The sequence below is a fragment of the Hevea brasiliensis genome, chromosome 16 (genome assembly GCF_030052815.1).
Source record: "Hevea brasiliensis isolate MT/VB/25A 57/8 chromosome 16, ASM3005281v1, whole genome shotgun sequence".
In the NCBI taxonomy this organism is placed as follows: Eukaryota; Viridiplantae; Streptophyta; class Magnoliopsida; order Malpighiales; family Euphorbiaceae; genus Hevea; species Hevea brasiliensis.
This window is the reverse complement of record NC_079508.1, coordinates 48,586,016-48,658,104: the sequence shown is the minus strand read 5'-3', so window position 1 is coordinate 48,658,104 and position 72,089 is coordinate 48,586,016. Positions and strand designations below refer to the sequence as shown.

Sequence of the window (72,089 nt, the reverse complement as noted above, 5' to 3'; positions counted from 1 at the left end):
CATCTCCCTCAAAATGAATCCTGACCCTTCATGGGGAGCACCCAGTCCCTATAAATACCTGCATGAAAACTGTTCAATGGGGGGGACGAAAAAAGGGTGGTAATTATAGTGGAAAGACTCTGAAAATTAATTCAGTCTTGCTACTCTGCTATTTTTAATCTAGAAAGACCTTAGAAACCAGTTTTCTAAAGTATTTTCTTGGAAGAAATATTGGACACTAGAATTCCTGATTTTCAGTTTGTTCATTGCTCTGTGATACCCTTTCTTAAGTTTCAGCTCTGTTTTCACCCCCTTTATATCCACTTTTATTTTCTGAAGCTCAATCTTATTCATTATCATTCCGGTTTGATTATATGCTAATTAGGCATTCGTCATTTCAAGGCAAGCATTAGTCCCCAGACTGTTAGCCCGAAACTCTGCAATATTCGTGACTTCATAGTTAGTTCAATAGGTTCAACTTCCTGTAGGTGAGTGTTTGAACCGTTGCCTTATCCAATGTTCGTCTTTATTTTCTTTTTATTTATGCACGTAATTTTCGTTAAAGTTTGTCTTGTGTCAGAAGGTCCCATATAGGTGGTTATTCTCATGAATTTATCTTTTGATGCAACAGTTCGTGTCATTTATTTATTCTTAGTCTTTTTTTTTTATATCTTAACATAGGTGTTCTATTTACGGGTAACGTACAGGTAGTTTGATAAAACGTTGGTAACCGTATCTTAACATAAGAAATTTTTTTTTTTAAATAAATGTTCGGATAATAAATCAGAGAGTTATGAAATTGAATCACTAGACTAGCTCGAGAATATGACTGGGTAAAGGTGGGGGAGGTCGAAGTAAAATTGAGCTTCGGTATAGCAAATGAAATAGAGCAAATGTTGCCTGCCGAAAGGTATTGGTAGGGCGATCACATAGGAGGTTGGTAAAATTCAGTCTGATGTTCCCTATCTAGTCATGAGGTACCAATGAGTTAAAAGAAGTCTCATTCGGATGCCAGAACCCTTAGTCTTAGGTTCTTATGACGTGTAGCTATAATCAAATTTCGAGAGGTCGGAAAAGTCCTTATCCGACTCCCATTCAAGTAAAAGAGATCGGAGGAGAGTTCTTATCCGATCCTCAACTAAAATTATAATAAATATTTAAAAGAGATCGGAGGAGAGTTCTTATCCGATTCTCAATCCAAAAATTCTAATAAATATTTAAAAGAGATCGGAGGAGAGTTCTTATCCTATTCTCAATCTAAAATTTTAACAAATATCTAAAAGGGATCGGAGGAGAGTTCTTATCCGATTCTCAATCCAAAAATTTTAATAACTATTTAAAAGAGATCGGAAGAGAGTTCTTATCCGATTCTCAATCCAAAAAATTCTAATAAATATCTAAAAGAGATCGGAAGAGAGTTCTTATCCGATCTCCAATTGAAATTTTAATCTAAAAAAGATCGGAGGAGAGTTCTTATCCGATCTCCAATCGAAATTTTAATCTAAAAGAGATCAGAGGAGAGTTCTTATCTGATTCTCAAATCGACTTCTAACAAATATGCAAAATAACCCCTTAAACAAAAATGATACACAATAGTAACTCACTAAGGGTCGTCTCATTTATTTATGTATCTGGGTAACCCGAATTGGTGAAAAATCAAATATTCCCTTTTACCAAGAGGATTAACATCTCCATTCGAACCTCCTAACTATTAATTTTAGTTTATAAAGAGCTTAAAGTTAAATCTGCTCACCCTCATTGAGGGACGAGGTGGGGTGCCTAATACCTTCCCCACCCGTTTACGGACCCCGAACCTAGAATCTCTGTTTTTGAAGTGGTTTCATTTTAATTTATTTTCACAAATGGTTTTCTTTAATTTCCCTCAAAATTAAAGTGGCGACTCCTCACTCTTTCCCACTTCGGTGAGTGTTCATCCGGCCGACCGCAAAACACCTTGCGACAATCAATATCAAGCTCCACCTGCTCTCTGACACCGTGATCTGATTCTGACTATCTAATGAAGCAGACTCATTAAATGTCACATCCTTACTGATAATTAATCCTGGAGACTTTGGATCATTGTAACATAATTTGTAGCTTATCACTCCAGATGCATACCCTAGAAATATGCATTTTCTTGCCCTTAGCTCAAGCTGACCATCCCTCACATAAGCATAAGTAAGGCAATTAAACACTCTCAGCTGAGAGTAATCAGTAGGTGAACCGGACCAAATCTGAAAAGGAGTTTTGCACTCAATAACTATAGATGGAGATCTATTTACTAAGAAACAGGCTGTATTAATTGCTTCAGCCCAGAAATGCTTTCCTAATCTTGAATGTGAGAACATGCTTCGTACTTTATCACAAAGTGTTCCGTTCATGCATTCTACAATACCGTTCTATTGTGGTGTCCTTGCACAAGTGCGGTGTCTCACTATACCTTCATCACTATAGAATGCATCAAACTCACGATTGCAAAATTTCAACCCGTTATTAGTTCTAAGACGCTTGACCTTCTTTTTTGTCTACTTCTCAATCATTGTCTTCCACTTTAAAATGCCTCATCTTTTGTTTGCAAAAAAATAAACCCATACCATATGAGGGTAATCATTAATCAAGTAGTTAGTTTGGATGGAGCAGTATTGGCCCAAAGTAATCACTTTAAATATCTCAGCTCAATCCTTCAAGTAGATGAAAGATGTGAGGAGGATGTTGAATGTGTTAGCTATGAAATAGCTTCCGCAAGTGCACGAGTCATAGTAGTATAGTTTTAAAAATAATATCATTCCCACAAGGAATTGTGCTTAAATTGAAAATAAAAGGATAAGCTAATTAGAATGGTAAAATTTAAAGATATTAAAAAAAATAAAATTTAAAATTGGTATTTGAAGAATTTAAGCTAAATCAAACAATTAACTAAATTAATTAAACTAGATTATCAAAATTTAAATTGAAATTGCTAATTATGAAATTGGGAGGAATTAAATCTAAATTCAATAAAAATTAAAGTGATTCTAGAGATAGGGTTTCCAATATTGTTTGCATGTGGTTTATCCCCAATTTAGCCAAACACATGAGAATTACAATTTTGAGGGAAATCAATTCTTAGTTCTTTGAAACCTTTTTCAAGCATTTCAAAGTTGGTATTCATCAAATCAAACCCTGTTTTCATGGTATTTCAAACCTAACAAAAACCCAATTAAAGCTCTAATTGATTTTTGAAGGTCCCCTTAATCCTCTTAGCTTATCTCTAACATTATGAAAACTAAGTTTGTTACAAGATTATCTATCCTAAACATTCACTTTTCAGTCCATCTGTCAAGGATTAAAACTTAACTTAATAAGGGCCCATTCATCAAGCAAGGCAACAAGCTCACAAGCAATAAATCAAAATACAGTAAATCTCATTTAAATGACTAAATCAGTTCAAAAACCATAATACAAAGCAATATTTACAAACCCATCTCTAAAATCTCAAAAATCTATTCACAAATCATGGTTTCAAGACAAACCCAAGTATAGAAATAAAGAAATAATGAAAATCTAAGCTAAGGAACAGAAAAACCCAGTTAAATAATGAAGAATCTGCTACTGGAGAGTTGCAGAAAACGTCTTCTGCTGCTGCTACAAAATGATCTCCTGTGCTCCTCTTGCTCTCTCTCTCATTTGCAAAATCTCCTTCTTTTCTCCTTGTGGAAAGAAAGATAAAAAGAAGCTTTTATATGGTTCAGAGGTCTGCCCTATAATGAGTAAAAAGGCAAAGAATTTTAGAAAAAGTGATGTATTAAATCAGAGGGACGAAAGTGTCACGTCAGCCTTTTCATTAAAATGACACAAGCTGAATCGGTTGTGTCACGCCTTGTGTTGCAGGTTGTGAAACCTGCTGCGCGAGAAAAACTTCATATCTGACAATCGACACAACCTGTGGCATAAGCTGTGTTGCAGGTTGTACAACTTTCGGTCTCTTTAATTCAACTTCAAAATTTTGTAATTCAACTCTAATTTCTTCCAAATGGCTGCTCTGATCAAAATACACCAAAATTCTCCAAATTTAACCTACAAAACAAATAAATTCCAAAAATTAAACTAAGAAGTGTAAAAAGGTAAAATTGACTAAATATATGCTAATATCTATAGTAATAGCTTTGAACAAGGGTAAATTATGTGCAAAAATTATACCTAAATGATGATATAAAATGCATGCATCAGATGTGAGTCATAGGATTAAAGTCAGATGGTTAAAGTGGAGACATGCTACGAGAGTTTTATGTGATCGCAAGATACCCAATAAGTTGAAAGGAAAATTTTACCGTATAGCCATACGACCAGCCATGTTATATGGTAGTGAGTGTTGGGCAATGAATGAGCCGTATCTGTCTAAAATGAGAGTTGCAGAGATGAGAATGTTAAGGTAGATGAGTGGTCATACTAGACTAGATAAAGTCCATAATAAGAGTATTAGAGAAAAGGCATGAGTAGTACCAATTGAGGATAAGTTAAGAGAAAGGAGATTGAGGTGATTTGGTCATATGAAGCATAGACATACAGAGGCTCCAATTAGACAAGTAGAGCACATTGGGTTAGAGAATATAAAGAAAAGAAGGGGTAGACCTAAATTGACTTGGAGGAGAATAGTACAACATGACCTAGAAGCATTATACATTTCCGAGGATCTAACCCAAAATTGTTTAGAGTGGAGAAAGAGAATACATATAGCCGATCTCAATAAATTTTTTGGATAAAAGCTTAATTGAGTTGAGTTGAGTTGAGTGTATTATCATTACAAAATTTCATTTTTATTATATTTATATTTTGAAATTTTATGTTGTAATATTATTTAATACAAATAATTTTAAAACTTATTTAATATATAATTTAATTAATCAATTAAACTCTTTAATTAATTAATTAAATTATATTTAATTTGGTGATTACTTGTGCATGTGTGTGACTTACTAGGCTCATCACTAATTGGCAATGAGACATGATATCAACTGTTAATATCATCAGAACTCTTTCTTACCATAAATGATTTTTCTAAATCATTTTATGCACCTCATAGACCATGGTTAACACCTAGCATAGCACGTCATGGCCACCCAATTAGTAATAAGGTTTATCTTAAATGAACCTATAATCATATGTTACCATGCACTAGAATCTCTCTGTTACAAAATCTCAATTTGAGCTGGAGTCATGGTTTATGTCAAACCCCATTTGCTATGAATATTATATTCTCTTTTAATTCTAGTTCTTGATTAAAAAGATTTTCTCATCAGAAACTCTTTTCTAATTAAATCTATATGTCCTGGCCAGAAACTTGAAACATCAAGAACAATTAAATGAACGTAGGATTTTATCCTTATTTACTTAGAGGAACAGATTCCATCTTGATCAACACCTACCTCCATATATAACTAGTAGGAGCCAACACATGCCTATATACCCATACACAGTATAAGTATGAAAGTAGTATCGAACTCAAACCACTTATATACAAGATAACTGTGCTATCTCAGGTGTAAAGATTATATGCACTGATATAATTTACGACAATGCATTGATAAGAGTAAACTCCATGTGCTTGTCATAAGTGTCACTAGTTCGACCTACTTATCAAGTATAAGTGTCTATCATATTTGTTATATGGCATGAGACTCATCATTCCATCTTATTTACATCTCATATAAATAACATGGGAATAAATATGATTACAATCTTTCTGGATAAGTGATGTTCTTATTGTGAAGTATCCTCGATTGTGAACCAATTTATCATACTTTGTGCTAGAAATACTGTCACTCATATTTTTAACAACTTAAAAATAGAATTTATAACAAAATATCAATGGACCTTTTCTATTACACATGAATATATTATGTAAACGGAAAAGTGAAAATGCCTTTTAATTAATAAAACAAGTACAAGATACATACTAAATTATATGTTCTAGGGCATACTACTAACAATTGCTCTGATACCAATTGAAGGAGCGGAAGCATGAAAAACACAAGTTTATATCATTGAATTCAAAAAATTTTCACCTAGGGCCACATGCATCATGCAAGATTCATTTTTATCTATTTAATTTCAATGATAAACAGCATATTAAAACTCTTTTAATATGTTTTTGAATCTACATCTACCATTTAAGATTTTAGAATTAATCAGATTAATTATTAGAACTTTCGATTAGATCAAGAATAAGTGCACTAACCTCTTGATGTACTGCAGTGTATTTGACACCTTTGGGATGCGTCTAGGACACCAGATGTTATCCCTCTAGCTTGTCCACACCAAGATCACCTATGGCAGCCCTTGAACAGCTTCTAAAGCTTTTTCTATAAATTAGAAAATCAAGTTTTGACTTTTGAGAGATTACAGATGTAAACAGGACACTAGAAACAATTTCTAGTATTTTTAATTGAATAGATTATTTGCTAATCTCTTTGAATTGATGAGAGATGAAGAAGAAGAGAAGGGAGAGGAGCCAAGGGTGGCGGCACCTTTTTGAGAATGAGCAGATTGTGTTTTTGTTCTTTCATCCTTACACTTATATAGCTAGGTCACCACTTAAAACCCTTGCCACATGTCACCCTCTGATTGGTTCTAGGTTTAATTGACCCAATCACATTGTGCTAAGTGTCAAACCTATATTTAATCTTGACTTTAATCATCTTATATGATTAAAAGGCATTTGGCAAGCTTATATGTGTGCCATGTGTCACCATCTCATGGTGCCACATGTCACCCTGTGAAATGACCAAACTACCCCTGTGTCTTAATTTTGAGTTCTCAACCCAAAATAATTATTTCTCTTCTTCTAATCAATTTATATCAAATATAAATTAATTAATTAATCTTTATTAATTAATTTCTCAATAATTAAATTCATATTTAAACACTTTAAATATAAATTTAACTTATACTATACATCCAATAACCTAGGTTTGGTTTCAAACCATGCTAGGGACTTTGCAATCTAATTGCAAACCAAACATATTTAATTAATCAATTAAACTCTTTAATTAATTAATTAAATCATATTTAATTTGGTGATTACTTGTGTATGTGTGTGACTTACTAGGCTCATTATTAATTGGCAATGAGACATGATATCAACTCTTAGTATCATCAGAACTCTTTTTTTCCATAAATGATTTCTCTAAATCATTTTATGCACCTTATAGACCATAGTTAACACCTAGCATAGCATGCCATGGCCACCCAATTAGTAATAAGGTTTACCTTAAATGAACCTATAATCATATGTTACTATGCACTAGAATCTCTCTGTTATAAAATCCCAATTAGAGCTGGAGTCATGGTTTATGTCAAACCCCATTTGGTATGAATATTATGTTCTCTTTTAATTTCAGTTCTTGATTAAAAAGATTTTCTTATCAGAAACTCTTTTCTGATTAAATCTATCTGTCCTGGCCAGGAACTTGAAACATCAAGAACAATTAAATGAACATAGGATTTTATCCCTATTTACTTAAAGGAACAGATTCCATCTTGATCAACACCTACCTCCATATATAACTAGTAGGATCCAACACATGCCCATATACCCATATACAGTACAAGTATAAAAGCAGTATCGAACTCAAACCACCTTTATATAAGATAACTATGCTATCTCAGGTCTAAAGATTATATGCACTGATATGATTTATGACAATACATTGACAAGAGTAAACTCCATGTGCTTGTCATAAGTGTCACTGGTTCGACCTACTTATCAAGTATAAGTGTCTATCATGTTTGTTATATGGCATGAGACTCATCATTCCATCTTATTTACATCTCATATAAATAACTTGGAAACAAATATGATTACAATCTTTCTGGATAAGTCATATCCTTATTGTGAAGTATCCTCGATTGTGAACCAATTTATGATACTTTGTGCTAAAAATACTATCACTTATATTCTTAACAACTTAAGAATAGAATTTATAACAAAATATCAATGGACCTTTTCTATTACACATAAATATATTATATAAACGGAAAAGTGAAAATGCCTTTTAATTAATAAAACATGTACAAGATTCATACTAAATGATATGCTCTAGGGCATACTACTAACAATCTCCCACTAGCACTAGACTCATTCATTACAAAATCTTAGACCCATCTTCTCAAGATGTCGGTCTAACTGTACTTGTAACAAAGGCTTAGTGAATGAATCAGCTGGATTTTCAGCTGATGCTATTTTCTACATGGCTATATCGCCTTGCCCAACTATTTTCTGATAATGTGGTAGCGCCATTTCTATGTGTTTGGATTTTTGGTGAGATCAGGGTTCCTTATATCCAACAACTTCTTTTGCAGCATCTGATGCAACAATATACTCAGCCTCTGTAGTGGAATCTGCAGTCATACTCTGTTTGGAACTCTTCCAACTGACTGCACCTCCATTACAAATGAACACATACCCAGAGGTAGACTTTCTATCAAGGATATATGATTAGAAATCAAAATCAGTATAACCATCCAATTGTAAGTCACCACCTCCATATATCAATAATAAATACTTAGTTCTTCTTAAGTACTTAAGGATATTCTTGACAACTATCCAGTGTTCCAAACCTAGATTGGATTGATACCTGCTAGTCAAACTAACAACATATGCGATATCCGGCCTAGTACACAACATTGCATGCATCAAACTTCCAATAGCCGAAGCATATAGAATCCTGGCCATTTTATCTCTTTCTTCAGGTGTCTTTGGAGACATCTCTTTAGAAAGGTGGATACCATGTCTCACTGGTAACAATTCTCTCTTAGAATCAAGCATGTTAAACCTCTTTAACACCTTTTCTAAATATAGATTTTGGGATAAACTAATTATTCTTTTCGCTCTATCTCTATAAATGCGAATCCCAAGAATATAGGTTGCTTCTCTTAAGTCTTTCATAGAGAATGTATTTGACAATCATACTTTTACAATTGTCAACATACCTGTGTTATTACCTTTCAACAGAATATTATCCACATATAAGACAAGGAAAGTGATAGCACTATCACTAACCTTCTTATATACACATGGCTCATCCTCATTTTTGATAAAACCAAATAACTTAATGGCTTCATCAAAATGGATGTTCCATCTCCTCGAAGCTTGTTTTAACCTATAAATGAATCGCTTTAGCTTGCGCACTTTGGAACCTTCTTGGGATTCAAAACCCCTAGGTTGTTCCATGAAAATGTTTTCTTCAATGTATCTATTGAGAAAAGCTGTTTTGACATCCATCTGCCAAATCTCATGATCATAGTATGTAGCTATTTCTTAAGAATAATTATTAAGCATCAGATGTTGCAAATATGTAAATGGTTTGGTGGTCAATATTGGATGTACCTGAGGACATTCAAATTATTTGCATGTTTACTGGCTCAATGGGATCAACTTAACTAATGCAAGATAAGTCAAAAATGGATGTACCTGAGATTTTAAGCATTAGGGGCTAGGCAAAGGATTGAACCTCACATGAGATGTGATGGGCAAGGAGTTGCTCACTTATAGTTTATTGTAATTCTAATAATGGATGTACCTGAGGATGATCAATAGGATTATAAGAATTCAATTATCCACTAGAAATTCATCCAACTAGGATTTCCGTTTTCTACTTTGGAAGTGTAGAATTCACTATGTTAGTGGAAGGACCAATTTGATTAAAAGACCATAATCATTTTGGTTAAATACATGATACATTTATTAATTAATCTGGTTATTTTCTGCAGTTAATTTTTTAATAATAATAAGCACAGAACAACCACCACCATCCAATATCCTTGCAAGCATACTTGATCGCAATAGGTTGACAAGACCTAATCTATCTAATTGGCTATGAAATTTGAAACTTGTCCTGAACCTTGAACATATAGGATATGTTCTAGACTCACAGGTTCCTGGTCCCTTCAATAAATATTTTTATTTTCTTTAAATTACATATTATATTAGATATGTTATAAATATATTATAGATTAAAATATAAATATAAATTTAATTAATTCATATTAATTATATAATTAATGCTCTCAAGTAGTTAATTTTTTTTTCTTCTTTTCTTTTTCATATTTTCCTCTCACTTTTATTATTTTAAAAATCTAAACATAAAACCTTAAAATTTATATTGAGAGAAGCATATCTTTTCACATAAATATATGCAAAAATATAATCGGATTGTCTTATAACCTTGTTGTTAAAATTAACACCCTAATTAAGATTGACTAATAAATTAAAAATTAAAAATGTGTTCATGAACATGAAAATATTAACAAATTAAATTAATTTATATTTCAATTAAATAGACCTAAGAAAATTAAAATTTTATACAATCACATGTAAAATATACTTTTTATATAAAAATGATATTAATTATCCCAACTATTATCGGATATATCAATATTAAAAAATTAATATATTTTAACATATATAAATATTATTAAATCTGTAAGGATATTAATTTCATTTGATATTAATAATAATAATAAAATTCTAATGATCACGTTCACTTCTTCATAAGAATGATTCCTGTGACACATAAAAGTTTAAAAAATTTAAAGACTTATAAATAAATTTTGTCCATTGAAAACAAAAAAGAGACACAAAAATATAGTGAAAAAAGAAAAAAATATCACATTATAAGTTAAAGTTAATCAAACTTAAGTCTTATTACGCAAAAATAGAGTGTGTAAATGTAAAAGCTATCCGTTACTAAAATAAAAAAAAAAAGCTTCAAATTTATAACAAATAAAATATTTGTAATTGAATAAGATTAGAATTTTATTTATATTGATATAAATGTAAATTTTTTTATTTAATTAAATATTTAATTTTTAATAATAATTTTATAATTATGTTAATTAAATAGTTATTTTTTAATAGCAATTTTATAATTAAACATTATAAGTTTGTAAATTTTTAAAATAATTAAAAAAATAAATTAGTATAAGTGAGATTTGGTATTAAATGTTGTTTATTAATTTTATTGTGATACACAAAATAATTTTTAATAAATTAATAATATTTATAAGATTAAGAATATAGTGTTATAATTGAATTTTTAGTATAAGTACAATTACTATTAAAATAATATTAAAATTTTCAACTCAACTCAACTCAATTAAGCCTTTGTCCAAAAAATTTAGGGTCGGCTATATGGATTCGCTTTTTCCACTCTAAACGATTTTGGGTTAAATCCTTAGAAATGTGTAATGCTTCTAGGTCATGTTGTACTACTCTTCTCTAAGTCAATTTAGGTTTACCCTTTTTTTTCAATCTATCCTCGAACCTAATGTGCTCTACTTGTCTAACTGGAGCCTCCGTATATCTATGCTTCACATGACCAAACCACCTCAATCTCCATTCTCTCAACTTATCCTTAATTGGCACCACTCCTACATTTTCTCAAATACTCTCATTACGGAATTTATCTAGTCTAGTATGGCCACTCATCCACCTTAATATTCTCATATCTGCAACTCTTATCTTAGATGCATATGACTCCTTCAGTGCTCAACACTTACTACCATATAACATGGCCAGTCGTATGGCTTTATGGTAAAATTTTCCTTTCAACTTATTGGGAATCTAACGATCACATAAAACTCCTGTGGCATGTCTCCATTTTAACCATCCGACTTTAATTCTATGACTAACATCCTCCTCACATCCTCCATCTACTTGAAGGACTGAGCCGAGATATTTAAAGTGATTACTTTGAGACAGTACCACTTCATCTAAACTAACTCATTCCCTATCACTAGTTTGGCCTTTACTGAACTTGCGATGCATGTATTATATCTTCGTTCTACTTAACTTAAAGCCTTTTGACTCTAGAGTACTTTTCCAAAGCTCTAGATTTCTATTGACTCCTTCTCGCGTCTCATCTATCAGAACAATATCATCCGTAAATATCATGCACCAAGGAATACTCTCTTGTATATGTTTCGTCAATTCATCTAAAACTAATGTAAAAAGGTAAGGGCTTATAGCTGATCCTTGGTGTAATCCAACTGAGATCGAAAAATCTCTTGTGTCCCCTCTCACTATGTGCACAATAGTAGTTGCTCTTTCATACATAGCTTTCAACACTTGTATGTACCTAATAGATACCATTTTTTGTTCTAACACTTTCCATAAGATATCTCTTAGAATATTATCATAAGCCTTCTCCAAATCAATAAAAATTATGTGTAAATCTTTCTTCACATATCTATATTTCTCCATCAAGCTTCTAATGAGAAGATCGCTTCTATAGTTGAACGACCGGGCATGAAGCCAAATTGATTGAGAGAGATAGAAGTATCATGACGTAGTCGATGCTCCACAACTCTCTCCTACAACTTCATAGTATGGCTTATGAGTTTAATTCTCTTATAGTTTGAGCAACTCTGTATGTCTCCCTTATTTTTAAAAATAGGTGCTAAAATACTCATTCTCTATTTATCAGACATTTTCTTTGAATTTAAAATCTTATTAAATAATTTAGTTAACTATACCACTCCCATATCTCTCAAACACTTCCACACTTCAATTGGTATTTCATCGGGTCCACAGGCTTTACCCACTTTCATTCTCTTAAGTGCTTCCTTTACTTCTAAAGATCTAATCCTTCTAGTATAATTCACATTCTTTTCTATTATTCTATAGTCTATATTCACGCTATTACCATTTTGACTATTATTAAAGAGATTATTAAAATAATTTCTCCACCTTTCTTTAATGTCCTCATCTTTTATTAACATTTTTCCTTTTTTATCCTTAATGCACCTAACTTGATTGAGATCTTGACATTTCCTTTATCTCCTCCTTCCTAATCTATAAATATCTTTCTCCCCTTCTTTAGTTCCAAGTTTCTCATATAACTTTTCAAAGACCTGTGCTCTTGCTTGACTAATTGTCTTTTTTGTCTCTTTCTTTGCTATCTTGTACTGTTCATATGCCTCATTATTATCATATTTAGGTAATTTCTTATATCATTCCCTTTTTCTCTTCACTGCCTTTTGTAATTCCTCATTGCACCGTCATCTCTCTTTTGAGGATGGTCTATGTCCTTTAAACTCTCCAAGTACTTTTCTATCTACTTCTTTAATCTTTGAATATTATGATATGGATTCAAATATTAAAATTTTAATTTGTATTAATTGTAGTTATATTAGAAATTAAAATTATTTATAAATTTAGTGATAAATAATTCACTGCTAAAAATATTAGTTGCCAATTTATATGGAACAGCTTAAAGTACTAAGGATGGATCACTTTTCGCTAATTCCTAATTCCTATGTAATTCAGTTAAGTTTTTAATTAATGTAATTTTTACAAGCGTTATTTTTCTCTTTAACACTGTTTTATGGGTGAATTTATTATATTTAAACTTTACACTACGTCATAAACATAAGAGGTTATGTTAGAATACGACAAAGGAGAACTGATAGGGAATATTCCATTGAAAATAATACATATTATGTATAAAGGGATATTGGTAAGATGGAAAGTTGATATTGTAGTACAAAATTTTAAGGAAAAAGAAAAAAGGCAATAGCTAATAGTCTTGTCAAGCTCAAAGTGATGCCTAAGGCTTTCACTTTTGTGTGAGTCATCACTCAGAAAGTCACTCACTAGCAAAGGCACGTGACTTCCTCTCAAGAAGAAGCTTACACCTGACAGAATTTCGAAGAGCTGGGATATGCCCTACTTATATAGGGTATATAAAAGAGCAAGAGATCCTGATCTTGATGGCCCTGTGTTTTTGTTTGTGAAGTGAAAGCACTTTCGAGTACCATGTTTCAAGTTCCAACTTATTTTAGCGACTATTAGCTAAGCTCCAAGCATGAATATTAAAGGAAGTAGCTTGCTGAGCCCCCATATCAAAAGCTTGTTTCGTGGCCGTGTATGGTGTTGCTGCCATTTGTAGAGATATTTTCTTCATAGTGCAAACCAACTCAACAAAGCTATAAGCTAGTGCTAACCAACACGGGTACACCACCTAATAAACCACGGGCTGGTAGTAATAAGGAGCCTTGTTTATATCGTTTTCGTCAGAGGCATTGTCAAAATTCTATGATAAATATAAGTATTACATAATTATAGTTTCAATTATTATATAATTTTAAAATATAAATTTTATTATTTAAAGAAAAAAAATATCATTAATGTATTATACTAAATTTTTACATAAAAGTTACAGACTAAAAACAAAAAGATATAAATATAAAGCACAAAGAGTTAGACTAGCTAAATATGCAGAATAATAGCATAAGATTAAAAAATAATAATAATCAATTATCCTTTAACCAAATTATTGATACACATAAAATTAAAAATTAATAAAATAAATAAATAACAACTTAATAGCATAAATAAGACTAAAATAAATATATATTTAAGACTATCAATTCAAAATTTAATTTACATGAATTAAAATCATTAGTTTTGTCTGCTAGTGCAAATTATTTAATTTTTTTGTTTGAATCACATAAAAAAAAAGGAGCTAAATGGGAGAAAATACAAAGAGAAAAATTTTATATTATGCCTATAAAAGGAGAAGGAAAGGAAAAAAAAAATTTGAGAAATCTCATTTATTTTGGATGGTGCGATAAAGAATTATTAAATTGATTTGTGTTTAATTATAAACCACTTCTAATAGTACCTATCACTATGACATTTTTTGTATTCTTCTGCGCAAAAAAAAAACTCCACTATAAACATCATTAATTACTACTAGACCACATAATTGACAGTTTTTTTTTTTTTATGAAAGAAAGTGTCATCAATCAATAAAAAAGTGATATGACATTCACAATTAATAATATTAGTATCTAAAAATTGTGATTTAACCTTAACAAATCTCTTAAAATACTGTATAAGATTCCTTATGCACATTTCATATATTATTTTAATATCTTAATATTTTTTTTAATAGAATTCTTCATCATAATTATTGAAATCTTTTGAAATATCACATTTATTTAGTAAAATTGATCAATAATAATTCAAAATCAGTATCATTTTCTAATGAAAAAATATGAACTAATATCATAAGGGGTAAAAAGTCTAAGCTAAAATTAAAATGATAATGTAGGTAATCTATTTTTTTTATTTATAATAAATTTAATTAGTGTATATACAGGGGCGAATTTACATGATGAAAAGTGAGGTCAATTGACCCATTGAATTTATAAAATTTTACCAATTATTTATATAAATTATGAAAATTTTCATTACAAATTATTAATGATCCAATAGAAATTAATAGCAAAATATAATAATTAATTTAATTTTTTTAAAAATAATTATATAAAAATTGATGTGCCATTAAATAAAGATAAATTAAAAATAATTTCCCTATATATTTATGTGGGATTTTAAGTCAATTGAAATTAAAAAAAAAAAAATTGTTGACCCCATGAGTTCAAAGGAGCATAGATTTTGATGATAATAAAACTCAACTAAAATCAAACTAATATTGTTTTAAGTGTTGTGCTTTTCAACGAACAAAGAAAAAGGTTCAAGAAATTCATGATGGATTCGTGTTTTTAAAGAAAAAATGACATTTTAAGATAACACAGGATGAATCAAAGAAGATAAAGGAAGAAAATGTTACCTTCCAAAACTGCATTGAAGATCAAATTTGAAGGTACATGTAGTATAGAAGTTAGTTTTAACTTTTAGGATTACTTGTGAAAAGAATTAAGGAGTAGAAGCCAATGATACTTATTTTTAATCTCTAAATTATTTTCTTTTAAATATCATCAATGGCCTAAAAGCATTTAATTATGATTTAGTGTAAAGTTTTAAAGTTTTCAAAGTTATGCAGAAAAGTTTTCCTGATATGCTAACTGGTTTTCTACTTGTTTTGGTATGCTAACTAGTTTGTTACTTTTTCTGTATGCTAACTGTCTCAACTCTGCACAACATCGCAGAAAATGATAAAATAACGGCTAATTTCTTGAAATTTGAAATTGTAACGTTCAAATGAGCTCTCAAACGGTTTGAAACGTTTCAAAGTTATAAATACAAATATCCTTGGCCATTTTGCACTCAATGAAAGTCCCTTTACTGTTCCTAATATTTTAAGATCATTAAAACTTTCATTCAAAGTGCTCAAATTATTTTTATTGCTCATCATTGGCTTACCTTCTCATCTCTTCTTTATAGATTCTGTTGTATTGAGTGAGATTAAGTTTTAAACACTTTCTTATCATTTATGAGAGGTCATTCAAGCACCTATTGAAGCTTGAGTGTGAAAAGTGTCTGGGATAACACTTGGTAGAAGTGTGAAGCTACTTGTAAAAGCTTTGATGAGAAGATTTGTAAAGGGTTTTTGCCTCTTGCCTTTAAAAGAGAATATTAGTAGAGTAAAGACTCAAAGTGGGATCTTTAAGAGAGTGGATGTAGACTAGTTGAGCTGAACCACTATAAAAATTGAGTGTTTAATTTTTTTAACCCTTACTCTTTACATTTATACATTTTAATTTTCTAATTGAAGTGATTTTGTTGAGATAATTGGTTTACTTTTGAATCTGCTAATATCTAATATAATTTGCTTATTGCTATATCTGCTGTCAACTAATATATTTAGTGTACTGCTCTGTTTGCTGTGTTGTGATCTTATTCAGATTACTGAAATTTTTACTGAATGTCAATATATTCTGTTAGATCAATATACTGAATGCTTATGAGTCAACTTTATATCAACTTATCAATTGAGCAGTATTGCACATATTTCACATTAGAAAATTAGGTTGAACTAAGCTGCAATTTTTCAAAGGTTTTGAGTAAGAACCGAAAAAAAATTTTTAAGTCCAATTCACTCCCCTCTTGAACATATTTTGGGGCATCAAAAATAAAAAATCTACTTAATTAATATTATATTTTAAGTAAACTTTAAATATTCTAATGCTATTTTTCATCTTATTTTCAATCTTATATTCACAAGAATCATAACTTTTACTCTCTTTCATCTTTCTATTTTATTATTTTTTCATTATTTATCGATTGACTTTACCCTTTTTTTTATGTTTTTTGTGAAAAACATAATATAATTATTTTGAATATAGATGATAAGTATTGAATAAATGAGATATCATGATAAAAAAATTCATCAAGTCACAAATGAAGTCATAAATTTACAATTTTAAGAGCTTATCAGCGATTTTAAATAGATGAATACTAAAGTGGTTTTTTTATGTAATATGCTTAAATCCAAATGATTTATTTTAATTTATTATTTTATGAAATTATTTTTATTTAATTTTTACTTTATTTTTGTTACATATAGAAAATTAGCATGCATTATTTTTTTATCATAAAAAAGATTAAATTTTATTAATGAAATAAAACTAAGAAAAAACTAGTAGAAGAGAAACACTATAACCAAATAAAATAACCGCTAAAATAAGACATGAGAAGTTATTTTTTGTCATTAGTTATTATTCTAAATAATATTTTTCTTTTTTCATTTGAACTGAATAAAATAAAATTTTATTGACCCGCTGACTCAAATTCCTGGCTATATATTCATTTTAACATGACAAGTAAGCAATTTTAAAATTATAAGCTACTATTATTTGTACTAAATATAAAGAATTGGACAATTATCTCTTTTTAGCTAACTTTTAAAATTGAGTGAGAGTCGATCTATTTTCTCGGCATAGTATTCAAGCCTACCATTGTCTTGATGTTGAGCCACTTGCAAATATTCATTGCTGCAAACTTCACACTCTAAATATTCATATATGGGCATAAGGAGTATACTAAAAAAAATGTGGATTAGCAATGGATTCTAATCCGTTGCTAATAGCAATAGCTTTTACGAGCAATTTTTTTATTTTGTTGCAATTTTGGGATACAATTATATATGGAGCAACACTTCAACAATGGAATCAAGATTTTGTTACTAAATCGATTGCCAAAACTTGTTGCAAATCGACATTATGAAAATATTTGAATATGAATTTAGCAACGGATTTATTAATCAATTACTATTGGCAATGAATTTTAAATCTATTGTTAATTTTGCAATGGATTTATAAAATTAATTTCTAATGGCAATGGATTTATAATCCATTGAATTTTTGAATTTCGTTGTTAATTTTATAAGAGAAAAATTTTGCCATTAAAAATTCAAAAGTGTATATATTTATATTGAACAACCGATTCCAAATTCGTTGCTAATTAATAATGGATTTAGCAAAGAATTTCAAAATTCAATGCTATTTTTTAGAGGGTAAAAATTTTTGATATTTAAATTTAGCTGCTAATTCATGTATATATTTCTCCAAACATCACATTTCCGTTCATCATATTATTCATTCACTCATTTTTTCTCTCTATTCTAATCATTCTTCTCTCCTTTCATTTTCTTTCTAATTCTATAATTTTCTCTTATTTTTCTTTCATTCTCTTTATTTTATATTGATTTTCTATTATCAATTTTTTCTCCTTTATTTTCTTTTTTTCTCAAATCTTTAAATTTTCTTCCCAAATTTATAATTTTTTTCTTTTATTTTCTTCACTTTTCTTTCATTTTCTTTTTTTTTTACTTCATTTTCTATCATCAATTTCTCTCCTTTTTTTTATTTTCTTCCAAATTCATTCTCTCATCATTTTCTTAATTTTCTTCTCATTTTCTGCCATTTTCTCTTGTCATTTGTTTCACTTTTCTTCCATTTTCTTTTATTATTTCTCTCATTTTCTCACTTTTCCTATCATTTTCTTCACTTTTAGTATTTACCTTTTAATTTCCCTTTTCATTAATATAATTTTCCTTTAATTCATTTTTTCACCATAATTTTTTTAAAATGATACTTTTTACTCTCATTATAATATATCAATAGTAACTGTCAGTGAAAATTTATTCATTAATTAAAATTTATAAATCAGGTATAATACTAAAATTTTAAAATTTAATATTAAAATTTATAACATTAAATAACAAGCAAATTAACAACGAATTACAAATCAGTTGCAATTAGCAATGAAAGTCCATTGCTAAATTAGATAAAAATAGCAATGGATTATTTTTTTTACCTATTTTTATTTTTTTTAATTACTTAAATTAGTAACGAAAAATGTTGTTCGTTACTATTAACAACAGAATTATCGGTTGCAAAATCCGTCGTTAATAGCAACGGAAATTAAAATCCGTTGCTAAGTAAATTAGCCACGAGTTTCACTACAATGAAAAAAAATCAATTGAAAATCTATTGCTAAATGATTTAGCAATGAATTTTTATAATTAGCAATAAAAAAATATCTATTACTTATCTGCATTTTTTTTATAGTACCTTGTGTTTTCCCACATTAATTTAGAATAAAGAAATTATACTAAATATAAATATTTAAATAATTTTCTCCTTTAAACTAACTTTTGAAGTTTAGTTAGGTTACATTAATTAAATTTTCATATCATGTAGACTTCAAATATTTAAATAAAGAATGTAAAACAAGCGCACGGTGATTTTATATTTATAGTGAATAATATCTTATATATCTATATTTTACATATTTTGAAAAACTTATTAGCAAATATTTTTAAAATTATATGCCCAGAAAAGAAAAACTATTGAAATACGATAGAGTATTATCCACACAATGCATGGCAACAACTACAGCTGATTCATATAGTGGCCAATGCTTTTCTTAGTCCACGATATTACTCATTTTCAGCGAGAATATTAGTATTAATTAATAACGATCACATGCGTGTTAGTGCCATTGACAACACAACAACATCCCTATAGGATTTGTGCATTGTGATCACTAATTAATCCCATTGATTTTAATTTAGTGATATTGAAATATTTTTATTTAATTAAAATTAAATAAGAAAAATAAATCGAAATTTTTGAGGAAATTTGTGAAGAAAGAAACTCTGTTGATCAAATCAATGGTTAGCAAGATTTAAATGTTGTTTGAAATATGGCTAAGCCTACAACATTATCACTAGGGACACAAAAATCATCCTATCCGAACTTGAACTCGATTAATATTCTTAAAACCCAAACTCGTCTCAAATTCGATTAAAATTTATTCTTAATTATTTAAACCCGTTCCAAATCCTATTATTATTACATGCTAAATACCCGAACCCATTTAATTTTATATATTTTAATTAATAATTTATATAAAAAAATTATTTTTATTAATAATTTATATTTTAAAATTTTAATAATTTCATAAAATATTTTAATTTTATTTTACATAAAATAAAATATGTAAAAAATTATAAATATTATTATAAAAAAATATATATATTTATTTAATTAAATATTTACATAAACGGGTTCGAGTAACGGATACTCAATATATAATATCCGAATCTGACCCGAACCCATAACAGGTATTAAATTTTAAACCCGAATCCATTCCAAACCCAACTATATACTATTCAAATTCATCTTATTAGGTTTCGATTGAATCAAATACCTATTAAAATACAGTCCATTGCCACCCCTAATTATAACTAGTTGTGCAGTTATAGCATTGGGAAAGTGTATTAACCCTACATGACTTCCCTTTCCAAGTACAAGAAAATATCTTGGATATTTTGCAATTTAATCTTTAAAATAATTTAATTATTTTATTTTTAACAAAAAAAAAGAGTTAATTCTTGATATGTATTTTTTTAACATAATAGTAATTCTTTTAAAATTAAATTCACTATTAGTCAAATATAAATTAAAGCAGTCAATTTAAATTTGAGAAATAAATTGTTATAAATATTAAAATTTAAAATGTTATAAAAACGAAATGTAATCAACTAAATTGTTACAATTTTCGATTCATAATAAACTTTAATAAAAAAATATTTTATTAATGGAAAACATATCTAAAAAATTAATATATTTCTTATAAAAATAGAAGAGATTAAACTATAGTTTTTATCATATCTTAAAAATTAAATTATACTTATTTTCACAATGTGAAATTATTCGATACACACAATCGTGTGTAATCTCTCCAGTCACATTTGTGTGAAACTTATGTATAGCTAATTGTTAATTCACAAGAATTGCATACACAATTGTGGGCATGCATGTAGCAGAAGATACACTTAGGAACCAAAGAAAAGGGAGTTGTGAGTGCAAAACTCCTCTATATATTGATGAGTTTGCGATTCAAAAGAGTAAAGATTCCCAAAAAAAATAGACCAAAGAGAGATATAGTGCGGCATGAAGAGTCTAGTTGAGTATGCCAGTGTAGTGGAGAGCCGTAAGCCTTACATAGCAGTGCTCTTTATACAGTTTGTGTATGCAGGCATGGCTTTGCTCTCCAAGGCTGCAACTGCGAGAGGAATGAACCCTTTTGTTTTTGTTGTTTATAGGCAAGCTTTTGCCTCAGTTGCATTGGCGCCATTTGCTATCTTTCTTGAAAGGTAAAAATTAATTAATTGTAGCACCATCTATATGCTTTCTGTCTCTCCATTAGTTTCTATAGCTAGCTACTGCCTAGATGCTTAATTTGCTGACTTCTTATCAATTCTTGGTGAATTTTGCTTGCAGCAAGAAGGCACCGCCCCTGTCAAATGGTTTACTTTGCAAGATCTTTTTAGTTTCCTTTTGTGGGTATGGACTACTTGAAATCATTTTTGTTCAGATAAGAATTTTTTGTCTTTTCCTAATTATTAGACTAATATGTATGCATTAATTAAAATTTTTCAGATTAACTCTGAGTTTGAACCTCTACTATAGTGCAATCAACTATACAACTGCAACATTTGCAGCTGCAACCACTAATACAATTCCTGCCATAACCTTTATAATGGCTGCCGCATTGAGGTGATTGCACTAATTTTCTTTTTCTTTTTCCTTCATCTTAAAAAATCTTATGTGCGATGATGGGTGGTTTTGGATAACATTTCAGGATGGAAACCGTTTCCATAAAGCATGTGCCTGGAATTGCCAAGCTGATGGGTTCGGCTACAGCTGTTTCTGGGGCTCTAGTGTTTGCTTTGGTCAAGGGACCACCTTTGAAATTTATGAACTGGAATCAAGCCACTCCTAATGATCATATTCAAGACTCATCAATAAAGGGTTGTTGCTCTAGTGGAGAATGGATTAAAGGTTCCCTCCTGATGATCTCAGCCAACATACTTTGGTCTTTATGGTTTGTGTTGCAGGTGATTCTTCCTCCTCTCACACAGACATGTAATAATGCATATATACCTTTGTTAATTTGTTTACTTTCTGTGTTTTAGGGTCCCATTGTGAAGCAATATCCAGCCAAGCTTCGTCTTACTGCTCTGCAATGCTTCTTTTCCTGCATACAATCAGCTTGTTGGGCCGTGGCTGTGGAGAGGAATCCTTCAGGTTGGAAGCTTGGCTGGGATGTTCAACTTTTGGCAGTGGCCTATTGTGTATTTTCTCTCATCCAATAACTCTTTGATATAATATAGATTCCATTTTATAAAAACTTTTCCACACTAAAAATTAAAATTAAGTCTTAATTCCAAACTAATTGACTGTATGAACTCTTTTTCTTTTTAGTCACTCAACTAGCTTATAAGAGCTTTTTCAAAGGGAAAAAAAATAATAATAATAACACTTGCCAAATGAAACCTTATTAGTTTATGGGATTGGCAAATATTTGCTAGTGAGATTCTTCTGCAATCATTCTATAATGATTTCAACCCAACAAACCAACTCTGTTTTGGTTAAATAAAGTTGTTTTTTCCTATATAATTATTTGTTGGTTTTGAATATATTGCCGCCTACTGCCCTATCACATCATGAAGATATAAATGTGTATTGTTAGCCTCTTTTTTTAACTGACTGTGAAGTTAAAATTTCAGGGCATAACTGTGAATGGAATTTCTTACTGGCTACAAGTTTGGACAATACAGAAGAAAGGACCAGTTTTCGCTTCAATGTTCTCTCCATTAGCACTCATCATTACTGCCATTTTCTCTGTATTCTTGTGGAAAGAAACTCTTCATTTGGGAAGGTATAAACACTTGCCTACAATAGACTCACTGCGCCAAATCATCATGAATGCCAAATAATTTAAATGCTTTATGCTTATCATATACTATTTATAGTGATAGTAGTATGTGATCATGAAAGAGCATATCTTGAATGAACCCATTTCTTATATATAAAAATTATTAGGCCATAACTAATCAAATGATGTAAATATAGACAACTAAAATTGACAAAACTCCATTTGTTTTGTCTTTGGTATTAAATGACCATTGCAGTGTTGGTGGGGCAATTTTGTTGGTGGGTGGACTTTATGGAGTATTATGGGGGAAGAACAAGGAAGAAGGAAAAAGTGTAACAAATGAACACAATGCAGAAACTAAAGCAGAAATCAAATTGGAGTGCATTACACATCACTAGAGGTGATGAGATGAAAAGAAATTGTAGCAAATGGCCCTTCTCAAAAAGCTCCACAATCATTCATCACTTAGAGAGTCTCTCCTATGTAACTGGCAATTCCATAGCTTGTGCTCCCGTCAATTATATATATAAAGATTTTTATTTTTATGTTTTTTTCCCTTCAATCATGTGTAGATGTTGATTTTCTAGAATAATTAGACTTGCGCAACTAATAGATGAACATGGGAAAGTATGAAACATTTCAAAAAAATAATAATAAACTCTAAAAGTGAAATTGTTCTTATTAATATAAATCAATAAGGATCATTTAATCTATCTAAAAAAAATCGCAAAATTATTATTTATTATAAAAAAATTTAAATTATCTAACTTTGATTGCGATTAAATTTTATGATTTTAAGAATGATTCAAATATTATTAGATTGAAGGGAAGAATTTTAAAAATAAATAATGATTTAATGGCTATTAATTATTTCTAATTGACCTTGTTCAATAATATTAACTGTTTTAGTAGCAATAAGTTGTTTTACTAACCGTTAACCATTAGATATTAGCTGTTAGTAATTAACTATTTATATAGTAATCTAAAGCAGAAGTATTCGATAAAAATAGTTGTTAAATTAGCTATAAATATAAATACAGTGATATTATCTTTTTAATTTTAGTTAAGACACTTTTTTAATCTCTAAAAATTAAGATGGGTAACTTTTCATGAATCACTCATTCATGAATTACTCTTTCAACATCTAAATAACGATAAAAATATCATTTCATTAAATAATATAAAATAAGAAAAGTAATATTTTAATTATGATCAAAACACTAAACGGTGTAACTTAAAAGCTATCACGGTTCAGGCCATTGCCTAATTCCTAATGTTTTTTTTTTATCAAACAGATTTATTCCAGCTATTAGATGTAAATTAATTACAAACTATTCCAATGGTTGAAATTTGAATTAAAGAAAAAAAAATATACATCATCTTTAAAAAATCACATAAAAGAGGGGCCATGCCAATATGGCCTATTGTCATTTCAAGACCTTTTTAAAAAAGCCCAAATAGTGAAATATAGGAGGAGATAGGCTCAATGATTTCAAGCCCAATTGGTTCTTTCTTGATTCCTGCAGCACATTGCATTTGTTTGCTACACATGTGTACTCTCCCTCACACTGAGCTTGAATGTCATTCTTGTGATTGAATTTTTTTTTTCAATTAATTATTAAGGTTTTATCTTTCATATAAAATAGTTTTTTTTAATTATTTTTATCTAAATTCAAATATATGAATTAATATATAACTAAATAATTTTTATATAAATTTAATAAATGTTCTATATAATATAATTCTTGCTTTCCCTTTAAATCTTGTGTGCTTGGAAGGGGCAACTAATGTAAGCATGTGATGTCAATAACTGATAAATCCAAGATTGTAAAAAAACTAGGAGACAAGTGGGATACAAGATATTACTAGAATTTTATTTGTTTTGAAGAAATCCCTCCATCTTTCTCGTGTATCTCTCTTTCTTTCTTTCCTACACCATTTTCTACCTTTTGATCCTTTTCTTTGAGTGACCACCATTAGTGATTATTTTCCCAGTTGCAACATCTCTCCTTCTGTTAGAGATATAGGGAATCCAAAGTACTTAAGGAGAATCCTTCTTGATGGGTTTTATAAAAGAACACACTCATGGGCTTGATACCACATCAAACCCAAAACCTTAAGGCAATGAGTCTATAAGTTTTTCCTACTTATATGTCTCTTACTCATTCCATCTTTTTTCGATGTGGGAATTTCACACTTGCATATTCCCAACAATCTCTCCCTCAAGTGTGAATTCCTTATACATTGTGCTCACTGGGCCTGCTCCCCCTTAAATGAAAGCCTTTTTTCTTAACTCAAGTATTACAGTGTCACCAAGATCCCTAATTACTTCACCAAACCCACTCGAACATGCACCTCTAAGAGTCATGCCAGAGCCATCACGTGTACCGATAATTTCCACTCCATTGATCAACTCTTCTCCAGAAGGGTGCCTTCCTGCTCCATTAGGCCTACCAGGAGTCACCTGACTCTTTCATCCACGTGTCAGAGTATCACGAGAATCACTAACCACCATTTTCATACTCATCCCTTGCCAAATCAAGGCTCTGATATCACTTGTTAGAATAAGCATGCAAATCTAAGGCACACATACAAATCGCACAATCACACAGTATAGAAAAGAGAAGAAGAATAACAAAAAATTTAACGTGGTTCAACTTAAGGTTTACATCTACGGGTAAGACAAGAGAAAAAACTTTCACTATGATGAAAAGAGTAAGATACAATCACTCAGAACTCTCAAACCCTAACCCCAGTGTGTTTCCCAAAAATCTCATAATGCTACCACAAAGGACAGAATATTATAATATTTATACTAGTCCATACCGTAGAGTTGTTGCCCCCACACCCCCAAAAAGATCAGTAATGGGTTTCAGGCACGAGCCCTGCAACCATCACATATCTCACTTTTTATCCCAATCGGGTCACAACGCGAAACTTTTGGGTCAGGTCACAATTCGGGTCCATGAAAACATATCCAAAATTCAAGCCACATAAAAAAAAAAAAAAAAAATTCTTCTCCTTGGCTTGAATTCCCTCCATCATCAATAAAATAACCAGAAGCACTCTATCTTGCCATATACCCTTGCAAGGGCATTACTAAGCACTATAAATACCAACCAAGTCTAGGCAATGCCTAAACTTGCTTACTGGTACTCCCTTGGTCATCATATCTGCTGAATTATCATGTGTAGACACTTTCTGCACAATTACAGTCCCCTGAGATACAATGTCCCAAATGAAGTGATATCTGACATTAATGTGCTTAGTTCGCTCATGGTACATCTGATTCTTTATGAGATGTATTGCACTCTGGCTGTCACAAAACACTATTAGCTTTTTCTGTATCAACCCAAGATCACCCACTAAACTTGTAACTATAAAGCTTCCTTTACCGCCTCTGCTAAGGCCATATATTCAGCCTCTGTAGTAAACAAAGTAACTGTAGCTTGTAATGTTTCCTTTCAACTGATAGCATTTCCAGAAAGAGTAAACAAATAACTTGTTAAAGATCTCCTCTTGTCTAAGTCTCCTGCAAAATCTGAATCCACTTAGCCAATAACTGAATCATTCATCTTAGCCCTGTCAAATGTCAAACTAACATCTGTAGTACCATTCAAATACCTCAAAATCCATTTCACTACCTGCCAATGTTCTTTTCTAGGACACGCCATGTATCTAAGACACACACACAAATCGCACAACCATACAGTATAGAAAAGAGAAGAAGAATAGCACAGGATTTAACGTAGTTCAACCATAAGGTCTATGTTTATGGGCAAGACAAGAGAAAAAAGTTTCACTATGATGAAAATAGCAAGACACAATCACTCAGAACTCTCAAACCCTAACCTCCTTGTGTTTTTCGAATATCTCACAACTCTAACTGCATGTGAAATGTCAGGTCGGGTGCATACCATAATATACATGATGCTACCAACAGCACTCGAATAGAGAACACAGGACATGTGCTCTATATTTTCATCTGTTTTTGGTGATATGTCTGCAGATAACTTGAAATGGGCAACAAATGGAACAGTCACAGGCTTAGTATTATTCATGTTAAAATGCTTAAGCAATTTCTCAATATAGGCCTGTTGAGACAAGAAAAACTTTCCAATACTTCTATCCCTAGTAATTTCCATTTCCAATATCTTCTTTGCAGCACCCAAATCCTTCATCTCAAACTCATTACTCAACTGCTTTTTCAGAAGGTTAATTTGTGACATGCTTTTAACAGCAATAAGCATGTCATCCACATACAAGCGCAAATAAACAAAGGAATTATCTAAAAGCTTCTTATGATACACACAACTATCATATTAATTACGATTAAAGCCATTACGAACTATGAATGTATCAAATCTTTTGTACCACTACCTAAGGGATTGTTTCAAAACATATAAAAATTTCTTAAGTAAGCAAACATGATTTTCCATACCTGGAATGACAAATCCCTCAGGCTGGCTCATGTAAATTTGCTCCTCTAACTCACCATGTAAAAATGTTATCTTCACATCTAGTTGCTCAAGCTCTAGATTATAAAGAGCAATCATAGCAAGTAAGACTCTGATAGAACTGTGCTTCATAACTAGAGAAAATACTTCATTAAAGTCAATCCTCTCCCTTTGAGTAAAGCCTTTTGCTACCAACCGTGCCTTATATCGAGGTGCTTCAACCCTTGGAGTGCCTTCCTTTTTCTTGAACACCCATTTACAGCCTATCACTTTCTGTCCCTTAAGCAATGTTACAAGCTCTCAAGTCTGATTCTTGTAAAGAGATTCAATTTCTTCACTCATAGCACTAACCTATTGATCTGCATTTGAACAAGAAATAACTTCTCTATAATTACTGGGTTTATGCACATCAACTGTCTCAGCAACTGACAAGGCTAACGCAACTAGATCTGCATATGCATATCTCTACGGTGGTCTAATCTGTCCTCTCTCTCTACCAGTTGCAATGCTATATGGTTCCTGTTGCTGTTGCTCGGGTGCATCCTTTTATTGATCAGGATCTTGCACCTCATCCTCTAAATCACTAAACTGAACTGCTGAAGTATCAATATCAAGCTCCACTTATTCTCTGACACCGTGATCTGATTCTGCTATTGACTTCTCCCTCTGACTATCTAATGAAGCAGACTCATTAAATGTCACATCCTTACTGATAATTAATCCTAGAGACTTTGGATCATTGTACCATAATTTGTAGCTTTTCACTCCAAATGCATACCCTAGAAATATGCATTTTCTTGCCCTCAGCTCAAGCTGACCATCCCTCACATAAGCATAAGCAAGGCAACTAAACACTCTCAGCTGAGAGTAATCAGCAGGTGAACCGGACCAAATCTGAAAAGGAGTTTTGTACCCAATAACTATAGATGGAGATCTATTAACTAAGAAACAGGCTGTATTAATTGCTTCAGCCCATAAATGCTTTTCTAATCCTGAATGTGAGAACATGCTTCGTACTTTATCACAAAGTGTTCCGTTCATGCATTCTACAATACCGTTCTATTGTGGTGTCCTTGCACAAGTGCGGTGTCTCACTATACCTTCATTACTATAGAATGCATCAAACTCACGACTGTAAAATTTCAACCCGTTATTAGTTCTAAGACACTTGACCTTCTTTTTTGTCTACTTCTCAATCATCGTCTTCCACTTTAAAATGCCTCATCTTTTGTTTGCAAAAAAGTAAACCCATACCATCTGAGAGTAATCATTAATCAAGTAGTTAGTTTGGATGGAGCAGTATTGGCCCAAAGTAATCACTTTAAATATCTCAGCTCAATCCTTCAAGTAGATGGAAGATGTGAGGAGGATGTTGAATGTGTTAGCTATGAAATAGCTTCCGCAAGTACACGAGTCATAGTAGTATAGTTTTAAAAATAATATCATTCCCACAGGGAATTGTGCTTAAATTGAAAATAAAATGATAAGCTAATTAGAATGGTAAAATTTAAAGATATTAAAAAAATGAAATTTAAAATTTAAAATTGGTATTTGAGGAATTTAAGCTAAATCAAACAATTAACTAAATTAATTAAACTAGATTACCAAAATTTAAATTGAAATTGCTAATTATGAAATTGGGAGGAATTAAATCTAAATTCAATAAAAATTAAAGTGATTCTAGAGATAGGGTTTCCAATATTATTTGCATGTGGTTAATCCCCAATTTAGCCAAACACATGAGAATTACAATTTTGAGGGAAATCAATTCTTAGTTATTTGAAACCTTTTTCAAGCATTTCAAAGTTGGTATTCATCAAATCAAACCTTGTTTTCACGGTATTTCAAACCTAATAAAAACCCAATTAAAACTCTAATTGATTTTTGAAGGTCCCCTTAATCCTTTTAGCTTATCTCTAACACTAAGAAAACTAAGTTTGTTGCAAGATTATCTATCCCAAACATTCACTTTTCAGTTCATCTGTCAAGGATTAAAACTTAACTTAATGAGGGCCCATTCATCAAGCAAGGCAACAAGCTCACAAGTAATAAATCAAATTGCAGCAAATCTCATTTAAATGACTAAATCAGTTCAAAAATCACAATACAAAGTAATATTTACAAACCCATCTCTAGAATCTCAAAGATCTACTCACAAATCATGGTTTTAAGACAAATCCAAGTATAGAAATGAAGAAATAATGAAAATCTAAGCCAAGTAACAGAAAAACCCAGTAAAATGATGAAGAATCTGCTGTTGCAGAGTTGTAGAAAAAGTCTTCTGCTGCTGCTGCAAAATGATCTCCCGTGCTCCTCTTGCTCTCTCGCTCTCATTTACAAAATCTCCTTCTTCACTCCTTGTGGAAAGAAAGATAAAAAGAAGCTTTTATATGGTTCAGAGGTCTACCCTAGAATGGGTAAAAAGGCAGAAGATTCTAGAGAAAGTGATTTATTAAATCAAAGGGACGAAAGTGCCATGTCAGCCATTTTCATTAAAACGACACAAGCTGAATCGATTGTGTCACGCCTTGTGTCGCAGGTTATGAAACCTGCTACCTGAGAAAAACTTCATATCTGACAATCGACACAACCTGTAGCATAAGCTGTGTCGCAAGTTGTGCAACTTTCGGTCTCTTTAATTCAACTTCAAAATTTTGCAATTCAACTCTAATTTCTTCCAAATGGCTGCTCTGATCAAAATATACCAAAATTCTCGAAATTTAACCTACAAAACAAATAAATTTCAAAAATTAAACTAAGAAGTGTAAAAAGACAAAATTGACTAAATATATGTTAATATCTATAGTAATAGCTTTGAACAATGGTAAATTATGTGCAAAAATTATACCTAAATGAGGATATAAAATGCCTGCATCAAATTCTCCCATACTCAAACTCTTGCTTGTCCTTAAGCAAAATTTCATTAAAACTCATTTGGAAGGGAATAAAATTAGTCTTTGAAAACACAAAAATCATTAATCCAAACCACCAACTTACCCCTAGCCACCAACATTCCAAATTCCCACCAGCAAAGCACAAAGAATGAAGCAATCACTCTCGACAATTACAGAATAACTAAGAATTAACCAAGCAACCCAAGCAACAAATACCAACCAGCTATAAGAGTCAATTGTGCCTAAACAAACCTGAATAAAATAGATAGCCAATGTGTCTCAAATAGATGGTGAGTAATGTATGGAGGATTATATTGCCAAACCCATATGCAAGCATAAAAAATCTAACTCCACTAATGTAACAAGTATTTTTCAAAGAATCATTAGGTCTTTTAAGGGTTGTAATAGGGTCAAATAAGGTAAAATTGTGGTTAACAAAGAAAGGGAATAAGGAAAACAAAATATGAGAATAATATTAATCATGAAACTCAAAGTGCATCCAATATTCTTCTTTTTTTTTCTTTTTTTTTAATAATTTTTTTTAAAATCAAAAGGAAAGAAATTCACAATGAATCTTAAGTGCTATCACAATGATTATATAAATGGACTACTTTTTATACTCTTTTGATTTTGTACTTGTCCCTATTTCATGTCACATCCAAAATTACCTTTGGGATATTTTGGTGATTTTTTTTTTAAACTTTTTTTTATGTGCACTTAATTGCTAAAATATTATTCTCATAAATAGGTGGTAGTGTTTAGGTTTTATGGCTAGGTAAATAATTTGGGTTCCAAAGAAATTAGGGAATTAAGGTTCAAGGGGGTTTGCAAGGGTTGAAATGAAATTAAGGTAGATTAAGGCTAAATATGAGGTTTAAAATATGAAGGAATGCCTAAATCATATTCTTATCAAATGCAAGTTAAAAATTTCGCTTTGAAAGATCTAAGATGCTTGTTCTAAGAATGGTGAGACGACAATGATCATTTTCTTCCTTAAAGGCTCATTCAGACACTTAAAAACTCAAAATAACTAATCAGAATCTGCATACCTGGATGAATATATTAATTTTCAGCTATTAAGTAAGAAAAAGAATAATGCTTAAGACTTTATACCCAACTGGAAACTTTCATTCCACTAACCATCTAAAGGCAAGTTAGATTGCTTGAATAAGCAACTTCTAGAATTCAAAAACTGGTTTAAAAATCCAAAAATTTTAAATGAATAAATGAAATGCATGAATGTATAAATGTATAATGAACCTATATGCAACTAAGTATGCATAACTAAGTATATGAAGCTATATGCAGTGTATATATGTGAATATGTACAAGTATGAAGTATGTCACTATATACAAATAAAAAGGAAAAATAATTTTTGCAAAAATTTACCCTCTCCCCCTATACTCAGAATGGACATTGTCCTCAATGTTAAAAGGTTGCAAGGAATGGGATAATTTGGCTATAAATTCAATGGGTTCACTCAAATACTGTGCAAAAAATAGGTGGATAATATGTGCATAAAGAATGGATATGTAAGCCTAAAGTGGATAAGGGGTACCCTGTTTCATAAGTGGTAGCACAACTTGTGTTGAAAATGACATAAGCTGAGATAAGAATTGTTACCTCATTGAAGGTGCAGCCAATTTAATTAAATAAAATTTGGACAGCTACTGCACTCATTGCAAAAGAAACAGTGGAATGGAATCCATTAAAGCAATTAAACTCAAAAAGTTGAAATAGAGAGGTTAAGCTTCAAAAAAAATAACCATGAGATATCCACTTATTAAGTGAAATTCCGAAGTAGTATATAAAAGCAAGTGAGCAAAGCATTAAAGATTCAAAAGAAAAATGTGCTTATGAGTAACTAAAAAAAAATACTGAATAAGCAAATGTTTCAAATAAAAGAAAAGCAACACAAACAAAATATTAACTAAACAAGTCGCTTAAAATACTAATTAATGAAGTAATCAAAATAAAGACATGAATATGTAAACTGAAACTAAAAGCTGGTCAGTCACAAATGATAACCCCTTTGCCCTTGCCATTTGATGGAGGTGGTGGTGCTTTTGGGAATGGGTTTGGTTTAGTTAGTTAGTGGTTTTTTTGTTTTTTAAATGGGTTAGTGGGCTTTTTGGGCATGGGGTTGGTCGCGGGCCCATTCTGGTGAATTGGGTTGTCAACCTATAAAATCAAATAAACGACACAAGTTAGAACATAGGGATAGAAGTTGTGCCGGAAGTTATGAAATTCTCTGTCCAAATTGTGCCCAATGAATACGACACAACCAAAATCAATTGTGTCGCAGGTTGTGAAATATTCTGCCCAAATTGCGCCTAGTGAACACAAGCTACGACACAACCAAAATCGATTGTGCCGCAGGTTATTAAATCTGCTGCCCAAATTTGACAAAATTACATAGTACCTGAAAAATTGAAACAAATTAGATTTCAAGTGATTAGACCTTCATAACATGAATTCTAATTGATCAACCTGCTATGTTCATCAAACACTCATAAAAAAAATTTTTCAAAGCACCAAATCCACATTCAAATAATTTTCTTTTTAAACCAAGATGTCAAAGTTTGGAAAAAATTTCCTCTTAAAATTAACAAAAAGAGTAATGAGTCCTGCAAAATCCACCAGCAAATAATCAACAATACAAAGATGAAAAGTATAAGTGAACAAATTTAATACTAAAATTTAAAGCTGAAATTTAAAACTAGAACTAAAACAGAATTTTTAATGTTCATTTGCTTGCAATGAATTGTATCCCATCTGCATAAGAAAATTAGAACAATGTCAAACTCTGAATAAAAAGTATAGAAAAACTTAAAACAAATATATGAAAGAAATAAAGAATCAATGAAAAATTGTGGGTTATGCCCAGAAATGCTAAGTTTAGAAAATGAGAGAGATAACAGGTTGCTATCTTCTCAATTGGCTCACCAACTGAATAATGCCTTAACCTTTGCCCATTTACCTTGAAATTACCAGATTTTTTACTAAAAATTTCCACAACACCATGAGGGAAAACTTTCACAACTTTAAATGGACCTGACCACTTTGATTTTAATTTTCCTAGAAAAAATTTCAACCTTGAATTGAATAAGAGCACCAAATCTCCTTCTTTAAAGTCCTTTTTCTTGATATGCTTATCATGCCATTTTTTTAGTTATTTCTTTATAGATCTTAGCATTTTCATAAGCATCAAGTCTCAATTCTTCTAACTCATCAAGTTGCAAAAGTCTTTTGTGTCCAGCAGCTTGTAAATCAAAATTGATTGCTCTTATGGCCCAATAAACTTTATGTTCTAACTCTACGGGCAAATGGCATGATTTTCCAAAAACTAACCTATAAGATGTAGTTCTTATGGGGGTTTTAAAGGCTGTTCTATATGCCCAAAGAGTGTCATCTAATTTAAGGGATCAATCTTTTCTAGACTTGCTAACAATTTTCTCCAAGATTTGCTTAAGTTCTCTATTTGTGATTTCTACTTGGCCATTTGTTTGAGTTCTCATCAATTTTTCAAATTAGTGATTGCAAAAATGGCTACCACCATCACTGATTATGGCACATGGGGCACCAAATCTGGTCAAAACAAATTTTTTCAGAAATTTCACCATAACTTTTGCATCATTGGTAGGTGTAGCAATAGTTTCTACCCATTTAGATACATAGTCCACCCCTACCAAGATATATTTATTCCCATAAAAGGATGGAAATGGCCCTATGAAATCAATTCCCCACACATCAAACAATTCAACTTCTAATATGGACTGTTGGGGCATCTCATCTCTCTTGGAAATATTGCCTACCCTTTGACACCTATCACACTTGCTTACAAAGTTTCTCACATGTTGAAACATATTATGCCAATAGAAACCTGATGTCAAGATTTTTTCAACCGTTTTTGAGACACTATAATGACCACCATATTCAGAGGAATGATAATGGTAAATAACATCATTTATTTCTTCCTCTGGTATACATCTCCTAATTACTCCATCATTACATCTCCTAAACAACAGAGGCTCTTCCCAAGAATAAAATTTAACATCATGCAAGAATCTTTTCTTTTGCTGCCAAGATAAATCAGGTGGCAAGACACCACAAGACAAATAATTCACAATATCAGCAAATCATGGAAGTGCAGATTTCAACACATACAACTGCTCATTCATAAAAAACTCATCAATTGGCACAATATCATCATCTTTATTTTTAGTTTTTATCCTAGAAAGGTGATCAGCCACCACATTCTTAACACCTTTTTTATCTCTTATTTCTAAATCAAATTCTTGAAGTAACAAATCCATCTAATCAACCTAGATTTGGCTTCTTTCTTGCTCATTAAATACCTTATTGCTATATGATCAGTGAAAACTATTACTTTTGAGTTGACCAAATAAGAATGGAATTTATTGAGTGCAAATACTACCGCAAAGAACTCCTTTTTAGTTGTAGCATAATTAACTTGAGCTTCATCAAGGGTTCGGCTTGCATAGTAAATGGCATAAGGTTTTTTATCTTTTCGCTGGCCAAGGAAAGCTCCAACAACAAACTCGCTTGCATCACACATGATTTTGAATGGCAAAGTCCAATCCGGGGGTTGCATGATAGGAGCTGTTGTTAATGCCGTCTTTAACCTGCAAAAAGCAACCATACAATCTTGATTAAAATCAAATTTAACATCATGATTCAAAAGATTTGTTAAGGGTTTAGCAAGTTTAAAAAAATCCTGAATAAATCGTCGGTAAAATTCGGCATGTCCAAGAAAACTCCGCACTCCTTTGACAGTGGTTGGAAGGGGCATTTTTTCAATAATTTCTATTTTGGCTCTATCTACTTTTATTCCCTTGTTTGAGATCAAATGCCCTAAAACGATCCCCTCTTGGACCATAAAGTGGCATTTCTCCCAATTCAACACCAGATCATTATCAGCACACCTCTACAAGATTTTAGACAAATTAGTCAAGCATGAATCAAAATTAGTGTCATATACTGAAAAGTCATCCATGAAGACCTCCATAATTTCTTCAATAAAATAAGAAAAAATAGCCATCATGCGCCTTTAAAAGGTGGCAGGCACATTACACAATCCAAATGGCATCCTTTGATAGGCAAAGGTGCCATAGGGACAGGTAAAGGTCATTTTTTCTTGGTCATCAGGATGGATTAGAATTTGAAAGAAACCAGAATATCCATCTAAGTAACAAAAGTAAGAATGCTTGGCTAATCTCTCTAACATTTGATCCACAAAAGGAAGGCGAAAATGGTCTTTTCTTGTAGTATTGTTCAACTTCCTATAGTCTATGCACATTTTCCAGCCTGTAACAGTTCTAGTGGGTATCAATTCATTATTCTCATTTTTAACAACTTTCACCCCACCTTTTTTTGGTACAACATGCACAGGACTAATCCACTCATTGTCAGAAATGGGGTAAATAATTTCAGCAGCTAGTAATTTCAGGATTTCCTTTTTCACAACATCCTTCATTGTAGGATTCAATCTTCTTTGGTGTTCAATAGAAGGTCTACTATTTGGCTCTAGGAAAATCCTATACATACAGACTGTTGGACTAATTCCCTTTATATCATCAATTGTATAACCCAAAACTCACCTATATTCTCTTAAAACTCTCAACAATTTGCCAATCTCAATATCAGTCAAAGATGCATTAATTATAACAGGATATGTTCCATTGGGTCCAAGAAAAGCATACCTGAGGTTGGAAGGAAGAGGTTTAAGATCTACCTTTGGGGCATCCTCTACCTTTAATAATGGTGGTTTAATCTCCAAAGTTTGTACTTCTTCAAGCTGAAAAATTGTGGCTTCAGGATGTGGTGGAGAGTTCTCCAAGTGTTGTGCAAAAGCAACTATGTTATGATTGTCATTATCAATGCTCCCACCATGGACTAAGCAATTTTCAAGTGGGTCTTGTGGATAGCTTTTTCTAAAATGCTCTTGAACAATCTCATCAATAATGTCTACCCGCAAACAAAACTCAACTTCTTCATGTTTCCTTTTCATGGCTGGATTGATGTTGAATATGATTTGATCATCTCCCATTCTAAGTGTCAATTTCTCACCCTTTACATCAATTAATGCACCAACTATTGCCAAAAAGGGTCTTCCCAATAAGATAAGAATTTTTGTGTCTTCTTCCATAACTGAAATGACAAAGTCCACCGGAATGTAGAATTTTCCAACCTTGATAGGCACATTTTCTAGAATGCCTTATGGATACTTAATTGAATGGTCAGCTAATGAAAGATACATGTTTGTAAGCTTCAACTCTCCCATATTCAACTTCTCATATATTGAAAGAGGCATTAGGCTGACGCTAGCTCCAAGGTCACATAAGGCATTTGCCACACAATTATCACCTATATGACAAGGAATGGAAAACACACCCGGATCTTTGAGTTTGGGAGGTAACTTCTTCTGAATTATAGCACTGCATTACTCTCCCAAGTTATGGTATCATAATCTTCTAGCCTTCTCTTATTGGTAAGAATCTCCTTCAAAAACTTGGCATAACTTGGCATTTGGGATAGAGCCTCAGTGAATGGCACATTGATATACAACTTGTCACACCTTACCCCTCCGTAAGGCATAACATGATCCCGTAGAATACTTAATGAACTACCGAACTCCACCTACCGATAACCCATTAAGTACCCTACAAGGGATTTTAAAACGATTTTCTTACATTTTGGAAGTGGTGAGCATTTTAGTGAGAATTAAAAACCATTTATTCAAAGCTTAAATACTAGTAAAAATTTTGTTCATTTAAAATTTTGCCGCAAATTTTATATAAATTTTGACAGAGTTCTGTTTGAAACTGGAGAAAACAATTCTTCAAATACCTAAAAAAAACACTTCCAAAAATATTTCACAACTCCCAACCTTCAATAACTCAATCATCTCAATTCAATGCACTTCAAAATAATTTCACAATACAAATCAAGATTTCTCATCTCAAAATATTTAATATCTCCATTCACAAAACATAAAGCAGGAAATTAATATGTACAAATATTAAATTTAAAGAAGAAAATCCAAAATAATATTATTACAATTTATTTACAACTGCTCAACTACATTGATACATACAACATTTTTATATTTACATCAAGATTATCTATAAGGGTATAAAATAATACCCGTACAAAATGATCAGAGTAGTCCTCGATTTAACAGCAGCTCACTCTGCTGCTTTCTCCTTGCTCTTATCTGCGACAGCAAAATAAGCTATCGCTGAGTATAAAAATACTCAGTGGTGCACAATAAAAATTTAAAATGCAATAAATAAATCATTCATTGCCAAACACAATTTAAATGTTTCTCAATCACATTTCACAAATATTAAAGTTCATAACAACATCATTTTGTCAAATAATCTATTAAACACAGTTTAGTCAAATAATTTTATAAACACAGTGTTGCCAAAGTCATACACAACTTAAGCCATGACACAAAATTTCCGATCAATGCCGCGTTATACACCACAACAAAGCAATCTCAACCCCATTAATCGAAATTAATGAGGGAGGTGGCTAGCTAGCTAATGAGTACTCATCCGATCTACAACCTCAACTGGCAAGCCAAAGAGGGAGGAAAATAAACGATCTCAACCCCATAAATGGAGGAGGAATAATGTGATACTGTCATGCTAAGTGTGAACATAAAATCAATTCAAAACAATTTATACAAACAATTTATGAGAAATTTGATCAATTTTCAAAGTCACACTTACGATTATAAAATGGCAACACAGTACATAATTAATTAAAGAAGTCAAATTTTTTAAATTAAAATATTTAAACAATTCTTATTGTACACAAACCTGACGCGAGTCGCCTTTGGCCTTGACTCAGTCTCTTTGAGTTTCCAAGTCTTTTTCAGCTGAAACACACAATTTCACAGTATTTCAGTATCATAACTTAGCATAAATCCAAAAATAAATTTCACTTCATTTTTAACTAGCTTTATTGCGCTAATTTCGATGTTCTCGAAGTTTTTGTGTTTCGGGTTACTATTCACTACACTATTCAAGTCAAATTGTTGACTTTTTAAGGCTTAATAGGTATGGGGACTCCAACTTCACCCACATACCACATTTTGGTCATTAAATTTGTTGGTTTTGGTCATTTTCTCAAAGTTTAAGTCCTTTTGGCCAAATTGTCAAATTTTCAGTTTTGGTGCTCCAAGTTGCACTGTTCCATTGGTAATTTTACTGTTGGAATTTGACAAACATTTCTTCATAGAAAATGTTCCTTATTGTCTTAAGTTTATTCTCATTTTTGGATCACCTCAATTGGAGTTTTGTAGCTCAAGTTATGGCCCTTTGAATCAGGGCTGCCGGATTGCAAACAACCCAGATTTTCTGGGTAAATTTGGTGCTGGCAGATTTGAGTCACCAACTTGGGGTGGCCAAATGACTTAGTTGTTGGTAGAATTTGGACTTGTTTTCTTCATGAAAGTTTTAGGTCTATATGTGATCTAACCACTGGTAAAATTTCAGGTCAATTTGACCTGCCTAGCTTGAGTTATGATCAAATGAACAAACACTGTTCATTTGGTCAGTTTGTACAGTGGCAGCCTGCTCTCATTTCACTTTGGTCAATTGGTTCACTAAGTTTTAGTCAGTTTTTGGCCATGGTTCCTTAATGAAAATTGTGCTATTTTATGTCTATTTTCATCCCCAATTGGTTCCATATCAATTGGACTTGTAAAATTTCCGTTTTGGTCCTTCAAAGTTGACTTGGTCATGCTGCTAGCAGCATGACCATTCAACCTACGAATTTGTCTTTCATTCCAACAATTCCCACACATCTCCTTTGGTCATTATTGACCATTTTTCAGCTCACAAAAGGTCAAGGTCATCATTTATGCATTTCTCCAAAATTTGCCTCAAAACCCTAGGCCTCCAAACCCTAATCTCACTAAATCATTGTACTTAACTACATTTAATGGTTTTAATGCTAATCATTCAACTAATTAAGGTTTCTACACTCATTCAAAACCCTCAAACCATACAAAATCATACTCCCTCCAAGCTGGATGAAATTTCAGTTTAGTCCTCTTCACATATTTTTATTTCACTTCATTAACTTCTAAACTCATTTAAGTAACTAATGATGCATTTAAATAACTAATTGATAGTTAAGAGACTAACCTTTATTTAGATCCTCAAATCCCAATCTTTTGTTCTCCTTTCTTCTTTCAATATTCTTCTCAAGTTGTAACAACAAGCTCTAGTGAAGGTTTTTATGGGATTTATGAAGGTTGAGTAAGGAAAAATTAAGCTTAGTGTAAGCTTAATGGAAGAGCTTTCATAGAGGATTTATGGAGGAAGATGAGGCGGCACAAAGGAAGAAGAAAGATAACTAAAATGAATTTTTTTTCTTTTATTTTCTTTTATCTAATTTTGCTTTGGAAGACTATAAAAATCTAATTTAATAAATATTTAATTAATTCTTTTATGACATCATGCATGAGGTCATGCATGATGTCATCACCTTTTTACTTTTTGATTTTCCTCTTTTTTTTTCTATTTTTCTATTAGTTCTTTAATTTAATTCTCGACTCCGAAATTTTCTTTTCTCCGATTTTATTTGTGATTAGGTCAGAGTCACTCGGGGTCAATTGACCAAATTGCCCCTCGCCGGTTCATCCCGGTTTGCAAATAATCCAATATTTCTTCCGGCTCCCTGACCTAATTATTTGACTGGCTTAACAGTTCTTTTTCATGATTTTCTCTTTTCCACTGTGTTCATAAAGGTCCAAAGGACCGCAGCGTCACATTTTACGGTTCGAAATTTGAGTTTAAAACGACTTCGCAGTCGTTCCCGAGGAGGTCACCCATCGCTGTGACTCTCGGCTCGTTTAACTTCTTATGTTATGTTTTTCCTATTTATACTTAACTAATTGAACATTACTAATTATTTGTGTTTATGGTTTCTCTAGTTGTCTTAAGTATGATTCTAATATCCTTAATTGTCCAGACCGACATCGGTCACCGGAACAGTGAAATATACCAGGCTATACAAACGGGGGTGTTACACAACTTCTTTAGCACTTCAAGGAATTTGCCAAATTGTTTATCTAGCTTATGCTTGATGAATCTTTGAGGCTAGGGAAGGGTGGGCTTGTAAGGCTCAGGTGGGATGTATGGTTTCTCTCCCTCATCTTGCTCACTTTTGCTTTCTTTTTCTTTTTCATTTTTCTTGCTCTCAACTGAATTTTCTTCTTTTGTGCTCTCTTTTTCTTCTCTCTTGTTTTCACTCTCTTGACCAACTTTCTTACCACTTCTCAAGGTCACAACCTTACATTGTTCATGAGGGTTTTGTGGTTGGCTAGGAAGTTTGCCATAGGATTTGCTTCCCGATGAGCTTGCTTGTTGAGCCAATTGAGTCTCCAACATATGATTGTGGGCTTGTAATTGATTCATGGTTTGTCTCATGTGTTGCATTTCTTCCTCCAATTTGCTATTCATCTTGTATTATTCAGCAAAAAATTTCTCCATCATGTTTTCCAAGGTTGGCTTCGGTTCATGAGGTGGAAGGGATTATTGTGCTCTTGCTTGATACCCAGGTTGTGGCTGCCTTGTGTGCTGAAGTTGAGGCTGAAACTGAGGCCTATTCTGCTGCATATACTGCTGGTTATGAGCATAATTTGAGCTTTGACCTTGTTAAGCAAAAGTTGCTTGTGGTCTCCATGTTGAGTTGTTCACATTAGAGTAAGAATTTCTCATAGGTTTCTATTGATAACCTCCTGAATAAGCAGCTTGTTCTTGCAAATAATCATCACCATAAGAAGAGTAATCAACTCTACAACTTTGGGTTCCACCTGTGTAGGCAACTTGTTGCATAGTTGTAGGAGTTGAGGTTGTTGCCTTTGTGCAAAAATCACTAAGAAGCTGAGTCAACTGATCAAATTTTGCATTCATGTAGCTAACTGAGTCAAGTTCATAAATCCCAGCCTCTTTTGGCTCAAGTGCTCTAGGATTTCCCCACAAATGGGTATTATGAGCAATCTTCTCTAATAGATCGTAGTATTCTTCACTTGTCATTCTCATGAAATCTCCTCCTGCTTGTGAATCATTTGTGTTTCTTATGGCTGGAGTAACTCTAGTGTAGAAATTCTGAACAATCATCCATTTGGGTATTTCATGATGAGGACACTACCTTTCAAGCTCGTTAAATCTCATCCAAGATTCATACAAAGTTTCATCATCCCTTGGCTTAAAAACTACCATCAAATTCCTCAAATGAGTGGTTTTCCCAGGTGGGAAAAATTGAGATAGAAAAGCTTGAGATAGCTGCTCCCAAGTAGCTATAGTAGCTTGTGGAAGTGAGTCATACCACTCTAATGCTAAATCCCAAAGAGAGAATGGAAATAAAGTGAGCCGAATCACTTCATCTGAAACTCTAGGCTGCCTTTGTGTATCACATATCATCAAAAATTTCTTCAAATGAGAATGAGGATTTTCAAGTAGACTACCTCCAAATTGTGAATTCTGAACCATTTGAATGAGACCAGTCTTTAACTCAAATTGATTAGCTCCAATAATAGGTCTGTTATCTCTCACATCTGCACATCTAGGAAAAGCATAATCTAACATGGATCTTCTCTGAGGATCATTTTGATTAACAACTTCATTCTGCCTGTTTTGCTCATTTTCTCCATTATCTCCACCAATAGCTCTATTTTGATTCTCCATAGTTTCAATTTTCTCCTCTTGGTCAAACCTTTGTTATTCTTCCTTTTTTGCTTCCTTTCTCCTCTTAGATTCCTTTTTGTTGGCTCGGCAGAATTTTTCAATTTCAGGGTTGAACAACAATTCAGTATCACTTGTACTTTTCGGTCGTCTCATAAACAAGAAAAGTACCTGAAAAACATAAGGAACAGCATTGAAAATAAAAGAAAATAAAAATTCTAATCAGCTTAAAACAATTAAAATCCAACTTAAAAACAAACAATTCCCCGGCAAAGGCGCCAAAAACTTAAATGTGTTAGCAATGAAATAGTTTCCGCAAGTGCACGGGTCACAGTAGTATAGTTTTAAAAATAATATTGTTCCCACAGGGAATTGTGCTTAAATTGGAAATAAAAGGATAAGCTAATTAGAATGGTAAAATTTAAAGATATTAAAAAAATGAAATTTAAAATTTAAAATTGGTATTTGAGGAATTTAAGCTAAATCAAACAATTAACTAAATTAATTAAACTAGATTACCAAAATTTAAATTGTAATTGCTAATTATGAAATTGGGAGGAATTAAATCTAAATTCAATAAAAATTAAAGTGATTCTAGAAATAGGGTTTCCAAATTGTTTGCATGTGGTTTATCCCCAATTTAGCCAAACACATGAGAATTGCAATTTTGAGGGAAATCAATTCTTAGTTCTTTGAAACCTTTTTCCAGCATTTCAAAGTTGGTATTTATCAAATCAAACCCTGTTTTCATGGCATTTCAAACCTAACAAAAACTCAATTAAAGCTCTAATTGATTTTTGAAGGTCCCCTTAATCCTCTTAGCTTATCTCTAACACTAAGAAAACTAAGTTTGTTGCAAGATTATCTATCCCAAATATTTACTTTTCAGTCCATCTGTCAAGGATTAAAACTTAACTTAATGAGGGCCCATTCATCAAGCAAGGCAACAAGCTCATAAGCAATAAATCAAAATGCAGCAAATCTCATTTAAATGACTAAATTGGTTCAAAAACTACAATACAAAGCAATATTTACAAACCCATCTCTAGAATCTCAAAGATTTACTCACAAATCATAGTTTCAAGACAAACCCAAGTATAGAAATGAAGAAATAATGGAAATCTAAGCTAAGGAACAGAAAAACCCAGTTAAATAATGAAGAATCTGCTGCTGGAGAGTTGCAAAAAACGTCTTCTTCTGCTGCTGTAAAATGATCTCCCGTGCTCCTCTTGCTCTCTCTCTCATTTGCAAAATCTCCTTCTTTTCTCCTTGTGGAAAGAAAGATAAAAAGAAGCTTTTATATGGTTTAGAGGTCTGCCCTAGAATGGGTAAAAAGGCAGAAGATTTTAGAAAAAGTGATGTATTAAATCAGAGGGACGAAAGTGTCACGTCAGCCTTTTTCATTAAAACGACATAAGCTGAATCGGTTGTGTCGCGCCTTGTGTCGCAGGTTGTGAAACCTGCTGCTCGAGAAAAACTTCATATCTGACAATCGACACAACCTGGGGCATAAGTTGTGTCGCAGGTTGTGCAACTTTCGGTCTCTTTAATTCAACTTCAAAATTTTGTAATTCAACTCTAATTTCTTCCAAATGGCTGCTCTGATCAAAATACACCAAAATTCTCCAAATTTAACCTACAAAACAAATAAATTCCAAAAATTAAACTAAGAAGTGTAAAAAGGTAAAATTGACTAAATATATGCTAATATCTATAGTAATAGCTTTGAACAAGGGTAAATTATGTGTAAAAATTATACCTAAATGATGATATAAAATGCATGCATCGGATGTGAGCCATAGGATTAAAGCCGGATGGTTAAAGTGGAGACATGCTATGAGAGTTTTATGTGATCGCAAAATACCCAATAAGTTGAAAGGAAAATTTTACCGTATAGCCATATGACTAGCCATGTTATATGGTAGTGAGTGTTGGGCAATGAATACACCGTATGTGTCTAAAATGAGAGTTGCAAAGATGAGAATGTTAAGGTGGATGAGTGGTCATACTAGACTAGATAAAGTCCGTAATAAGAGTATTAGAGAAAAGGCATGAGTAGTACCAATTGAGGATAAGTTAAGAGAAAGAAGATTGAGGTGATTTGGTCATGTGAAACATAGACATACAGAGGCTCCAATTAAACAAGTAGAGCACATTGGGTTAGAGAATATAAAGAAAAGAAGAGGTAGACCTAAATTGACTCGGAGGAGAATAGTACAACATGACCTAGAAGCATTATACATTTCCGAGGATCTAACCCAAAATTGTTTAGAGTGGAGAAAGAGAATACATATAGCCGATCTCAATAAATTTTTGGGATAAAAGCTTAATTGAGTTGAGTTGATTTGAGTGTATTATCATTATAAAATTTTCATTTTTATTATATTTATATTTTGAAATTTTATGTTGTAATATTATTTAATACAAACAATTTTAAAACTTATTTAATATATAATTTAATTAATCAATTAAACTCTTTAATTAATTAATTAAATCATATTTTATTTGGTGATTACTTATATATGTGTGTAACTTACTAGGCTCATCACTAATTGGCAATGAGACATGATATCAACTCTTAATATCATCAGAACTCTTTCTTACCATAAATGATTTCTCTAAATCATTTTATGCACCTCATAGACCATGGTTAACACCTAGCATAGCATGCCATGGCCACCCAATTAGTAATAAGGTTTACCTTAAATGAACCTATAATCATATGTTACCATGCACTAGAATCTCTCTGTTACAAAATCCCAATTCGAGCTGGAGTTATGATTTATGTCAAACCCCATTTGCTATGAATATTATGTTCTCTTTTAATTCTAGTTCTTGTTTAAAAAGATTTTCTCATCAGAAACTCTTTTCTGATTAAATCTATCTGTCCTGGCCAGGAACTTGAAACATCAAGAATAATTAAATGAACGTAGGATTTTATCCCTATTTACTTAGAGAAACAGATTCCATCTTGATCAACACCTACCTCCATATATAACTAGTAGGAGCCAACACATGCCCATATACCCATACACAGTATAAGTATGAAAGCAGTATCGAACTCAAACCACCTATATACAAGATAACTATGCTATCTCAGGTCTAAAGATTATATGCACTGATATGATTTATGACAATGCTTGACAAGACTAAACTCCATGTGCTTGTCATAAGTGTCACTAGTTCGACCTACTTATCAAGTATAAGTGTCTATCATATTTGTTATATGGCATGAGACTCACAATTCCATCTTATTTACATTTCATATAAATAACTTGGGAACAAATATGATTACAATCTTTCTGGATAAGTGATGTTCTTATTGTGAAGTATCCTCGATTGTGAACCAATTTATGATACTTTGTGCTAGAAATACTGTCACTCATATTCTTAACAACTTAAGAATAGAATTTATAAGAAAATATCAATGGACCTTTTCTATTACACATGAATATATTATGTAAAAGAAAAAGTGAAAATGCCTTTTAATTAATAAAACATGTACAAGATACAAACTAAATGATATGCTCTAGGGCATACTACTAACAATTGCTCTGATACCAATTGAAGGAGCGGAAGCATGAAAAACACAAGTTTATATCATTGAATTCAAAAATTTTTCACCTAGGGTCACATGCATCATGCAAGATTCATTTTTATCTATTTAATTTCAATGATAAATAGCATATTAAAACTCTTTTAATATGTTTTTGAATCTACATCTGCCATTTAAGATTTTAGAATTAATCAGATTAATTATTAGAACCCTCGATTAGATCAAGAACAAGTGCACTAACCTCTTGATGCATTGCAGTGTATTTGACACCTTTGGGATGCGTTTAGGACACCAGATGTTGTCCCTCTAGCTTGTCCACACCAAGATCACCTATGGCAGCTCTTGAACAGCTTCTAAAGCTTTTTCTATGAATTAGAAAATTAAGTTTTGACTTTTGAGAGATTACAGATGTAAACAGGACACTAGAAACAATTTCTAGTATTTTTAATTCAAGAGATTGTTTGCTAATCTCTTTGAATTAATGAGAGATGAAGAAGAAGAGAAGGGAGAGGAGCCAAGGGTGGCGGCACCTTTTTGAGAATGAGCATATTGTGTTTTTGTTCTTTCATCCTTATACTTATATAGCTAGGTCACCACTTAAAACCCTTGCCACATGTCACCCTCTGATTGGTTCTAGGTTTAATTGACCCAATCACATTGTGCCAAGTGTCAAACCTATATTTAATCTTGACTTTAATCATCTTACATGATTAAAAGACATTTGGCAAGCTTATGTGTGTGCCATGTGTCACCATCTCATGGTGCCACATGTCACCCTGTGAAATGACCAAATTACCCCTGTGTCTTAATTTTGAGTTTTCAACTCAAAATAATTATTTCTCTTCTTCTAATCAATTTATATCAAATATAAATTAATTAATTAATCTTTGTTAATTAATTTCTCAATAATTAAATTCATATTTAAACACTTTAAATATAAATTTAATTTATACTATACATCCAATAACCTAGATTTGGTTTCAAGCCATGCTAGGGACTTTGCAATCTAATTGCAAACCAAACATATTTAATTAATCAATTAAACTCTTTAATTAATTAATTAAATCATATTTAATTTGGTGATTACTTGTGTATATGTGTGACTTACTAGGCTCATCACTAATTGGCAATGAGACATAATATCAACTCTTAATATCATCAGAACTCTTTTTTACCATAAATGATTTCTCTAAATCATTTTATGCACCTCATAGACCATGGTTAACACCTAGCATAGCATGCTATGGGCACCCAATTAGTAATAAGGTTTACCTTAAATGAACCTATAATCATATGTTACCATGCACTAGAATCTCTCTGTTACAAAATTCCAATTCGAGCTGGAGTTATGATTTATGTCAAACCCCATTTGCTATGAATATTATGTTCTCTTTTAATTCCAGTTCTTGATTAAAAAGATTTTCTCATCAGAAACTCTTTTCTGATTAAATCTATCTGTCCTGGCCAGGAACTTGAAACATCAAGAACCATTAAATGAATATAGGATTTTATTCCTATTTACTTAGAGGAACATATTTCATCTTGATCAACACCTACCTCCATATATAACTAGTAGGAGCCAACACATGCCCATATACCTATACACAGTATAAGTATAAAAGCAGTATCGAACTCAAACCACCTATATACAAGATAACTGTACTATCTCAGGTCTAAAGATTATATGCACTGATATGATTTATGACAATGCATTGACAAGAGTAAACTCCATGTGCTTGTTATAAGTGTCACTGGTTCGACCTACTTATCAAGTATAAGTGTCTATCATGTTTGTTATATGGCATGAGACTCACCATTCCATCTTATTTATATCTCATATAAATAACTTGGGAACAAACATGATTACAATCTTTCTGGATAAGTTATATCCTTATTGTGAAGTATCCTCAATTGTGAACCAATTTATGATACTTTGTGCTAGAAATACTATCACTCATATTCTTAACAACTTAAGAATAGAATTTATAATAAAATATCAATAGACCTTTTCTATTAAACATAAATATATTATATAAACGGAAAAGTGAAAAATGCCTTTTAATTAATAAAACATGTACAAGATACATACTAAATGATATGCTCTAGGGCATACTACTAACAATCTCCCACTAGCACTAGAGTCATTCATTACAAAATCTTAGACCCATCTTCTCAAGATGTCGGTCTAACTATGCTTGTGACAAAGGCTTAGTGAATGAATCAGCTGGATTTTCAGCTGATGCTATTTTCTACATGGCTATATCGCCTTGCCCAACTATTTCTCTGATAATGTGGTAGTGCCATTTCTAAGTGTTTGGATTTCTGGTGAGATCAAGGTTCCTTATATCCAAACAACTTCTTTTGCAGCATCTGATGCAACAATATACTCGACCTCAGATCGAATCTGTGATCGTACTGCTTGGAACTCTTCCAACTGACTGCACCTCCATTACAAATGAACACATACCCAGAGGTAGACTTTCTATCAAGGATATCTGATCGGAAATCAGAATCAGTATAACCATCCAATTGCAAGTCACCACCTCCATATATCAATAATAAATACTTAGTTCTTCTCAAGTACTTAAGGATATTCTTGACAACTAATTGGATTGATACCTGCTAGTCAAACTAACAGCATATGCGATATGGCCTAGTACACAACATTGCATGCATCAAACTTCCAATAGCCGAAGCATATGGAATCCTGGTCATTTTATCTCTTTCTTCAGGTGTCTTTGGAGAAATCTCTTTAGAAAGGTGGATACTATGTCTCACTGGTAACAATCCTCTCTTGGAATCAAGCATGTTAAATCTCTTTAACACCTTTTCCAAATATAGATTTTGGGATAAACCAATTATTCTTTTTGCTCTATCTCTATAAATGCGAATCCCAAGAATATAGGTTGTTTCTCCTAAGTCTTTCATAGAAAATGTATTTGACAATCATACTTTTACAGTTGTCAACATACCTGTGTTATTACCTATCAATAGAATATTATCCACATATAAGACAAGGAAAGTGATAGCACTATCACTAACCTTCTTATATACACACGGCTCATCCTCATTTTTGATAAAACCAAATAACTTAATGGCTTCATCAAAATGGATGTTCCATCTCCTCGAAGCTTGTTTTAACCTATAAATGGATCGCTTTAGCTTGCGCACTTTGGAACCATCTTGGGATTCAAAACCCCTAGGTTGTTCCATGAAAATATTTTCTTTAATGTATCCATTGAGAAAAGCTGTTTTGACATCCATCTGCCAAATCTTATGATCATAGTATGCAACTATTTCTTAAGAATAATTATTAAGCATGAGATGTTGTAAATATGTAAATAGTTTGGTGGCCAATATTGGATGTACCTAAGGACATTAAAATTATTTGCATGTTTACTGGCTCAATGGGATCAATTTAACTAATGCAAGATAAGTCAATAATGGATGTACCTGAGATTTTGAGCATTAGGGGCTAAGCAAAGGATTGAACCTCACATGAAATGTGATGGGCAAGGAGTTGCTCACTTATAGTTTATTGTAATTTCAATAATGGATGTACCTGAGGATGATCAATAGGATTATAAGAATTCAATCACCCACTAGAAATTCATCCAACTAGGATTTCCGTTTTCTACTTTGGAAGTGTAGGATTCGCTATGTTAGTAGGAGGACCAATTTGATTAAAAGACCATAATCATTTTGGTTAAATACATTATACATTTACTAATTAATCTGGTTATTTTCTGCAGTTAATTTTTTGATAATAATGAGCACAGAATATCCTTGCAAGCATACTTGATCGCAATAGGTTGACAGGACCTAATCTATCTAATTGGCTAAGAAATTTGAAACTTGTCCTGAACCTTGAACGTATAGAATATGTTCAAGACTCACAGGTTCCTGGTCCCTTCAATAAATATTTTTATTTTCTTTAAATTACATATTATATTAGATATGTTATAAATATATTATAGATTAAAATATAAATATAAATTTAGTTAATTCATATTAATTATATAATTAATGCTCTCAAGTAGTTAATTTTCTTTTCTTCTTTTCTTTTTCATATTTTCCTCTCACTTTTATTATTTTAAAAATCTAAACATAAAACCTTAAAATTTATATCTAGAGAAGCATATCTTTTCACATAAATATATGCAAAAATATAATTGGATTGTCTTATAACCTTGTTGTTAAAATTAACACCCTAATTAAGATTGACTAATAAATTAAAAATTAAAAATGTGTTCATGAACATGAAAATATTAACAAATTAAATTAATTTATATTTCAATTAAATAGACCTAAGAAAATTAAAATTTTATACAATCACATGTAAAATACACTTTTTTTTATAAAAATGATATTAATTATCCCAAATATTATCGGATATATCAATATTAAAAAAAATTAATATATTTTAACATATATAAATATTATTAAATCTGTAAGGATATTAATTTCATTTGATATTAATAATAATAATAAAATTCTAATGATCACATTCACTTCTTCATAAGAATGATACCTGTGACACATAAAAGTTTAAAAAATTTAAAGAGTTATAAATAGATTTTGTCCATTGAAAACAAAAAAGAGACACAAAAATATAGTGAAAAAAGAAAAAAATATCACATTATAAGTTAAAATTAATCAAACTTAAGTCTTATTACGTGAAAATAGAGTGTGTAAATGTAAAAGCTATCCGTTACTAAAATTTAAAAAAAAAAGCTACAAATTTATAACAAATAAAATATTTGTAATTGAATAAGATTAGAATTTTATTTATATTGATATAAATGTTAATTTTTTTATTTAATTAAATATTTAATTTTTAATAATAATTTTATAATTATGTTAATTAAATAGTTATTTTTTAATAGCAATTTTATAATTAAATATTATAAGTTTGTAAATTTTTAAAATAATTAAAAAAATAAATTAGTTTAAGTGAGATTTGGTATTTAATGTTGTTTATTAATTTATTGTGATGCACAAAATAATTTTTAATAAATTAATAATATTTATAAGATTAAGAATATAGTGTTATAATTGAATTTTTAGTATAAGTACAATTACTATTAAAATAATATTAAAATTTTCAACTCAACTCAACTAAGCCTTTGTTCCAAAAATTTAGGGTCGGCTATATGGATTCGCTTTCTCCACTCTAAATGATTTTGGGATAAATCCTTAGAAATGTGTAATGCTTCTAGGTCATGTTGTACTACTCTCCTCTAAGTCAATTTAGGTCTACCCTTTTTTTTCAATCAATCCTCTAACCTAATGTGCTCTTGGAGCCTCCGTATGTCTATGCTTCACATGACCAAACCACCTCAATCTACCTTCTCTCAACTTATCCTCAATTGGCACCACTCTTACGTTTTCTCTAATACTCTCATTACGGACTTTATCTAGTCTAGTATGGCCACTCATCCACCTTAACATTCTCATCTCTGCAACTCTTATCTTAGATGCATATGACTCCGTCAGTGCTCAACACTCACTATCATATAACATGGCCGGTCGTATGGCTTTATGGTAAAAATTTCCTTTCAACTTATTGGGAATCTGACGATCACATAAAACTCCTGTGGCATGTCTCCACTTCAACCATCCGACTTTAATCCTATGACTAACATCCTCCTCACATCCTCCATCTACTTGAAGGACTGAGCCGAGATATTTAAAGTGATTACTTTGAGACAGAACAACTCCATCTAAACTAACTCATTCTCTATCACCAGTTTGGCCTTTACTGAACTTCCAATGCATGTATTATGTCTTCGTTCTACTTAACTTAAAGCCTTTTGACTCTGGAGTACTTTTCTAAAGCTCTAGCTTTCTATTGACTCCTTCTCGCGTCTCATCTATCAAAACAATATCATCCGTAAATATCATACACCAAGGAATACTCTTTTGTATATGTTTCGTCAATTCATCTAAAACTAATGTAAAAAGGTAAGGGCTTATAGCTGATCCTTGGTGTAATCCAACTGAGATCGAAAAATCTCTTGTGTCCCCTCCCACTGTGCGCACAATAGTAGTTGCTCCTTCATACATAGCTTTCAACACTTGTATGTACCTAATAGATACCCTTTTTTGTTCTAACACTTTCTATAAGACATCTCTTAGAACACTATCATAAGCCTTTTCCAAATCAATAAAAACCATGTGTAGATCTTTCTTCACATATCTATATTTCTCCATCAAGCTTCTAATAAGAAGATCGCTTCCATAATTGAACGACTAGGCATGAAGCCAAATTGATTGAGAGAGATAGAAGTATCATGACGTAGTCGATGCTCCACAACTCTCTCCTACAACTTCATAGTATGGCTTATGAGTTTAATTCTCCTATAGTTTGAGCAACTCTGTATGTCTCCTTTATTTTTAAAAATAGGTGCTAAAATACTCCTCCTCTATTTATCAGGCATTTTCTTTGAATTTAAAATCTTATTAAATAATTTAGTTAACTATACAACTCCCATATCTCTCAAACACTTCCACACTTTAATTGGTATTCCATCGGGTCCATAGGCTTTACCCACTTTCATTCTCTTAAGTGCTTCCTTTACTTCTAAAGATCTAATCATTTTAGTATAATTCACATTCTTTTCTATTGTTCTATAGTCTATATTCACTCTATTATCATTTTGACTATTATTAAAGAGATCATTAAAATAATTTCTCCACCTTTCTTTAATGTCTTCATCTTTCACTAACATTTTTCCTTCTTTATCCTTAATGCACCTAACTTGATTGAGATCTTGACATTTCCTTTCTCTCCTCCTTTCTAATCTATAAATATCTTTCTCCCCTTCTTTAGTTTCAAGTTTCTCATATAACTTTTCAAAGACCTGTGCTCTTGCTTGACTAATTGTTTTTTTTGTCTCTTTCTTTGCTAACTTGTACTGTTCATATGCCTCATTATTATCACATTTAGGTAATTTCTTATACCATTCTCTTTTTCTCTTCACTGCCTTTTGTACTTTTTCATTGCACCGTCATCTCTCTTTTGAGGATGGTCTATGTCCTTTAGACTCTCCAAGTATTTTTCTAGCTACTTCTCTAATCTTTGAATATTATGATATGGATTCAAATATTAAAATTTTAATTTATATTAATTGTAATGATATTAGAAATTAAAATTATTTATAAATTTTGTGATAAATAATTCACTACTAAAAATATTAGTTGCTAATTTATATGGAATAGCTTAAAGTACTAAGGATGGATCACTTGTCGCTAATTCCTAATTCCTATGTAATTCAGTTAAGTTTTTAATTAATGTAATTTTTACAAGCGTTATTTTTCTCTTTAACACTGTTTTATGGGTGAATTTATTATATTTAAACTTCACTCTACGTCATAAACATAAGAGGTTATGTTAGAATACGACAAAGGAGAACTGATAGGGAATATTCCATTGAAAATAATACATATTATGTATAAAGGGATATTGGTAAGATGGAAAGTTGATATTGTTGTACAAAATTTTAAGAAAAAGAAAAAAGGCAATAGCTAATAGTCTTGTCAAGCTCAAAGTAATGCCTTAGACTTTCACTTTCGTGTGAGTCATCACTCAGAAAGTCACTCACTAGCAAAGGGACGTGACTTCCTCTCAAGAAGAAGCTTACACCTGACAGAATTTCAAAGAGCTGGGATATGCCCTACTTATATAGGGTATATAAAAGAGCAAGAGATCCTGATCTTGATGGCCCTGTGTTTTTGTTTGTGAAGTGAAAGCACTTTCGAGTACCATGTTTCAAGTTCCAACTTATTCTAGCGACTATTAGCTAAGCTCCAAGCATGAATATTAAAGGAAGTAGCTTGCTGAGCCCCCATATCAAAAGCTTGTTTCGTGGCCGTGTATAGTGTTGCTGCCATTTGTAGAGATATTTTCTTCATAGTGCAAACCAACTCAACAAAGCTATAAGCTAGTGCTAACCAACACCGGTACACCACCTAATAAACCACGGGCTGGTAGTAATAAGGAGCCTTGTTTATATCGTTTTCATCAGAGGCAGTGTCAAAATTCTATGATAAATATAAGTATTACATAATTATAGTTTCAATTATTATATAATTTTAAAATATAAATTTTATTATTTAAAGAAAAAAATATCATTAATGTATTACACTAAATTTTTACGTAAAATTTACAGACTAAAAACAAAAAGATATAAATATAAAGCACAAAGAGTTAGACTAGCTAAATATGTAGAATAATAGCATAAGATTAAAAAATAATAATAACCAATTATCCTTTAACCAAATTATTGATACCTATAAAATTAAAAATTAATAAAATAATAAAATAAATAAATAACAACTTAATAGCATAAATAAGACTAAAATAAATATATATTTAAGACTATCAATTCAAAATTTAATTATTTAATTTTTTTTGTTTGAATCACATAAAAAAAAAGAGCTAAATGAGAGAAAATATAAAGAGAAAAATTTTATATTATGCCTATAAAAGGAGAAGGAAAGGAAAAAAAAAATTGAGAAATCTCATTTATTTTGGATGGTGCGATAAAGAATTATTAAATTGATTTGTATTTAACATTTGTTTAATTATAAACCACTTCTAATAGTACCTATCACTATGACATTTTTTGTATTCTTCTGAAAAAAAAAAAATTCCACTATAAACATCATTAATTACTACTAGAGCACATAATTGACAGTTTTTTCTTCTTCTTTTTTTATGAAAGAAAGTGTCATCAATCAATAAAATAGTGATATGACATTCACAATTAATAATATTAGTATCTAAAAATAGTGATTTAACCTTAACAAATCTCTTAAAATACTGTATAAGATTCCTTATGCACATCTCATATATTATTTTAATATCTTAATATTTTTTTTAATAGAATTCTTCATCATAATTATTGAAATCTTTTGAAATACCACATTTTTTTAGTAAAATTGATCAATAATAATTCAAAATCAGTATCATTTTCTTATGAAAAAATATGAACTAATATCATAAGGGGTAAAAAGTCTAAGCTAAAATTAAAATGATAACGTAGGTAGTCTATTTTTTTATTTATAATACATTTAATTAGTGTATATACAGGGGCGAATTTACATGATGAAAAGTGAGGTCAATTGACCTATTGAATTTATAAAATTTTACCAATTATTTATATAAATTATGAAAATTTTCATTACAAATTATTAATGATCCAATAGAAATTAATAGCAAAATATAATAATTAATTTAATTTTTTTAAATAATTATATAAAAATTGATATACCATTAAATAAAGATAAATTAAAAATATTTTCCTTATATATTTATGTGGGATTTTAAGTCAATTGAAATTAAAAAGAAAAAAAGAAAAATCTTCTTAATTAATATTATATTTTAAGTAAACTTTAATTATTCTAATACTATTTTCCGTCTTATTTCCAATCTTATATTCACAAGAATCATAACTTTTACTCTCTTTCATCTTTCTGTTTTATTCTTTTTTCATTATTTATCGATTGACTTAACCTTTTTTTATGTTTTTGTGAAAAACATAATATAATTATTTTGAATATAGATGATAAGTTTTGAATAAATGAGATATCATGATAAAAAAATTCATCAAGTCACCAATGAAGTCATAAATTTACAATTTTGAGAGCTTATCAATGATTTTAATAAGATGAATACTAAATTGCTTCTTTATGTAATATGCTTAAATCTAAATTATTTATTTTAATTTATTATTTTATAAAATTATTTTTATTTAATTTTTACTTTATTTTTGTTACATATAGAAAATTAGCATGCATTATTTTTTTATCAAAAAAAAGATTAAATTTTATTAATGAAAAAAAACTAGGAAAAAGCTAGTAGAAGAGAAACACTATAACCAAATAAAATAACCACTAAAACAAGAAATGAGGAAGTTATTTTTTGTCATTAGTTATTATTCTAAATAATATTTTTCTTTTTTCATTTGAACTGAATAAAATAAAATTTTATGGATCCGCTGGCTCAAATTCCTGACTATATATTCATTTTAACATGATAAGTTAGTAATTTTAAAATTATAAGCTACTATTATTTGTACTAAATATAAAGATTGGGATAATTCTCTCTCTTTAGCTAACTTTTAAAATTGAGTTAGAGTCGGTCTATTTTCTCGGCATAGTATTCAAGCCTACCATTGTCTTGATGTTGAGTCACTTGCATATAGTCATTATTGCAAACTTCACACTTTAAATATTCATATATGGGCATAAGGAGTACACTAAAAAAAATGTGGATTAGCAATAGATTCTAATCAATTGCTAATGGCAATAGCTTTTACAAGCAATTTTTTATTTTGTTGCAATTTTGGGATACAATTATATATGGAGCAATACTTCAACAATGGAATCAAGATTTTGTTACTAAATCAATTGCCAAAACTTGTTGCAAATTGACATTATGAAAATATTTGAATATGAATTTAGCAACGGATTTATTAATCAATTACTATTGGCAATGAATTTTAAATCTATTGTTAATTTTGCAATGGATTTATAAAATTAATTTCTAATGGCAATGGATTTATAATCCATTAAATTTTTTAATTTCGTAGTTAATTTTATAAGAGAAAAATCTTGCCATTAAAAATTTAAAAGTGTATATATTTATATTGAACAACAGATTTCGAAAGTCAATGCTATTTTTTGGAGGGTAAAAATTTTTTATATTTAAATTTAGCTATTAATTCATGTATATATTTCTTCAAACATCACATTTCCGTCCATCATATTATTCATTCACTCATTTTCTTCTCTCTATTCTAATCATTCTTCTCTCCTCTCATTTTCTTTCTAATTCTATAATTTTCTCTTATTTTTCTTTCATTCTCTTTATTTTATATTGATTTTCTATTATCAATTTTTTCTCCTTTATTTTCTTTTTTTCTCAAATCTTTAAATTTTCTTCCCAAATTTCTAATTTTTTCTTTTATTTTCTTCACTTTTCTTTCATTTTCTTTCTTTTTACTTCATTTTCTATCATCAATTTCTCTCCTTTTTTTATTTTCTTCCATTTTTCTTCCTAATTCATTCTCTCATCATTTTCTTAATTTTCTTCTCATTTTCTGCCATTTTCTCATCATTTTTTTCACTTTTTTTTCATTTTCTCTCATTTTCTTTTATTATTTCTCTCATTTTCTCACTTTTCCTATCATTTTCTTTACTTTTAGTATTTACCTTTTAATTTCCCTTTTCATTAATATAATTTTCCTTTAATTCATTTTTTCACCATAATTTTTTTTAAAATGATACTTTTTACTCTCATTATAATGTATCTATGGTAACTATCAGTGAAAATTTATGCATTAATTAAAATTTATAAATCAGGTATAATACTAAAATTTTAAAATTTAATATTAAAATTTATAACATTAAATAACAAGCAAATTAGCAACGAATTACAAATCAGTTGCAATTAGCAATGAAAGTCCGTTGCTAAATTAGATAAAAATAGCAACGGGTTAATTTTTTACCTATTTTTATTTTTTTTAAATACTTAAATTAGTAACGGAAAATGTTGTTCGTTAGTATTAACAACATAATTATCGGTTGTGTCACGACCCAACCTATAGGCCGGACCGGCACTAGGACCTGGGCCAGCTTAAAGCCCCCGAGGCCCGTAGTAAGCCTAACTATTCCTCAAATCCATAACCAGGCCCACAATTTAGACCCAATATGCATATAAGATAATTTAAATTAAACTGTTATAATTTCATTTTGGGCCAACTTAGCCCAGAACTTTTCAGAAAACTAAAATCAGGGGAGCCCAGCTCCACCCTATTACCTCATTTATAACCATTTAAAACTCATAAAAATTTTTTCTTTTCATTTATTAATATGAAAAGTTGAATTCATACAGTCTCTGATAGGCTTAATGCTACTACTAGCACATGCGGAGTCCTAAATTACAAATTTAGAGAATAATAATACAATTAAGTAATCTTTTCATAACCTGAGAGGAAAGGGACAGGTTATTCTGAAAAATGTCTCCTCCTGTAGCCTGGAAAAATATGGTGAACAGGAGTGAGCGTTCGACTCAGAGAGTAAAATATCAATTTTAACCGTAATCTCTATAACTATCTAAAACTAATGCACCCTGTAGAGTGAAATGCAACATTAGCAATAAATTCACATTATAGCATCAAAAAGGTAATTTGGAGCACTCACACACCCTGTAACATCATTCATAAAATATGGAGCCGATCCTATACGACTCTCTTAATTCCAACTCGGTGCCTGAAGAACTCATTTCGGACTTCCACTTAATAACCAAATCGAGGGTCCCAAATGAAGAACTCAAGCCGTGACTACCCCTCGAAGGATCGGGTCCCAATGAAGAACTCAAGCGTGACTACCCGTCCTATCCATAGTCCACACCACATCACACGCACGCCAACGCACGCACACTGCTCCAAATTACCACAACAACATCCATGGCACCTCAACAGTTATGAATGCAACATAAATCGTGCCTAGAGTTTAACTACATAAATATATGCATATAAGTGATGCATGGGCATGCTGAACATATAATAATATCGAAATTACAATTAAAATTAATATTTTACTCACAGTACACCGTCGACTATTGTGGCTGCTGGATGCAGAAAAATAGTTGATCTCGATCACCTAATAATTAAATTATAAATTTATTAGTACTAACTCAAAATAAAACTCTAAAGAGGCAATAGACAGCCTAATTCATGCAGAAATCCGTGAGTTTCTCCTATACCTGGGACCTACCCAACCTGCAAAGAGGCTCAAATAACACTTCTAAATTCTCAATTTCCACAATCACATCTCATTAATATCACATGGCCCCTCCTGGGCCCTCCAAATCAGACTATACTCAAAATTTTAAAAATTACATTTTAGTCCATATAATTGACATTTTTCAAAAATCCACTCAAACAAGCTCTAAAAATTCTAAAATTTTGCCCCGCGGTCCTTAATAATATTATAAGGCTATTGCAAAATGAATTGTAATTTTCTAATCACCCATGAATATTTTATTCAAGAATTTTACTCGATTCCATAAGTTTCCAACAGCTAACATATTCCTAATTCAACCCAATTAAATATTCACATATTTAAACCTCCATCCTCAAGCTTCAACCAATTATATAAAATTTAATTATCTTAATTTCAATTAATCTTATATGCCCACATGCTAAAAATATAACTAAAATCCATCCATATTTCTCAAAAATATTCTACGATCACCCAAAAATTCAACTAACACCATAGAATATCTCCAAATAATTTTACTTTCATCATATATTTTTCTTAGAATTTTTCTCCAATTTTTCCTGTTTAAGAAACACTGTATTTATGCTCCACAGACAGAGAAATAATAAAAATTGTCTTACCCGAAGTTTATCTATCTCAAAAATTCCAAAAATTTATGAGGAAGCCTCTGGAAGTTGAACCATCTCCATAGCTCAAGACCACGCCGTACCACCGCAAGACGGTGGCGACATTTGCCGAATCTGATCATACCACCATGTTCCTCTCCTCTTCCTCAGTCCACATGTGGTCTCGGATCGTCGATCCAACGGTCGGATCGTCGTAGATCTGACGAAAAAGCTTGAAAAACCCGAAACTTCTCTCTTCCATATCTCACTCATCCGACCTCCATTTGCTTCAAAATTGGTATCAAAAGAAAGCTCTCGGAACAAGCTTTCCAACGCCACCGGAATCGCCTCGATCGGACGTCGGACGAAGCCGGAATCGCGCCGGAAAGCCGCTGCCCACTTTGCGCGCATTTTCTCTCTCCTCTTCCTCTCTTGTCGCCGGCCGGTGGGGAGCTGCTTGGGACGTCGCCGGCCGGTCACCGGAGAAAGGAAGAAGAAGAAGAAAGGGAAGGAGAGGGAAAGAAGAGAAATGGGGGGGGGTTTTCCTCCTCCCGCTTTTGAAATTTTTTTTTTTTTTTTTATATATAAAAGGCTTTTTTTTTTTTTTTAAAGGGTTGTTACATTCTTCCCCCCTTAAGAAAAATTCGTCCTCGAATTTTCGAATAAACCAGAGATATGGAAAAGAAGATTATCAGAACAAGTGCAATCATTACTCCTCCAGCTATGCAGAGATTGGTAAAACATTTATTCTTCAAACTCTTTGTACATTATATATGACATTCTATTACTCTCTTATTCTACTATGGTGTCCTATTTGTCTTCATCTCTATCTAGAGATGCTCTTATCTCTTGGCTATTCATTGACCATTCTTCTGACATTTCAAGTATTCGCTATATCTCACTGTTCTTGACTTGATGTCTCATAACTTCAATCAACTTTAGTGCTTACCTCACTTTTATTACGCCCCAATATGTCTCTTGGTGACTTCAGTCATCATTCCTTTGTTTTAATAATCTCTGTTTTCCCCAATGACATAACTTATGTTCCTTATTCCATGATATCCTATGAGTAGCTTTCCTGTAGCACCTAATCTAGGCATCTTGTTCGAGATCTTCACTCTTCTTATGACTTCAGTGGTTAATACCTATAAATCTTCTCACTCCCATTATACTTTAAATTTTTAATCTCTCTTGTGTCATTACTAAGGTACTTAGACCAACCTCTATCGATCTTATGTAACTAGTCAGGTAGAGTCTCCTCCAAGGGCCAAGTGTATCATTTATCAATATTGGAAAGTAAACTGGGTCTCTCCTTCTAGGTAACAAAAGTGTTTATATTCTCTGACAACTTAACCCATGTGACTTATCAATTCTCACTCCTTCTCTGGAATATAAATATCTAGACTTCTTCCTATAGCTTCTTAGTATGTGGCCTACTTCTGACACATTAGCACTCAGATCGAGGCTCTACTACTCCTTTAATCTATCATCTCATAATAACTTGTTTTAAACGTCTCTTAGTGTGTTCCTAGCATACCTATTCCTCCTTATCCTCATCATTATAACTGGCTCTATCGAGCTCTTTTTCTGTCCTTTGCATCTTATCCACTTTCCTTTTCCTATTTTTTGGTATTGTTGATATCTTTTCAACCTGCTGCACTTATTCCTTAATTTTAGTCCTATTTCACCCTTACACCTTTTTCCTTCAAGGATGTCCATCCCATCATCAACTTTAACTTTCATTTTATTTCTTAGTTACTAGTTCTATTACTTCGGGAATTCTAACCTTACGATTTTCTCTTACCAGCACATTCTTCACCTTTTGTAACACTTATAATTAACCATAGAAAATTCTTTTTGCATCCCCTTTTACCAACTTAACTATCAGAACATTATCATTCCCTACCTCTCTTAGTAGGAAATTACACATCCTAGATGGATATGAGCCCTTGAAACTATAAGTTCCATCTGAACTAACACGGCTGTGAGAAATGTGTGCCATGCCTTAATCCTAAACAAAATACTTCACATGTTCATTCTCCTTAATAAAATCACATATACTGCCCATAGCTTTCCAAACTTCAGCTTCATCTTTTCCTATTAGCAACAATCTCATTCGCTGTAACTCATTCACAATTAGTATTCTCTCCAGCTCATAATTTAAAATAGTCACAAGCCTTAGTAGCTAACTCAATTTGACTCCTGTTATTACTCTGATCGTCCTTTCATACTTAACACTAGGTATGCACTTACAGTCATTCTCATATCACGAAATTGTATATGAATTGGTGCCTACCAAACTCTCAAATAACTAGGTCTCCTTGACTCTGTCTCCGTTCCTTATATAACCATCTAGAACCAATAGCACAAACTAAACTTGAAAAGAAAGAAAAATATCCTCTTATATTCAACTACGCCCGATTGTCCATATAATAACGTTTAATCTATGTTTCTTGGTCTTTCTCTTCAAATTTCATCATCTCTTAGCACAATTGTGCTCTACCTATAAGATATCATCTGCATGAACACTTTACCGTACCATTGTCCTTCCTGACATAATATTTTATAATTTATTAACTTTACTTATACTCGACCAATGATTCATATCTATCATCGTTTATATTGTGCCCTTAACTTTTGTTGATTCCTGAAAGATTTCTCTCACTAATAAATTCTTTCAACACTAATTCCACCCTTATCTATGGTCATTAATTTGATCCTTGAACTTTCTAGTAGTTTATTACCATCCATACTTGTCACTTTTCATTCTACCCCTACTGTTGTTCTGTCGTTATTACTTCACTGCAAAGTGATTCTGTTGATCACACTAAAAATGTTTGCCTGACATTCATAACGAACCTCTAACTACCTTCTCACTATCTCAAAAGTCTAACTTAAAACTTATGTGTCATTATCTATCATTCTTTTCCTCTCATCATACCTATTTGATCCCTTAGACTGACTTTTATTCAACTTACTGCTTACTAACTTCTCTTTCTCTACCTATTTAGGTAGTCCGCAATACCATCGCACACCTTCTAACATTTACTCATTATTATTGTATTCCATACCTCCATCACTTTTCTCACTAATGTGGTCCCATTTTGGGTTTTCCATCCTTGTCATTCTCCTTGCCAAGAATAACACTTAGCCTATCCTATATCTTAACTTTGTTCCTTTTATTAAGCGCTCTTTAGGTTGTCCTTTCATTTATTTCCTTTGTCTTACCCAAAATAGAACTTGACTATTCTATCCCTGGTTCCATTCTTCTTCCTAACATAATAGCTGTACTTGCTAACTATATCTTTCAGAGTCTCTATCGCGTTATCATATGTCTGTGCTACTCAGATTTGGTCCTTTGACCACTCTAGCTAGTACTTCCACTAGCATTTAGATTATATTGCATCTGCAATGAATTGTCCAAACTTTCGTTCTGTACTTTTTCTATCCATTGGCCTTCTATAATTTATCTTTGCTAATTTATTTCTCTTAACACTATTATAATTAGATTATACTATTATTTTGATCAATATGAAGTTAGAAAAGAACTCAGGAAATTGCGATCATACCTTTATCGTATGATTTCTATTCTTATCCTTTAGCTTACATAATACCTTTACTACCTCGAGAACTAATTCTGCAGTAATTTTATTTATTTGTTATTATTATTATTTTTTTTTTTTTCCATGTTTACTCAATTTGCCAAAACTTAAGATTCCGGGCACCCAAACCCGTCATCCAATTCAAAGGATTTACATCCATCGTGATCTGATTATATATGATTCCTATAATGAAACTTGTATCCTCTGCGGGATACCCGAGCCAACTACTCTCTACCACACTCTACAGTCCCATCTGGGGCACTATTTGGTTGGTCACCATCATTAGTAATAACTTTCGATCCCTTCTGAAAAGATAGGACTACACCCTAACTTGCTGCAACAAAGGTACTACATTTACCACCTTGCCCAAACCATGTCAAATTAATGACTCTCCTATCATATCATATCTCTGTGAATCATCAATTCATAGTTTTGACCGTCCCTAGGTAGTAGGGTTGCACTTTACACCTTGCTAATACACACAAGGTATCCTATTCTCACTAAGTTCTAAGCAAAACGTCTGTCATTCTGCAAAAATCATCCAAAATTCCATACCGAAGACTAGATGGTCTCACTCTATAGGTGTCACTTTTACTTTGCAACTAGTCCGAAACCTCTGGTCTGATGGCAACTCTTAATGCAACTCTAGCTCATGCTAGGGTAACCGAGTCATTGACTCTAGTTACCACCTAACTGTAACCTTTCGATATTCTAGCTCTAGACTCTTAACCAGGAGTTCCCAACTCCTCTGCAGATATAGAACTCTGTTCTGGTATTGCTGTACCAAAACAGAGGCCATCAGTAAACACCCTCATTATGGAGCACCACGGGGATGCACGCAGCTCTACACAATAATCTCATGTCGGTACTGTAATCTGCAGCTTACAGAGCAGACATTGAGAACATTGTATAGTTACTACGATACGTCCTGACAGACTAGGTCTCCTAATCTCTTATCTCTCTTGAATATTCTATTATCACAAACTTATTCTAACTGGGTCATCCACTGATGACTGCCAGCAGTGGTATCCTCATCCTTATCTAGGGCAACTGTACTTTCAAGACTCACCTTTATGTACTCGTGCCTTGCACGAAATGGGCACACCATTTAAACCCATACTGACAAAATATAACATTTCTTGGAGTACGTATCCTCATGATAGATCTCACATGTCTACTAACTCTATTTCACATTTCTGTGTACTCCACGAAAATCAAGACACTAACTGAGGCACTTTTATATTTCCCGAGGTATAACGCAGAATCTAGAAACAAAGAATTACAGAAAAAGACGAAACAGAATCCTATACTCCGCATGTAACATCCTAACAAGACTCCTTTTACACTCCCAAGTATATTATTTCCCATGAATCTAGAGCCTAAGCTCTGATACCAACTTTGTCACGACCCAACCTATGGTAGGACTGCACTAGGACACAGGCGACTTAAAGCCCCGAGGCCCGTAGTAAGCCTAACTATTCCTCAAATCCATAACTGGCCCACAATTTAGACCCAATATGCATATAAGATAATTTAAATTAAACTGTTATAATTTCATTTTGGGCCAACTTAGCCCAGAACTTTTCAGAAAACTAAAATCAGGGGAGCCCAGCTCCACCCTATTACCTCATTTATAACCATTTAAAACTCATAAAAAATTTTTCTTTTCATTTATTAATATGAAAAGTTGAATTCATACAGTCTCTGATAGGCTTAATGCTACTACTAGCACATGCGGAGTCCTAAATTACAAATTTAGAGAATAATAATACAATTAAGTAATCTTTTCATAACCTGAGAGGAAAGGGACAGGTTATTCTGAAAAATGTCTCCTCCTGTAGCCTGGAAAAATATGGTGAACAGGAGTGAGCGTTCGACTCAGAGAGTAAAATATCAATTTTAACCGTAATCTCTATAACTATCTAAAACTAATGCACCCTGTAGAGTGAAATGCAACATTAGCAATAAATTCACATTATAGCATCAAAAAGGTAATTTGGAGCACTCACACACCCTGTAACATCATTCATAATATATGGGAGCTGATCCCCTATACAGCTCTCTTAATTCCAACCTGGTGCCAGCGAAGAACTCAGCTCGGACTTCCACTTAATAACCAAATCGAGGGTCCCAGCGAAGAACTCAAGCCGTGACTACCCCTCGAAGGATCGGGTCCCAGCGAAGAACTCAAGCCGTGACTACCCGTCCTATCCATAGTCCACACCACATCACACGCACGCCAACGCACGCACACTGCTCCAAATTACCACAACAACATCCATGGCACCTCAACAGTTATGAATGCAACATAAATCGTGCATAGAGTTTAACTACATAAATATATGCATATAAGTGATGCATGGGCATGCTGAACATATAATAATATCGAAATTACAATTAAAATTAATATTTTACTCACAAAGATAATCGACTATTGTGGCTGCTGGATGCAGGAAAATAGTTGATCTCTATCACCTAATAATTAAATTATAAATTTATTAGTACTAACTCAAAATAAAACTCTAAAGAGGCAATAGACAGCCTAATTCATGCCGAAAATCAGTGAGTTTCCCTATACAGGACCTACCCAACCTGCAAAGAGGCTCAAATAACACTTCTAAATTCTCAATTTCCACAATCACATCTCATTAATATCACATGGCCCCTCCTGGGCCCTCCAAATCAGACTATACTCAAAATTTTAAAAATTACGTTTTAGTCCATATAATTGACATTTTTCAAAAATCCACTCAAACAAGCTCTAAAAATTCTAAAATTTTGCCATGGTCCTTAATAATATTATAAGGCTATTGCAAAATGAATTATAATTTTCTAATCACCCATGAATATTTTATTCAAGAATTTTACTCGATTCCATAAGTTTCCAACAGCTAACATATTCCTAATTCAACCCAATTAAATATTCACATATTTAAACCTCCATCCTCAAGCATCAACCAATTATATAAAATTTAATTATCTTAATTTCAATTAATCTTATATGCCCACATGCTAAAAATATAACTAAAATCCATCCATATTTCTCAAAAATATTCTACGATCACCCAAAAATTCAACTAACACCATAGAATATCTCCAAATAATTTTACTTTCATCATATATTTTTCTTAGAATTTTTCTCCAATTTTTTTCTGTTTAAGAAACATTGTATTTATGCTCCATGCAGAGAAATAATAAAAATTGTCTTACAGAAGTTTATCGTGTCTCAAAATTCCAAAAATTTATGAGGAAGTCTCTGGAAGTTGAACCATCTCCATAGCTCACGGGCCATCACGACACCACAAGACGGTGGCCGGCCGCCGGTCGCCGGCGACATTTGCCGAATCTGATCATACCACCATGTTCCTCTCCTCTTCCTCAGTCCACATGTGGTCTCGGATCGTCGATCCAACGGTCGGATCGTCGTAGATCTGACGAAAAAGCTTGAAAAACCCGGAACTTCTCTCTTCCATATCTCACTCATCCGACCTCCATTTGCTTCAAAATTGGTATCAAAAGAAAGCTCTCGGAACAAGCTTTCCAACGCCACCGGAATCGCCTCGATCGGACGTCGGACGAAGCCGAAATCGCGCCGGAAAGCCGCTGCCCACTGTGCGCGCATTTTCTCTCTCCTCTTCCTCTCTTGCCGCCGTTTCTGGTGGTCCTGGACGTCGCCGGAGGGTCGCCGGCCGGTGGGGAGCTGCTTGGGACGTCGCCGGCCGGTCACCGGAGAAAGGAAGAAGAAGAAGAAAGGGAAGGAGAGGGAAAGAAGAGAAATAGGGGGGGGGTTTTCCTCCTCCCGCTTTTGAAATTTTTTTTTTTTTTTTTATATAAAAGGCTGCTGTGACAGTGGGAAACCCAGTGTCACACGCCAATCCCATTTTTCAATTTTTTTTTTTTTTTTTTAAAGGGTTGTTACAGGTTGCAAAATCAGTCGTTAATAGCAATGCAAGTTAAAATCCGTTGCTAAGTAAATTAGCCACGAGTTTCACTACAACGAACAAAAATCAATTGTAAATCTATTGCTAAATGATTTAGCAATGAATTTTTATGATTCGCAATGAAAAAATATCTATTATTTATCTACATTTTTCTTGTAGTACCCTGTGTTATCCCACATTAATTTAGAATAAAGAAATTAGACTAAATATAAATACTTAGGTAATTTTCCCGCTTAAACTAACTTTTGAAGTTTAGTTAGGTTACATTAATTAAATTTTCATATCATGTAGACTTCAAATATTTAAATAAAGAATGTAAAACAAGCGCACGGTGATTTTATATTTATAGTGAATAATATCTTATACATCTATATTTTACATATTTTGAAAAACTTATTAGCAAATATTTTTAAAATTATATGCCCAGAAAAGAAAAACTATTGAAATACGATAGAGTATTATCCACACAATGCATGGCAACAACTACAGCTGATTCATATAGTGGCCAATGCTTTTCTTAGTCCACGATATTACTCATTTTCAGCGAGAATATTAGTATTAATTAATAACGATCACATGCGTGTTAGTGCCATTGACAACACAACAACATCCCTATAGGATTTGTGCATTGTGATCACTAATTAATCCCATTGATTTTAATTTAGTAATATTGAAATATTTTTATTTAATTAAAATTAAATAAGAAAAATAAATCGAAATTTTTGAGGAAATTTGTGAAGAAAGAAACTCTGTTGATCAAATCAATGGTTAGCAAGATTTAAATGTTGTTTGAAATATGGCTAAGCCTACAACATTATCACTAGGGACACAAAAATCATCCTATCCGAACTTGAACTCGATTAATATTCTTAAAACTCAAACTCGTCTCAAATTCGATTAAAATTTATTCTCAATTACTTAAACCAGTTCCAAATCCTATTATTATTACCTGCTAAATACCCGAATCCGTTTAATTTTATATATTTTAATTAATAATTTATATAAAAAAATTATTTTTATTAATAATTTATATTTTAAAATTTTAATAATTTCATAAAATATTTTAATTTTATTTTACATAAAATAAAATATGTAAAAAATTATAAATATTATTATAAAAAAATATATATATTTATTTAATTAAATATTTACATAAACGGGTTCGAGTAACGGATACTCAATATATAATATCCGAATCTGACCCGAACCCATCACAGGTATTAAATTTTAAACCCGAATCCATTCCAAACCCGACTATATACTATTCAAATTCATCTTATTAGGTTTCGATTGAATCAAATACCTATTAAAATACAGTCCATTGCCACCCCTAATTATAACTAGTTGTGCAGTTATAGCATTGGGAAAGTGTATTAACCCTACATGACTTCCCTTTCCAAGTACAAGAAAATATCTTGGATATTTTGCAATTTAATCTTTAAAATAATTTAATTATTTTATTTTTAACAAAAAAAAAAGTTAATTCTTGATATATGTATTTTTTTAACATAATAGTAATTCTTTTAAAATTAAATTCACCATTAGTCAAATATAAATTGAAGCAGTCAATTTAAATTTGAGAAATAAATTGTTATAAATATTAAAATTTAAAATGTTATAAAAACGAAATGTAATCAACTAAATTGTTACAATTTTCGATTCATAATAAACTTTAATAAAAAAAATATTTTATTAATTGAAAACATATCTAAAAAATTAATATATTTCTTATAAAAATAGAAGAGATTAAACTATAGTTTTTATCATATCTTAAAAATTAAATTATACTTATTTTCACAATGTGAAATTATTCGATACACACAATCGTCTGTAATCTCTCCTGTCACATTTGTGTGAAACTTACGTATAGCTAATTGTTAATTCACAAGAATTGCATACACAATAATGGTGTGGGCATGCATGTAGCAGAAGATACACTTAGGAACCAAAGAAAAGGGAGTTGTGAGTGCAAAACTCCTCTATATATTGATGAGTTTGCGATTCAAAAGAGTAAAGATTCCCAAAAAAAATAGACCAAAGAGAGATATAGTGCGGTATGAAGAGTCTAGTTGAGTATGCCAGTGTAGTGGAGAGCCGTAAGCCTATAGCTAGCTACTGCCTAGATGCTTAATCTGCTGACTTCTTATCAATTCTTGGTGAATTTTGCTTGCAGCAAGAAGGCACCTCCCCTGTCAAATGGTTTACTTTGCAAGATCTTTTTAGTTTCCTTTTGTGGGTATGGACTACTTGAAATCATTTTTGTTCAGATAAGAATTTTTTGTCTTTTCCTAATTATTAGACTAATATGTATGCATTAATTAAAAATTTTCAGATTAACTCTGAGTTTGAACCTCTACTATAGTGCAATCAACTATACAACTGCAACATTTGCAGCTGCAACCACTAATACAATTCCTGCCATAACCTTTATAATGGCTGCCGCATTGAGGTGATTGCATTAATTTTCTTTTTCTTTTTCCTCCATCTTAAAAAATCTTATGTGCGATGATGGGTGGTTTTGGATAATATTTCAGGATGGAAACCGTTTCCATAAAGCATGTGCCTGGAATTGCCAAGCTGATGGGTTCGGCTACAGCTGTTTCTGGGGCTCTAGTGTTTGCTTTGGTCAAGGGACCACCTTTGAAATATATGAACTGGAATCAAGCCACTCCTAATGATCATATTCAAGACTCATCAATAAAGGGTTGTTGCTCTAGTGGAGAATGGATTAAAGGTTCCCTCCTGATGATCTCAGCCAACATACTTTGGTCTTTATGGTTTGTGTTGCAGGTGATTCTTCCTCCTCTCACACAGACATGTAATAGTGCATATATACCATTGTTAATTCGTTTACTTTCTGTGTTTTAGGGTCCCATTGTGAAGCAATATCCAGCCAAGCTTCGTCTTACTGCTCTGCAATGCTTCTTTTCCTGCATACAATCAGCTTGTTGGGCCGTGGGTGTGGAGAGGAATCCTTCAGGTTGGAAGCTTGGATGGGATGTTCAACTTTTGGCAGTGGCCTATTGTGTATTTTCTCTCATCCAATAACTCTTTGATATAATATAGATTCCATTTTATAAAAACTTTTCCACACTAAAAATTAAAATTAAGTCTTAATTCCAAACTAATTGAGATCGACTATATGAACTCTTTTTCGTCACTCAACTACGTTATAAGAGCTTTTTCAAAGGGAAAAAAAATAATAATAACACTTGCCAAATGAAACCTTATTAGTTTATGGGATTGGCAAATATTTGCTAGTGAGATTCTTCTGCAGTCATTCTATAATGATTTCAACCCAACAAACCAACTCTGTTTTTGGTTAAATAAAGTTGTTTTTTCTTATATAATTATTTGTTGGTTTTGAATATATTGCCGCCTACTGCCCTATCACATCATGAAGATATAAATGTGTATTGTTAGCCTCTTTTTTTAACTGACTGTGAAGTTAAAATTTCAGGGCATAACTGTGAATGGAATTTCTTACTGGCTGCAAGTTTGGACAATACAGAAGAAAGGACCAGTTTTCGCCTCAATGTTCACTCCATTAGCACTCATCATTACTGCCATTTTCTCTGTATTCTTGTGGAAAGAAACTCTTCATTTGGGAAGGTATAAACACTTGCCTACAATAGATTCACTGCGCCAAATCATCATGAATGCCAAATAATTTAAATGCTTTATGCTTATCATATACTATTTATAGTGATAGTAGTATGTGATCATGAAAGAGCATATCTTGAATGAACCCATTTCTTATATATAAAAATTATTAGGCCATAACTAATCAAATGATGTAAATATAGACAATTAAAATTGACAAAACTCCATTTGTTTTGTCTTTTGTATTAAATGACCATTGCAGTGTTGGTGGGGCAATTTTGTTGGTGGGTGGACTTTATGGAGTATTATGGGGGAAGAACAAGGAAGAAGGAAAAAGTGTAACAAATGAACACAATGCAGAAGCTAAAGCAGAAATCAAATTGGAGTGCATTACACATCAGGAGAGGTGATGAGATGGAAAGAAATTGTAGCAAATGGCCCTTCTCAAAAAGCTCCACAATCATTCATCACTTAGAGAGTCTCTCCTATGTAACTGGCAATTCCATAGCTTGTGCTCCCGTCAATTATATATATAAAGATTTTTTTTTATGTTTTTTCCCTTCAATCATGTGTAGATGTTGATTTTCTAGAATAATTAGACTTGCGCAACTAATAGATGAACATGGGAAAGTATGAAACATTTCAAAAAAATAATAATAAACTCTAAAAGTGAAATTGTTCTTATTAATATAAATCAATAGGGATCATTTAATCTATCTAAAAAAAATCGCAAAATTATTATTTATTATAAAAAATTTAAATTATCTAACTTTGATTGCAATTAAATTTTATGATTTTAAGAATGATTCAAATATTATTAGATTGAAGGGAAGAATTTTAAAAATAAATAATGATTTAATGGCTATTAATTATTTCTAATTGACCTTGTTCAATAATATTAACTGTTTTAGTAGCAATAAGTTGCTTTACTAATTGTTAACTATTAGATATTAGCTGCTTGTAATTAGCTATTTATATAGTAATCTAAAGCATAAGTGTTCGATAAAAATAATTGTTAGATTAGCTATTAAATGTAAATACAATGATATTATCTTTTTAATTTTAGTTAATACATTTTTTCAATCTCTAAAAATTAAGAGGTATAACTTTTCATGAATCACTCCTTCATTAAGTAATATACAGTAATATAAATATCATTTCATTAAGTAATATAAAATAAGAGAAGTAATATTTTAATTACGATCAAAACACTAAACGGTATAGCTTAAAAGCTATCACGGTTCAGGCCATTGCCTAATTCCTAATTTTTTTTTTTCATCAAACAGATTTATTCCAGCTATTAGATGTAAATTAATTACAAACTATTCCAATGGTTGAAATTTGAATTAAAGAAAAAAATATGTACATCATCTTTAAAAAATCACACAAACGAGAGGCATGCCAATATAGCCTATTGTCATTTCAAGACCTTTTTAAAAAAGCCCAAATAGTGAAATATAGGAGGAGGTAGGCTCAATGATTTCAAGCCCAATTGGTTTTTTCTTGATTCCTGCAGCACATTGCATTTGTTTGCTATACATGTGTAGACTCTCCCTCACATTGAGCTTGAATGTCATTCTTGTCATTGAATTTTTTTTTTCAATTAATTATTAAGGTTTTATCTTTTCATATAAAATAGTTTTTTTAATTATTTTTATCTAAATTCAAATCATATGAATTAATATATAACTAAATAATTTTTATATAAATTTAATAAATGTTCTATATAATATAATTCTTGCTTTCCCTTTAAATCTTGTGTGCTTGGAAGGGGCGAGTAATGTAAGCATGTGATGTCAATAAGTGATAAATCCAAGATTGTACAAAAACTAAGAGACAAGTGGGATACAAGATATTACTAGAATTTTATTTGTTTTGAAGAAATCCCTCCATCTTTCTCGTCTATCTCTCTTTCTTTCTTTCCTACACCATTTTCTGCCTTTTGATCCGTTTCTTTGAGTGACCACCATTAATGATTA

General features: G+C 31.6%; 1 protein-coding gene across 3 annotated transcripts; it reads left to right on the top strand.

Annotated features, from left to right (window-relative positions):
• The first annotated feature begins 21,141 nt into the window (after positions 1 to 21,141).
• Positions 21,142 to 70,675, top strand: LOC110644531 (WAT1-related protein At1g43650-like). 3 transcript variants are annotated; one of them, XM_058137890.1, is made up of 7 exons: positions 21,142 to 21,371; positions 68,681 to 68,743; positions 68,840 to 68,956; positions 69,042 to 69,297; positions 69,376 to 69,534; positions 69,968 to 70,119; positions 70,373 to 70,675. In XM_058137890.1, the coding sequence occupies exons 1-7, from the start codon at positions 21,169 to 21,171 to the stop codon at positions 70,518 to 70,520; spliced, it is 1,098 nt and encodes a 365-aa protein (XP_057993873.1). In that variant the 5' UTR covers positions 21,142 to 21,168; the 3' UTR covers positions 70,521 to 70,675. The 3 variants fall into 3 exon arrangements, with proteins under 3 accessions (XP_057993873.1, XP_057993874.1, XP_057993875.1); XM_058137891.1 differs by lacking the exons at positions 68,681 to 68,743; positions 68,840 to 68,956; positions 69,042 to 69,297; ... (1 more) ...; positions 69,968 to 70,119; positions 70,373 to 70,675 and adding exons at positions 21,499 to 21,561; positions 21,658 to 21,774; positions 21,860 to 22,115; ... (1 more) ...; positions 22,788 to 22,939; positions 23,193 to 23,468; XM_058137892.1 differs by lacking the exons at positions 68,681 to 68,743; positions 68,840 to 68,956; positions 69,042 to 69,297; ... (1 more) ...; positions 69,968 to 70,119; positions 70,373 to 70,675 and adding exons at positions 21,499 to 21,561; positions 21,658 to 21,774; positions 21,860 to 22,115; ... (1 more) ...; positions 22,788 to 22,939; positions 23,193 to 23,461.
• The last annotated feature ends 1,414 nt before the right edge of the window (positions 70,676 to 72,089 follow it).

Bases quoted from the DNA above. Each gene is read 5' to 3' on its own strand.
- LOC110644531 (XM_058137890.1), top strand. From the start codon at position 21,169: ATGAAGAGTCTAGTTGAGTATGCCAGTGTAGTGGAGAGCCGTAAGCCT. The intron at 68,957-69,041 runs GTGATTGCATTA...ATAATATTTCAG, and splicing joins ATAATGGCTGCCGCATTGAG to GATGGAAACCGTTTCCATAA. The intron at 69,535-69,967 runs GTATTTTCTCTC...TTAAAATTTCAG, and splicing joins TTTTGGCAGTGGCCTATTGT to GGCATAACTGTGAATGGAAT.